The sequence below is a fragment of the Phocoena phocoena genome, chromosome 14, assembly GCF_963924675.1.
Source record: "Phocoena phocoena chromosome 14, mPhoPho1.1, whole genome shotgun sequence".
Taxonomy (NCBI): Eukaryota; Metazoa; Chordata; class Mammalia; order Artiodactyla; family Phocoenidae; genus Phocoena; species Phocoena phocoena.
The window spans coordinates 35,761,683-35,833,771 of NC_089232.1; the positions used below are offsets into that span (position 1 = coordinate 35,761,683).

The following is a 72,089-nucleotide window of genomic DNA, read 5'->3' on the forward strand; positions in this document are numbered from 1 at the left end:
AATTGGTCAGTGGGTAATGAGCACGTGAAGGATCTTTATGCTATTCTGTTACTTTTGTGTGTATTTAAAATTTTCCATAATAAAAAGGTTTTACAGGAAAGAACACAAGGTGACAACAAGTTATCAATTACCCTCTCTATTCCCAGACCTACACCTCTGGCTACCCTGTAGCCCATTAATGTGAAAAGATCCAAAGACTAGCCATCTATTGATATTTGGCCAGTCAAGATTTCAGTTTTCAAATTTTTCCTTAATGGAACTTTCCAGGCACATTTGTAATAACATCTTATTAATTCTTTTTTTTGTAATAAATAAATTTATTTACTTTTGGCTGTGTTGGGTCTTTGCTGCTGCGCTCGGGCTTTTCTCTAGTTGAGGTGAGGGGGGGCTACTCTTTGTTGTGCTGCATGGGCTTCTCATTGGGGTAGTTTCTCTCATTGCAGAGCACGGGCTCTAGGTGTGTGGGCTTCAGTAGTTGCAGCATGCGGGCTCAGCAGTTGTGGTGCACGGGCTTAGTTGCTCTGTGGCATGTGGGATCTTCCCGGACCAGGGCTCGAACCCTTGTCCCCTGCATTGGCAGGTGGATTCTTTTTTTTTTTTTTTTTTGCGGTACGGGGGCCTCTCACTGTTGTGGCCTCTCCCGTTGCGGAGCACAGGCTCTGGACGCGCAGGCCCAGCGGCCATGGCTCACGGGCCCAGCCGCCCCGCGGCAATGTGGGATCCTCCCAGACCGGGGCACGAGCCCGAGTCCCCTGCATCGGCAGGTGGACTCTCAACCACCAGGGAAGTCCCCCTATTGATTCTTATGAAAGCTAGATAGATTTAATTAATCATTCAGGCGACTAAAAAATAACCCCTTTATGTTAAATGCTAATTATTTTGATTAAACTTTTTTTAATGTCTTGTATCACTGCCTGTCATAGGAAATTGAGTCACTAACAACTTTTTAAAAAACATTTTATGACTCAGAATCATTGTTAGGAAACCTCAGGCACTGAGCTGGCTGTAATCTAGCCTAAGGGGCTATGTAATTACCTGCTGTTATTAGTGTTGATTCAAAAGCCCTGAGACCTTGCTTCTCTTCTAGATGGTGATCTTCCGTTTCCTCCTCCTTGCTGCAGTCAGCATATCTGCTCCCCACGTCCCCACCTTGTAACTGTAGTCTGTTCTCTATCCCTCTTACACTCCTCATAGCAGCCTAATAGGGGGCCCTGCTCACAGTAAGCACCCAATAACCATTTACTGCATTGGATTAAACCTGGGAAGAATGGAAGTCTGCCAAAGGAAATCAAATGATTAAGCTTACTAAATCATTAATTTTAGACACATCCCTTAAGCCGCTGAGTGAGGTTTGGGAATTCTTACCTGAGTTCCAAATGGCTGAGGTAGCCAGGAGTCTGGCTGTGGAATTAAATGGGGGATGCGGCTCTAGTGTGCATCAAAATGTATGTTTGCGGGCACACGTAACCGCTGCTGATTTGTACCGCAGGAAGAACAACAGTAGCAAATTGATAAAGAAGTTCTAGGTCCACTTCTAATATGAAGAACAGCCCTTGATTACCTTAAGTACAGCCCCTACCTTCATTGTAGATACCAGTGTACGAAAGTATTGTCTGAAATTCCAGGCTACTTGTTGAAATTAAAACACTTTTTTATAAAAGATGATGAAATATTTTGACTAACACAAAGAATTAGGTAAATTGTGTGGAAGGAAAAACCCATAATCTCCAGTTTGTCTTTCCTACTAAAACGTTTGATCTTTAACTATGAGATATATCTTAAGTGTATCTTTAGTAGGCACCTTATTTCTCACTAAATATAGTTTTGTTCAGGCACAAAACCTTGGAGTCATCCTAGATTTCCCTTGGTCTCATCTCACATCCAATCCATCTGTAAATCCTGCTGACCCTACCTTCAAAATCCATCCAGGATTGAGCTGACACCTCTGCCACTACACCCCAGTCCAGGTCACCTCCTCTCTCCCTCTCCTGAGTTTTGTTTTAGCTCCTTATCTGTCCCCTACTTCCACCACTGTCTGTTCTCTATCTATACCTGGTGTGATTGTTTATGAGAAGACAGTCTTATCCTGTCTCTTCTCGGCTCTGTACTCTCCAGTGGCTCCCATTACACACCACGTCTCATCATGGTCGACTATCTACACAGCCAGCCCCTGCCTGCCTCTCCAAACTCATTTCTTCCACTCTCCCTGTTGGCGGCTCTGCTCCCATCACATGAGCTTTCTTGCTGCTCTTTAAACATGCAATAAATCTGTGTTGAATGAATGAAATCTAATAGTTGCTGAATGCATGAATTAGTGAATTAAATTCTATAATAATTGTAATCAATATAACAATTAGTACAAGCTGTTACGCTAGCCCAGCCCAGGGAGATGCTTTTTTTTTACCCAACTGGTCTAAACTGGTGGTTCTCAGACTTTACCTGGCATCAGAATCACCTGAAGGGCTTGTTAAAACTCAGGTGACTGGCTCCACCCCTAGAGGAGTTTCAGATTCAGTAGATCTGGGGTGGGTCTAAAAATCTGCATTTCTAATAACTTCCCAGGTGATGCTGATGATTCTGACCAGGCACATACTTGGGCTTAAATATTCCAGCCTGGAGGTCAATTGAACATTCTGAGCAGAATTTTGGCAAATTTTGTCCTGGTGTTCGGGCATGGGGAAAAAAAAAAAACCCGGACCTCATTTTTTTTTTAATACTTAGCCACAAGGTGGCCCCCTAGCTCCGGTAATGACTCCACTGGCCCCCAATTAAACCAGCTTTTGTTATCTGGAGAAGTTCCCAACCATTTCTTTTCTTTCTTTTCCTTCCTTCCTCCCGCCCTCCCTCCCTCCCTTCCTCCCTTCCTTCCTTTTTTTTTTTGGTGAATTTAGCTGTAGGGCCAGTCGTTTGCTGTTCACAAAAGGCTGTCTCATGGGGGGCATGCTGGTGGCCTCCTCAGCAATGTAAGCTTCTGTGCTCTGTTAGAAATCACCACTGTCCTTCACATGGAAATGACACAGGGGAAAATAGGTGTGTAAGTGTGAGAAGACACTGTATCAGAAAATGAAAGGAGATTTCACTGGAGCCTACAAGGAAGGAAACACACACAGGACAGACGTCCAGCTCTGTGTAGCCCAAGGCGCCCTGCACACAGTAGACGCCGCATAGGCTGATCAGCCTCTCAACCCCTCACACCCCTCCACCTACCTCCTTACTGTGGGTGAGGAGGGCGCCTTTCCTTCAGCGGCCACCTGCCCTTGCCCGGCGTCTTCACTTCACTCCCAGCCAGCCAAGGGGGCCCTGGACCAGCAGGAGTCGGAGAAAAGGACGGAGGATTGAGAACAGGGCTTATCGCTTTCCTGGGCGAGGTGTTGGTACCAGCGGAGGGGCTGGGCTGGCAGCTGATGGGCCAAAGTGGAGAGTGCTGGGCGGGGCAGCATGCAAGGACTCAGTGTATGGCTCTCCCTCTTCTCCCGTGCACACCTGTTCTCTTGCTTCTCTTTCTTTGTAGACTGAAACATACATACATTTCATACATTCATGGAGCCTGGAAAATGCAGCCACGTGATAATGTGCAAAAGTTAAAAACAGCCTTCCTGACATGTATACACTAATATGTAGAAAATGGGTAACTAATACGAATCTGCTGTATAAAAAAATAAAATAAAATTCAAAAAATTAAATTACAAAAACTTATAATTAAATAACTTATATTTTTATAAATTAATTTTTATGTATAATATATAATTTAGAATTATACAGTAGTATCTAAATAAATACTCAGAACTCCAAAAAAAAAACCCCAAAACCAAAAAACAGCCTTCCACATTACAAGGGGGTTTCCATTCCCAGAAAGGATGTGTTCTTTATATGTTGATCTTTTTGTCACATAAAAGGGTCTCACTGAGGCTATAGGTGGTCCTCTTTGGGGACTACTGGTGATCTTTAGTCTTTGTTTCAGTTTTATTAAATTTATGAGAACTTTGTTTCTTACCACAAATATCATTACTCTCATATCTCTGTTTTCTACTCATTTGAGAGAAAAAAGAACAAGGGGAAGTAAAGCTTCAAATAGCTGTAAAACAGATATTGCTGAACGAAGATGGTGACACCACAGAGACAGACCCACTGGCTAGCGGGCAGCAGCATCACGAGAGGGTTTGCGGTATTTGTTCACTTATGGAGATCTGCAGGTGTCATAATGCAGGCATTTAGGGGAATCCAGACCTTGTCTGGAGTAGGGAGATATATCCTGTAAATGGGAGCTGTAGCAGACCCTGGCCACTGGCCCCTCAAGTCTCAGTGTAACTCCCTCAGGAGTAAAGCCTGAAAACCTAGAAACCCCTTTCCCAGACTCCTTCGAAGCTCTGCCGAACAGAGGCCCCTGTGTGACACTTAAAAGGTGCACCTGGGTTCATTGCAGCTCTATTTACAATAGCCAGGACATGGAAACAACCTAAGCGCCCATCATCGGATGAATGGATAAAGAAGATGTGGCACATATACACAATGGAATATTACTCAGCCTTAAAAAGAAATGAAATTGAGCTATTTGTAATGAGATGGATAGACCTAGAGTCTGTCATACAGAGTGAAGTAAGTCAGAAAGAAAAAGACAAATACCGTATGCTAACACATATATATGGAATTTAAGGGAAAAAAATGTCATGAAGAACCTAGGGGTAAGATAGGAATAAAGACGCAGACCTACTGGAGAACGGACTTGAGGATATGGGGAGGGGGAAGGGTGAGTTTTGACAGGGCGAGAGAGAGTCATGGACATATACACACTAACAAACGTAGTAAGGTAGATAGCTGGGGGGAAGCAGCCGCAAGGCACAGGGATATTAGCTCGGTGCTTTGTGACAGCCTGGAAGTGTGGGATGGGGAGAGTGGGAGGGAGGGAGACGCAAGAGGGAAGACATATGGGAACATATGTATATGTATAGCTGATTCACTTTGTTATAAAGCAGAAACTAACACACCATTGTAAAGCAATTATACCCCAATAAAGATGTTTAAAAAAAAAAAAAAAAGGTGCACCTGGGAAGGTGCAAGTGAGGAATACAGGGTAGAGCTATATTGGGACGTCGAGATGCAGTAGCTGGGGACGGGGTTCTACTGCCTGGTTCCTTGTATCCAAGGTGTGCGGCAGTGGGCAGTGCCAGCAATGGAACTTCTGTTAGAACAGTTCTTCTAGAACTCAGAACTCTTAGCTGCATTGTTCCTGGCTACTGGCTATTAGTAACCTGTTTCCCTATTATTCTCAGAAATTCTGCTTCTTACTAATACCCGGTAATCGATGCTTCTCGTAACTAGAGTGGATTCTGTTGTCTGTAACTCGGAGCTCTTACCAATAGGTTACTCTGTCTAAATCAAAGCTATTCAGACTGGCTCAAGGAAATGTGACATCATTCTCTTTAAATCCCCTGAAGTTGTGACACATCTCCTGTTACCTTCTTCTAGTTCCTGTTCACAGTTTGGAGCTCTTCCTCCCATGTGCTCTGATGCGTATCAGTCAGGAAGGTTCTAGCACTCCCTACCTGACTGCAGATTCTGCTGTTTCCTCATCCAGTTCCCTGAAGGTGTTCGTTTTGAAAACCAGCTGACACTCTTCCTTGGCACTTTTGTGGCACCTCCAGCACTGTCACTTGGATGTTTTTTGACAGCTATTACCATGAGAACATAAACACCACGGAGAAGTGAACACACTGACTTTCATGACTCAAAATGAAGAAACACAGCAAAGTGCTCATTGATCAGGGCTTACAGTACAGGATGCCATGACAGCTGTCAGCCAAGGGCGTATAATACTCCATCTACTTGCTAACGGGTATTGTTAAAAAATCTATATATGTTAACCCTATTCTTCAAAACTGTAATTCCTCATGTGAATGGCACTATCAGCTTTGCATAGAACAATGCTAAACGTAGTTTACTTTTATTGTACAAAAAGACACATGGCAGGAAAATCGAATATAGGGACTGAAGGCAGCCTAGAGATGTTTCATGTCAATAGCACTGACTAGACACTGAGAGAAGGCACCTGTGCTAAGAAAGGACTAAAGTGGCTAGCTCCAACTCTAACAACAAATCCCAGTGTGCAGGTGGGAGGGGGGTTGGGTTTCTCACACCACCAATCAATTCTCCAACACCATCTGGGTGTCCTAAAATTCAGCTCAATTCTGACACTAGCCACCAGGAGAGAACATCAGATCCCACAGGTTAAGGGCTCACTCCCACAAGACTGCCCCCACTTCAGATGCCAATTGCAAGTCCAGGTTGTCACCTGTGCTTCTGACTGATTGGTTATAAATCAGGGGTCCCCTTTGTCCCCTCCTTGGGTTTGATTAATTTGCTAGGGCTCACAGAAAATACTTACCAGATTACAGGTTTATTATAAAAGGATATAATTCAGGAACAGCCAGATGAAAGAGATGCATAGAGCAAGATATGTGGGAAGGGGCGTGGAGCTTCTGTGCTCTCTGAATGTGCCATTCTCCCCCAAAATCTCCATGTGTTCACCAATCCGGAGGCTCTCCGAACCCAGTCCTTTTGGGTTTTTATAGAGGCTTCATCACATACTACCTTGCCAGATACGATTTTTGTAGAGGAAGACGTTTAGATTTCATTAACACCTTTACTGTGATACTGACATACAACAAATGGCATTTATTTAAAGAAAAATGATTAAATCATTGGCCACTGGTGATCAATTCAACCTCCAGCCCGTCTCACCTCCTTGAAGTTAGGGGATGGGATTGAAATTTCCAACCTCTAATACCGGTTGATTCCCCTGGCAACCAGCTCCCATCCTTAGGTGCTTTCCAAAAGTCACCTCATTAACATAAACCAAGTTGTAGAAAAGGGCTGGTTATGAACAACAGGACGTTCGTTTCACCCTTATGGCTCTGAAGCAACTTCAGGAACTCAGCACAAGAGATCAAATACTATGACAAAAGATGCTGCCACGCTCCTAGCACTCAGGGAATTCCAAGCGTTTGGGGAGCTGTGAGCCAGGAACTGTGGATGAAGACCAACTCTACACGAGAAGTAGATTTTGGTCACCTGAATGACCAAATCTAGATTTATTATAAATCACTAGCTCAGCAGTTCACAGCCTTGGCTGCATATCAGAATCACCTGGGACTTAAAAAATGAAAATTATTCAGGTCCAAACCTAGACCAATCGAATCAGACTCTTCGAGGGTGGGGCTTAAGCATTTATTAAGCTCAGGTGATGCTAATGAGAACCACTGGGCAGGACTTTCTACTTTGCCTCATTTATTCTCATGAATGTGGCTTTTTTCTCCTCTCACTATAGGCATCTGAGGATTTAAGTTTTTCTAGTAAGTAGCATTTGTGGCTGGAGGCCAACTTACGGTTAGAAGACTCGTGCGCAGATGAGGCCTACTTGGTGTGGATGGGAGCTCCACCAGGGCACAAATACTTGCAGACAGGGATTGCTGGGGGCCATCTTGGAGTCTCCCGGAGATACGTGCCTTTGTTTGTCTTCCAGCTAGTAAAACCTCCAACCAGCCAACCAACAAGCCTCAGGCCATTGTCCTAGGGTTGGGATGGCTGGGCCCTCTTTCCTGGGCTGAACACTACAGCACAGTTTACATGACTTTCCAATTTCCACCAAACCATAGCAGTGGCAAATCGGTCAGGAGAGAGGGAACATATTTTCTTCAGAGCAGGGGTTGACAAACTTTTTCCATAAAGGACCAGATGGTAAGTTATTTAGGCTTTCTGGGAGAAAAGCCAAATAGAGGATATAGTGGAGGTTCTTATATAACAGAAGAGAAAATTCCTGCCCTGCTCCATCCTACCCCATTTGCCTGGGGTGGGCCATTCCCAGGAGTGGATACCTTGACGCCCAGGTGCCATCATCTCGGAGACATTTTCAGGACAGAGAGCCACTGGCCTGATGGGGAGAGGCTTGATAGACGGGGCGGGAGGCTGGGCTGCCACAGTCTGTTTCATTCTGCCAATGTCACCTGAGCCTTGGAGCATAAGTCCAGTCATCTCAACTTGGGCCACTGGCCAGAGGGAGGCAGTTTGCCAAGCTGCCAACACCTGGACTGGGCTTCTACTGCCTGGTCCCCAGCATTTGCCAACAGTGAAGTCCCCAACATGCAGGTGGTGACCAGTGTGGACCCTGGGCAGGGGTAAGATGCAGCCACCAACCAGGGAGGCTGGTGCTGGGAGTGGAGGGAGGAACGGGGACCAGGGCCACACACGCCTTTCTGTCACATGGACCCTTCCACCATAAGCACGTATTAAAGATTATATTTTGTAACTGTGATTATATTTTATAAACACAAATATAATCCAGGATGGGCTATATGCTTTCCTTCTGATTTTAAAATAAATTATCTTTGTGGGCTCCTACACATATTGTGGGCCCTAGGCCCTGTGTGTACCGTGCCTAATGGGTGAGTTGGCCCCGACCCAGTGGATGGGGCCACCCAAGCTTGGTCTCCATGGCTCACAATGCTTGTCTGTTGGAGCAGTGCCTGAGGGCCATGCAAAAGCAAGAAGCAGGCTGGATTTGACTTGGGGGCCGGTTGGCTGAACCCCTGCTCTAGATGACCAAGATGCAATTAGCTGAGAGCATTTCTCGTGGGCCACAGGACACCTAAGAAAAGACATGTTCACCCAAAGTAACTGGGAACCCCTACAGAGAGTTGGATCTCCTGCTGGGTCCTGCTACCCACCCCTATTACTTTTCCTAATGAAGTATTACTCACTTATGGAAAAGTATATGAAATATATGGCGTCAACTTAATTCATTATCACAAAGCAAACACCCGTCCAGATCAAGAACATAGCCAGCACTTCTGGAGGCCTCTCTAGTCCCCCTCTAATCACCACCTCCTCTCTCCACCTGAACAGGCTACTCAACTGACTTCTAACTCTGTAGGTCAGTTTTGTTGGTGTAAATGGAATAACACCACACAGAGCATTGCACGCTTTGGTGTCTGGCCTCTTTCAGTCCTGGCCATTGTTGCTCTTGTGTTTCCGGAAGGATGGAGTGGAGTGGGCCACCACTCACAAGATCCTTTTGTCCTGAGATTGCTTCTCTCAAATGGGCTTGGCTGGAGGTCAGGAGGGCCTGTGAGCAGCCCAGCCCACCAGCCCAGGGTGCTCTGTGGCCTAGAGATAAAATGTACATTCATGCTACAAAGTAGCTGGCAACAAACCCTTGTGACAGGCACGCTAACAAGAAAACCAACCTGACCAGGGAAGTTGATTAAGGATGTTCCTCTTAACTTCAGCCTCATTGCCTCTGAGACTCATTAACCACTACTTATTAAAAGGAAAAAAAATATTTTTACAGGGCAGACATATTCCACATGCTTTATGTTTGAGCGTGAGTCAAATCTTTTAACTGCAACTCACCTCCCGAGTTCAGGGCTGCCGTGTATAACCATGAGGTCTGCACACTGCATAACTCCAGGGGGCATCGTTGACAAAGAATATGATGTGCCTGGTGCTGGGCGTGGAACCACACAGTGCAGGGAGCAGCATGTCAGCAGACTCAGTTGCCTGGATCCAGACCACACTGTAACTTAACATGTGGTCTGGGTACCTAGACCTTCATCAGTTATACATTTGGGGAAAAGTTCTTCAAATTAGTTGTGTTCTGGTTCATCCATTATTATTAATTAATTAATTAATTATTTTTGGCTGTGTTGGGTCTTCGTTGCTGGGTTTTCTCTAGTTGTGGCGAGCAGGGGCTACTCTTTGTTGTGGTGCACGGGCTTCTCATTGCGGTGGCTTCTCTTGTTGCAGAGCACGGGCTCTAGGCGCACGGGCTCAGCAGTTGTGGCACGTGGGCTCAGTAGTTGCGGCGCATGGGCTTAGTGGCTCCGCGGCATGTGGGATCTTCCCAGACCAGGGCTTGAACCCATGTCGAGCATTGGCAGGCTGATTCTTAACCACTGTGCCACCAGGGAAGTCCGTTAATCCATTATTAATCCAGGAATCCACCGCCCCCTTTTTTTTGCCCCAATAGGCTAAAATGACTGAATCAGTATTTGATGATTAACAAGATCTTACAGGCTCTCCTGTGGGTGTGGGGGGGGAGAATGGAAGTAGTGGGAAGGTGGGCAGTGTTTACATTTTGAACACCAATTCTCTTTATCTGGGATGTATCTATAAAAGAAGCATTTTGTTACATATACAAAATGTCCAGAATAGGCAAATCCATAGAGACAGAAAGTAGATAAGTGGTTGTCAGAGGTCCTGGGTTTATTTTCTGGGCTGATGAAAATCTGGAATTAGATTGTTGATGGTTATACAGCTCTGTGAATATACTAAAAACCACTGAATTGTATACTTTGAAGGGGTGAATTTTATGCTTTGTGGATTATATCTCAATAAAGGTATTATTTTTTTCAAAAGTGAAGAGACACTGAATCTCTACTGACCTCAGGACACTAGCTGAAAAAATTTTTTCAAAGAAGGAACACTTCTGAGATTGATGTATGTTTTCTTTTCCCTCTAAAGGTGGAGCTATATTATATGAAGGGCTGGATATGTCCAGGTAAGACCGGAGATCTCTTCCTTCAGAGGCCCCAGGGTCTGGAAACTAAGGCTGCTAGTGGGAGCTTGTAGGATAATCGTATTATAAGAGGTTTCTAAGTTCCCTAATTGTGCTGGAATGCGGTGTCACTGAAAATGAGATGATATAAAAGAATGGGCTGGGTGTGGTGGCAAGGATGGTAGGCATGGGCAACTGTTTTAGGCAGGGACTTTCTCAGTAATTCTACAGACTGGGGCATTCTTTCAGCTTGGCTCTAGGCTTGCAGTAGATGGTCAATTAAGGCCTGTTGACCTACTTGTCCTAAAGAGACTTGACTATGGAGGTATGCCGCAAAACCACTCACTGTTTTAAGATCCCTGCTAGTGCTGAGTGGGAGGTGCCCAGGAGCCTGGACGCTCACCACCGCAAGTCACATCAGTGACTGTCCTGCAGCAGCTCTGACACCTGAGTGGCCTGCCAGGCCTCAGGGGGTCGTGCTGGCTAAACGCTACTAGAAAAAATAATCAATTCAGTCACCCCCAGGCCCTCCCCTAGAAGAGCTCCACCAGTAAATACCACTTCAAAACACAAGGAAGGAATAAAGGAACATGCAGATCCTAGTAGAAAGGCTGTATTCATTTCTGAGGACTGCTATGTTTTAAGGCAAGTGTCACACATACAAAACAGTCAGAGATGAACAGTATTTACCACAACATGTTAGAAGCGCAGGGGAGACATCTTCAGACAATGAGAAAGTGGCATTTTCCCCAGCCGGGTCACTCCTGGTCTGATTCTTGTTGCAAACAGAAAAACAGGGAGAGAGCCAAGGGAAGGGGAGCAATCACCATCTGGATTTTACAAGGAAGCACCCTTCCCCAGGCACGGCGCTCCCCTCACCGCAATCCCAGGTCCAGGATAGAGGATGCGCAGTCCCTGAGTCTGATTGTCCAGCTCTACTGTCCATGTTTTGTAAAATTCACCTTTAGAAACAGGAAAATCAGGATGCCAAAGACATGCAACTTGCAGTTAGTCCACCTCTGTCCAAATTCAAACTCGCCCGGACTGGAGCTAAAATATACACACACACATACATATAGATGTTACCCGCATGTATACCTCCCACATACATGCTGCATATATGTATGTGTACGTACATAGCCATGTATATATGTGGAAGAAGGAAAGATGAGATCTAATGACACCTGAAAAATAGTGAATGTTTGGGATTTGCAGTTTGGGATCCATCAATGTGATTGTTTCCCCTTTGAAAACAGAAGGCATCAGCAACAAGCCAGAGGGTTGAGGCTTCCAGGCTCCTCTCAGCCCAGCTCCTGGTCACTCCTGCTTCACAGGAGACAGGAGTGACTTAGCTGGTTTAAAGAGGGCTGAAGGGAAAAGGGCCAGGTCTGCTCCGTGCCCCTTGGTTCTTCCCCGCCCATTCCGCTCAGGCCCATGCCCCACAATCTTAATACAGGGGAGCTTCACTCTCTGTCCCCCCTTCCCCCTATTCCAGTTGTGACAAGGGAATGAGCGAGGCTGAAAGTTTGGGAGTTTTAATGGCCAATGTGCGGTGGCAGAAATGGTGCCTGGGTCTGGGAGTCAAGGGGAGGTCAGGTACCCAGAAGTGTGCTGGGAGGTGGGGTAGTTAATTCACAAAAAGATGAAGGACATCAGGAAGAGGCTGCATTTGATGCTAACAAGAAACTACTAAGAGAACAAGTGACATGATAACAGTTGCTCCTGCACACAGAACAAAGCCCTGCTCGTAAAAGCTGTCCTCCCCAGAAGACGGAGCCTCCTGGAGAACTTAGGTATCACTTAGGTAACAGCAAGGAGGGTACGGGGGTGTTAGCACTTGATATCCAAGAAGCAAAATGCGAAATGGTCGTTTTTCGCGGATTCACTCGGTTTGCCTCACCAAATCCCTCTGAGGTAGGTAAGAGGCAGGTGACATCAGCCCCATTGTACTAATGGGGTCAAGTGAGGCTCCAGGACTTGCTGCAGGTTACCCCACAGATACACACCAACAGCCACAGAGAAATAGCTGTCTAGTGCCTTTTAGGTTTTCCTTCCCTATCCCGGGCAATGCTTGTTCTCTCCGTAAAGCCCCCTCCCCTAGGTTCAGCTCAAGTCAGTAAGTATCAGGTGGACCATTTAGCTTATAATTTTAAACCTTGATGTCCTGGAGGGAAAGGAAACCAAGTCTATGGAAATCAGCCAAAGCTAGGGCATCTGGGAACAGTGGTACCTCACTCCAATGAAGGGGTGGGTTTGTGGGGTTTTTTAAATTTTCTTTTTGCTGCAATGCAGCATTTTAGGGAGGGTCTAGTTGGATTAAAATCTGTTGCTAGACCAGCCAGGGTCCTGAATGTGATGACCACATGACACCTCCCCAGCGGAGGGGGGCCCCTCTCTGGCCTGTTGCCAAATCAGAGTAGATGGGTGTAGAGCCAGAGTGTTGACATAGGCCCAGGTCATGAAAGCAGAAAACCTCCCCAGGGCTGGGGCCAGAATGGGGACATTAGCGCGCGCGTGTGTGTGTGTGTGTGTGTGTGTGTGTGTGTGTGTGTGTGTCCGGGCCTGATCAGGCTGCTTCCCTTCCCCCTGCAGCCTGTACTCCCCCTCCTTTCTTGGACTTCAGAATGTAATTGTTTACTTAGTGCCACTGACCAGAGACCCTAGCAGTGTTAACACCATGGAGTATGTCTAACTCGACGACGTGCAGCGCCTCCAGCCTAGTGACCCAGAAGCCAGTCAGGCCGATGTGTAGACTCTCAACACCTGAGGCCCAGCTCAGTGAATTCTAGCCACGGCTATGAATTTGGGAATTCTTCCAATTACTATGGCTCACGAGGCAATGTGACAGATGGCTGCCACCCGTCCAGGTCTGCCCGGAAAGCACCCAAGGCTGAGCTTTCCTGGGTGCAATGAAGTAACATGTGCATTTTCCAAGCTTTAACCACCAGGTCCTGTGAGCCTGTTACTCCCCCTGCCCGGCAGCTCGAGGGTGTGTTTCCAAACAGAGCTGGGGTGTACACAGTTGCACCTAGATATGGTAGGTCAAATGGCAGAGTGTCCTGGTCCTTGGGAACCAGGTCCCGCTGGGAAGCCCAATGCCTGTGCTGAGAAGTAATCCTCAAACCAGTGACTGGGCCAAAGCATTGCACGGGAGGCTAGAAGTCAGTGAAGGCGGTGCCCGGGTCTGCCGACCGGACCGATGGGGCGGGCACCCCCCACAGGCAAGCTGGAAGCCCAGCCCCATCACAGAACTGACTCCTTGGACTCGGGGGTGCTGGCCGCAAGGCCAGTGGGGTTTGGGTGTGTCACCAGGGGTGACGTCTCCTCCTCCGACTTGCAGTTGGGGACGGCCTCCACTTTGACCTCACTCAGCTCCTGCTCGCCTCTCTTCGTCGCCTTCTGATTCAGGTGGTGGAGGATGCCTGCACCCAGGGCATCGCCCTCCACGTTCACCACGGTGGTGGTGCGGTCCCTGGGGGGAAGAGAACAGGCAGGCATTACAGCCAATGATGCCTGGAGCCACCAGGGGGCGGATGTCACCTTGGGCAGAGCCACCAGGAAGCTGTGACACTGAAGGAGAGCAAGCTAGTAAGGGCACAGGGCCTCACTTGATGCTAAAGTGATTTTCTCCAAATACTTTTTATGAAACTAACAGATCCTCATGAAAACTTGGGAAAAAGAAAAGTACAAAGGAGAAAACAAAAGTCACCCCGCCCCCCCATACTCCGCAACCCTGAGTGAACCAGTATTGACCTCTGGATCTGTTTCCTTCCAGAAATCTTTCAATGTATGCATTTCACGTGTGAGACACCATCGTATAAAAGTTACAGACAGCTGGAATGATCGCATAGATTCCATCCTGGGTCCAGCTTCTCTCCCACTCACGGTTGCGCTGTGGGAACCTGCCTTCTTGCTCTCACTTTGACACTGCATCTCTACTGAATTGTAACCTCCACATGCTTTCCCTGGCTGGTGGCAAACACCATCTCACAGAGAACAGCGCTGTCCCTTCCAGAAGCTTGTCTTCCCAGACCCCCATAACCATCCCCCATCCCTGGGGCTCAGAGGAAGTATTGTGCCCATTCTGAAGAAAGGGGGAAAATGTGACCTTGCCCGCGGCACTGGAGAAGCTGAGGGCTGTGGAATCAGAGGTCGCGGTGGTAAAGGGCTCCTGTGACTGCAGGTCTCGCCTGGGCAGCCCGCTTGGCGCCCTGCGTCCCTCGTCCTGGCTAAGTGTCCCTTCGTGCCTGCACTCCCCACGTAGAGGAAACAGCGGGGTGAGGAAGGAGGCAGGGCCTCTGACACGCAGCTCTGGTCCCGTCCAGCTCACCGCAACGTACCATCGCAGGGACTGAGTTCCCTCCCAAGTGCTCTCTAGACAAGGCGGGTCTCCAAGGCACATGTCACATTTCACCCCCGAGGATCTGTAGGGATTCTGAGAAGCCCCTTCAAGTCTCCAGGGCTTGAAGATTTCCAAACACAAGATTTCCAACCACCATGGGTTGAGCCACGAGCCCAGGGCCAGGCTCCAGTGTTTAGGGTATCCCATGCCCAGCTCTGACTAGCCTGGCCAGGGGCGTCTTTCTTCCCCAGTGTTGACTGAATGCTCTTCCTGCATGTGCCTAGAACCCTTCTATGTGCTGTGCACGTGTTAACGCATTTAGTCTCCACCATAACTCTGGTGCAGGTTCTGTTCTTATCCCCATTTGACGGATGGGCAGACCAAAGCACGGATGGTTCATATCATACAACTAGTAAATGGCAAAGCTGGGATTTGAGCCCAGGTACCTGGGCTCCAGTGTTCATTTTCTTATTCACATGCTCTACTGTCCAACATCAGTACCTCAGCGGACCTTCCCTATAAAACAGGTATTGTTTGTATCTGAGAAAGGTATCATGGGACTCAAGGAAGCAACACTCAGAAACTGTTCTGTGTCTTTATGGGAGCCCAGGTAATGGCCATCTGGATCACAGCTCCTTCCTAACTCCGCTCCTGAGCCCAAGCCATGACATTCGCATTAGCTGGGCTCATCTTTTCTCCCCTTGCAGAAATCACTCCTTGGACATTCCAGGCCAAGGATGATCATTCCCGAAGGCTCGCTGCTCCAATGGCTATGACCCCTATGCAGCCAACAATCTCCATAGACCCTTGGGCCCCTGGCTTTCCTGAATGTTCTGAGCAAGTTCTCAGTAATGACATGTTTTAAGTTTCTCTGCATGCCCCAGGCCAGCGGAGTGCCAAGCTTCTAGGGAGCTCGTTACAGACCTTCTTTTATTCAGTGCCCTTAGGACTTGCTACTTACACAATCCAGTCCACAGCCAGGATCAGAGAGAGGTCATGAGTGGGCAGCCCAATGGCCTCCAGGATAATGGCGATGGTGAGGACCCCTCCAGCTGGCACGCCTGCTGCTCCAACACTGGACGCTGTGGCTGTCACTCTAGGGGATGGGACAGCAGGGTCAGCCATTAGCCCAGAGTATGAGGGGGCACAGAGACATGCAGAACATGGCAGCCATGGCTTGGAAACTGAAGACCACACAACCCTAGAGTCTGTCAGCTGTGCCCTTGAGAGAGGTTCCACTCTCTTCGAGTAATGAGTTCACGCTGTTCTCAGTTTACAAATGAGACACCCGAATCATGGTGAGATTGGTGTTCATGAAGTTTTTCAAAGGAAATCACAAGAAAAAGACCTCAAGTTTTGTACCAGGCCTAATGATGAAGGAAAGACTACAGAACTTACAGAATGGTGAAAATCTGGCCTGCTTTCAGCTCCACATTGTTGAGCTGGGCAATGAACACTGCGGCCACACACTGGAAGATGGCTGCGCCGTCCATGTTCACCGTGGCCCCGATGGGGAGGATGAACCTGCCGATCCTCTTGTCTACACCATTGTTTTCTTCAATGCACTTAATCATAGAGGGAAGGGTTGCAGAGCTGGAAACGCAAACAACCAACCATGAGAATAGTCCTTCCTGCCCAGGCTAACATAGTACTCAGCTCGGACCTGGGAACAGAGCAATTGGCACCATCCTAGTTTATGGCACTCTCCCCTTGAAATAAGAGAAATATCAGAATTGTTGCAAAGTTTCTGTCACACGTGGGGTTTTGTTAACTCCCAAAGTATTCAAAATTGGACTCCTTAGATTTACCTGTTTTTTTTTTTTTACCTGGATACCCCTGTTCCAAATTTCTCAAGAACCACACATTGTCTCATGGTACAAAATGTGCGTCTCCTCTCTTGAATATTTTTCCTCCCAAAAAGTAAAAGGCAAACTATGATTTTTTTTTTTTTCTTTTAGACCAAGAAGCCGAGATGGCTCTGAGAGTTTGGAAAGAGTAACTGTATTCCTAGATTACAAAGAATAAGACCCGCTCTCTCCAGTGGGCTCTGCAGATTCTGCAGGGTGTGGCTGGCACAGCCGAGAGTAGGCTTATTTCTGCCTAAGCTGGAGAAACTTACCTCCTTCATTCTTTCCCCCCACGACCTTGTCATATACATAGCCAGTCAGGATGGGAGGAAACACGCCGTAGGGAGGCAAAAACTAAACGTGTGAGTGAAACGATGCGCTGCCATCCTTTGAAAGTTTCCTTTAGTGTATTTGGAAAGCCCAATTTTTTTGTGAAGGATTTCTAATAATGACAAGGTCCATCTTTTGTGCTAAATGAGATAATCCCACAATACTGTGGACTCCTAGAGAGCTGAGCATGCCTCCCTCACCAGGATGCCTTGGTCTTATTTAGGAAATAATTCACCCATCCAAAGGGAGAAAGAATTGGGCAGGTATCATTCTAGAAACTTCCCTGCAATGAGTTTTTTTTTTTAAACATCTTTATTGTAGTATAATTGCTTTACAATGGTGTGTTAGTTTCTGCTTTATAACAAAGTGAATCAGTTATACATATGCATATGTCCCCGTATCTCTTCCCTCTTGCATCTCCCTCCCTCCCACCCTGCCTATCCCACCCCTCTAGGTGGTCACAAAGCACCGAGCTGATCTCCCTGTGCTATGAGGCTGCTTCCCACTAGCTATCTATTTTACGTTTGGTAGTGTATATATGTCCATGCCACTCTCTCTCACTTTGTCACAGCTTACCCTTCCCCCTCCCCGTGTCCTCAAGTCCATTCTCTAGTAGGTCTGCATCTTTATTCCCATGCAATGCGTTTTAAGTAGCTGCCTTCTTTCACTTAGGCAGAGGTCTAATTAGGGTGAAGACCCACAGTTGGACTAAGTAATGGTCCAGTTGACCTCTAAGCAGCAAGAAGAAGGGAACGAGGCAATCCCTCATTCTGGCAATCCTAAAAATCCACTTCCAAAGAGCTGTGGGGCTGGTAGTACAAAAAAATCAGATGACACCAATTTAGAGTCTTCAAGAAATTAAACTATGTCAAGATGACGGTTGTGTGCATCCACTACAGGCTCATCTGGTTCCATATTAATACAGCTCAGGGCAGCCAAGGGCACCTGAAACCCACTCACCTGGAGCAGGTAGCAAATGCTGTTGCAAATGGTGTGAGGAGGCCCAGGAGGAACCTGAACGGGTTTTTTCTCGTGAAGACAAAATAAATAAGTGGCAGAACAATTCCTCCGTGAATAAAATGGCCCAATATAGATGTGAAGATATATTTCCCCAGGCTGGTCACCAGCACGATGATGTCCTTCATTTCCACAATCTTGCTTCCAACCAGGAACATGATGCCCACAGGTACGTACCTAGGACATGAGCAAAGGGCACTGGTCAGGAAGGGTGGTGATGCTGGGGCTGAGAGATGTAGGCCTTTCCTGTCACAGAACGCAGGGACTCTCAACTAGGTGGTCTTCACCTCTCCCTAGGATGACCCTAAGGAACAGAAAAGGATGGGGGTATACCGTGCCCATTTTACAGGCCGTGAAACTGAGTAAAATTAACACGATTGCTCATTGTGGGTGATGGAGTCAGGACTAGGACACAGACTTCTTTCCCCTTGGATATTGTATGTTCTTAACAGCTGGATGCAACCAACCATATGGGCTCCCAAGTGGAAAGGCAAGGCACTCTTCAAGAGCAAAGCCTCTGGGGCTGTAAGCTTGACTTTCAGCTTTGCTCAGGATTGTTCTCAGAACTTAGAAACACAAAAGACACCTATTTTGCAGAACTGCTGTGATACAGAATTGAGCCAAAGCTGGGCCTTTTGTGAAGTTTTAAATTCTTTGTGGTTTGGAAAACATGATTCTGTGGGAAAAAGTCATTAACAATGACCCTCTGGGAACACTCTTGGAGCGTGAAGATTTTTTTAATGGCAGGATGGGAAGAAGGAAGGGAAGAAATGAACTATGGGTGCTACAAAGAACAAAAGTCTGCTGTTTTGAATTTAATATAAATTGAGGAAGAATTTTATAACTATCCACTTTGTTTGTAAATTTTAATTATATACATAATAATGTCACATGGTTCAAATTTTAAAGGGTACAAAAGGGTGAAGTCTGCCTCCCACCTCTGTACCCAAGCACCCATCTTCCTTCCAAGGAGACAGCCAATGTCACTTGTTTCTTGAGTTTTCTTCCCAGAGATATTCTAAGCAGTATTATTATTTTAAAATCCCATAGTAATACATGAAAACATTCTCCTTTCAAAAAAATTAAAACATTATAGATTAGGCCAAAATCTTTAGGGACCATCTTCAAGCCAGCCCCATCCTCTGATAACCACTCCTACTTCCTATGCATGCATAGGCACTTTTTAGGCAACAGATCTCTCACTGCGGTTAAGACACTCAGCTGGGTCTGCCCTTCCAAATATCTGCTTCTGTAACTAATACATCACATTGAAGGAATGACTGTAAATTGGTTTCCAGATTGAAAACAAATGTCTTAACATACGAACATCACTTTCTTCCACAGTTTCCTTTAATCCAACCTTTGGGAGGATTTTAGACTAAAAAAATAAGCCAGGAAAAGAACTCGATGTGATGAAAACATGTTTTCCTTTCTGAAAATATTTTTCTCCCCTGAACAACAGCAGTCATATGAAGTGTCATGTTTACAATATAGAGTCAGACTCTGGAATTTTGGGGTGAGCAAGAAAATTTGGTTAAGCAAGATAAACACCACCAGGGGAGGCTCCGAACTTGGCTTCCCACCGAATCTCAAACTTTCTTACCAAATTCCAGGCTTCTCTCCTAAAATCAGTGCAGCTGCCATCCCAATGCCATCTAAGAGAGAGACGTTCTGGGATATGTAAGGGTTGACAATAAGGAAGATGCTTTGTGCACAAAAGGATAAACTAGTTTCTCAGCAACGAATGGGTAGAAGCTAAAACCCACAAAGTTTGGCTTGAGTAAAACAGCAGGATAAAGCTTATGAGGCATTGGCACTGGAATCGGTATGATTTCTGAGAAGTTACTTTGAGAGATCTTGTCAACTTTTCCCTTGTTAGCCAGAAATCAATCTGATGGTTTTTATTAAACAATTGCCCTTGCATTGATATTACATAAAGAAACATTCACATAAAGGAGAGACCATTCCAAGTTTACATATATGTATGGAGTGAAGATGGATTTACCCTCCATGTTGTAAAATACTATAGGAAGGGGCCCTTCTGAAGCTTGAAGTCTATCCTTTAAAGTGAAATGAGCCTTATTTTATACAGCAGATAGCAAATTTATGGAATCCATTGCCCCACAAGATGATATGGGCATCTCATGGGATATGGGATGGTGGTGGGACTCATAGATAAATCCCCAATGATAAAACCCAGGGGTCATTGTGGGTGATGAGGAAGTGATTGGTAACCATGACACATGCCTGTTTCTCTGAGGTCCTTCACCCCTTGTACCAAGACTGTCCTGTGGTACACCAACCACATACAGAGCACTGGTCCAGGTGGTCCCATTGGGGTGACCTAGAACAGCTAAGTCAGGTTCTTTTCTGGATGGCAGGAGAAATGAGAGAGACAGCAAGTGGCAGGGTGACACTCACCACATAATCCATGACACCAGCACCATTGTCGCCTCATTGAGGGCATTGAAAAAACGAATGAGCTCTTCTCCTTCAGAGCCGAGTTTCTTCAGGGCCACTCCTAACACCAGGGCAAAAAGGACCAATCCTAAAATGTTCATACCTTCAATTTCGGTGCCAATGGGGATCTGTAGGATCAGAGCGGACAAAGGGTCTAAGTTTACAACAGATGAGTGAGAATTAAAGAATGCATTTGCTCCGTTGTCTCTGCCAGACTGAAACACTGTGCCCGGAAGGAGGAAAGGCTCCTATTTTCTTTAACCCTCAGTGATTTCACAAATCAAGGGGCAGGAAACTCAAGGGGAGATGGAGTCTGAGGATATGGAAGTCAACAAACAAAATCTTCACCTAGTTGTTAACTCTGAAAGCTGTTCAAAATGGGCATAGGTTGAAGCAGAAAGTAGCGAGCTCATCATCACTGGATATATTCAGCTAGAGGTTGGACAATCACTTCAAAGGGTTGCTTTTAAAAGAAGAGCTGATTGGTGAAAAGGTCCTTCAGATCAAGAGTCAGTGATTGGAACTTTGCCTCCTAAATGTCAACAAATTCTTTGTTGCTGGGCTCTTACCATAGTCTCCTCACTGACGAATTTCAAAAAAGATGTTCAGAGTCAACATGGATATTTTCAGGATAGTCTGTCCTAAATCACTGACTTAAAATGTACAGGTATAATGTATTCATTTTTTCCAGCAGCGCTGAATCTCACTACTCTAAGCGTATGTTAGAGGAACAATTTTATTCCATCACAACACATTATGAAACCCTGAACAGGAAACATGTCAGCACGGTAAAAACCGAAAGAGCATTTTTACCACCGTTCTAGTCTGAACCCTAGTCCCAGCTCTGATACTACATAACTTCTCTGAGCTTCAGGTGCTTTGTCTGCAAGATGAAGTGAAATGGACTAAACTAATAGCTTTCGACTTTTTTTAAAAAGTAGAACTTTTCCTTCAATCAAAGAAAGGCTGGTAGGGCCTCCCTGGTGGCGCAGTGGTTGAGAGCCCGCCTGCCGATGCAGGGGACATGGGTTCGTGCCCCGGTCCGGGAAGATTCCACTTGCCGCGGAGCGGCTGGGCCCGTGAGCCATGGCTGCTGAGCCTGCGCTCCGCAACGGGAGAGGCCACAGCAGTGAGAGGCCTGTGTACCGCAAAAAAAAAAAAAAAAAAAAAGAAAGGCTGGTAGAACTCAGAGCCACTCAAGCCCTAAGGAGGTGTACTAGGGGATGGGGAAGGGCAAAGTCCCTCCTTCTCCCCGTGGCAGCTCCATGGCTGGACTGAATAATTCTTGAGGTCCCTTGTCCCTTCCAGCTATATAGCATGAAGGCTGGGACCTAGCTCAGTGTCTGGTAAACAACAGGTACTCAAAAATACCTGTAAATGAATGATGGTTGTAGTGAGTTAAACCCCCAAGACCAATTCTATGTGCAGGGGTAGGTTAAATCACCTATTAATTATATTTCAGAATAGTAGAAGGGGTGTTATAAAATTATTTTTTCTAAGAAAGGGGGCAGTAGTTCCAATTCAATGAAATGGATCCACTAAACATGGTAAATGGCCAAAGGAGCAAACCTAACCCGTGTGTTTCAAACAGCCCATTCAAACCCCAAAGTTTTCAGTCCAGCTGAGAAAAACACGCATCGTGTATGCTCCTTCAGTTATGAAGCATTATTTGTGTTATAAGTATTTGCCACAAGTGATCTCACAAGAAGTTTTACCTTTTCACGGGTTATGTTTCCAGTGCTTGTGTTGTGGGTCACCTCTCTATAGTCGGTTGCATACTGTGAACAAGAGAAAGCAAAACTCCCGTCAGTTCACAGCTGAAGACCACCTGGAGGAACCGAGAGGACTGCTGGGCCTCTGGCTACTCTGTCCTTCTTCATTCCAGGTCTTCTGGGCACTCCTCACTTGGCTGGCCTGACAAGGGCCTCTGAGGACTGTACAAAAGTTACTTAAGACCAAGGCAGCATGCACTCCAGACTTCTGGTTTTTTAGGAAGCCAAGGAAATGGGGAGAATTTCCTATGTCCCCTGGTCGCTGGTTTGGAGAAGGTCTGCACACTTTCAAGCTGATGGTTTGATATCTCCAACAGCTCAGAGTTCACCTTATTTGGGGAAACTTGGAATTCGTTCCACCATGCCGAAGTACACTTTTCGATGTGTTATTTTATGTTCATTCATTTATTTATGCTCCACTATGTTCCAGAACTTATTTGAGCCTGACTGCTTTTCAGCATCTGTTTCTAATCTGCCTTCAGCCTCCACTCCCCAGAGCAAAGGCTGGAAGGCAAGACAGCATTTTCGGGCTGAGTCTTCTGGGAGACCACTCATCAGAGGTGAAACGTCCCTCCAACTTTGGTCCTGCCAGTTGACTTCACACACTTCTGCCCAACGCACACAGTTGTCTCCCTGGGGCAGGATGCATTATCGTTGAGGGGACTCTGTTATAAGACACCCTTCCTGACCCTTCTAAGGACACCTGGCTTCTGAACTGTTAAGAGGAGCCCCTTAGAGGGTTCAGACCCAGAGGCTTGCTTTGAACCGGCCTTTAAAGAGCTCTGGTCTCTCTCAGCTTTGATTATCAAGCTTTCAGATGGGCAGAGATGTTCAGCTGTCCCGTGATTAAGGATGGCAGGGCAAAAAAACCCACCCCACACCTTCTGTGCCAGGCACTGAAAGCCCCACAAACTTTGTATTTTTCTCCTACCTCACATTATACATACAAGCCACAGCTATGTTTACATGCAGGGGTTTTTTTTTGTTGTTGTTTGTTTGTTTGTATGTTTGCTTTAAAGAGAGGCTGTAAGTAGAAACAGAAAAGTCTTGGCTTGAAAAAGGCTATCAGTTTAGTCCATCTATCTAGACCTTTATATTCTTTCTCTATATAAAGCATGGCTGCAGGGGAGTTACTTGAAGAATTGCTAAAATTAGGGAAAAACTGGAAACCACCATCAACAAGGGACTGGTTGAGTAAAATTATGATACTCTCATACAGTGGAATACAGCCAATAACTTATGCAGAAGGATGTTTACCGACATGAGAAAATGTTAACAATAAGAGCAGGTTACAGAACAATATGTGTAGCACGTGTACGTACTAACAATGTTATATAGCATAATTATTTTAAAATCATGTGAATGTGCACATGGATAGAAAAAACATACTGGAAGGATGTATACCAAAATGTTAATGGGTAGCTCTAGGTAGTGATTATGGGTGATTTTTATTTTCTTCTACTTCTTTGCACTTTATTTTTTGCAAGGAGCATACGTTATCCCTATAATCAGAAAAAAAAAGATGAAAATGTATTTTTTGAAAATTCTAGGGAATTCCTTGGTAGTCCAGTGGTTAAGATTTGGTGCTTCCACTGCAGGGGGCACAAGTTCAATCCCTGGTCAAGGATCTAAGGTCCCACAAGCCACACAGTACAGCCAAAAAAAAAAAATCTAAAATATTTAAGAACTCCCAAAAATGTGATTTGAGGGTATTAGGTGATATGAAAAGATACTGGAACTAGTGGGATATTTCGGAAAAATTTTTGGTTTCTTGTTGTTTTGTTTGTTTTGACTCCAGGGGTATATCTATAAATTTTAGGCCAATGATACTAAGTGTTGTTAACAATACAACCCTCCCTGTTCCACCTTACCTAACTCTATAGCAGTAATTTATACGTAACCCACCCCTCCCCAAAGTTTCATATTTTTAGCAAAGCATCAAGCTTACCGTACGGAAAGCTGAAACCACAAGATTTGAGGGAAACAGGTTTCTGTTGGAAAAGAAAGCATTTTGTCAGTACTCTTAAAATTCAGCATTCAAAGTGTCCACTTTAAGATGCCCATTCCTGACAGCCTGACACACAGGGTTCCCTCTTTGCCCACGTCCAGCATTTACTGCCATCTTCTGCTTGATCCAAGCACCCAACTGTGCTTCGGCTGCGGGGCCCCAACAGATACTTTGAGTGCACTGATCTTTATCCTCATCTCCCTCGTGGTGCCCCTGGATATTGAGGTAAGCTGTGTCCAAGGAAACCGGAATAACTGCATCACTTTCCTTTCCCCTAGAGGCTAAGCCTTAGTGCAGTGGTTTTCAACGGGGAGTGGCACTGCCCACTAGTGAAATCCAAAGGAGTGTTTTGTTGTTGTAATAACTGGGGGACATCCCTGGAACTGGGGGAGTGTGTTCAGGGGGAAGTGCCAGGGCCCAGCCATTTGTTCTGCTAAATGTCTGAATGTAAAGCTGTCCCATTAATGGTGACTCTAAACTCAGAAGCAAGCAGCTAACCATTTTGGTTTACAGCATTCACATCCTGACATTATTTTTATTATAAATTACTGTCCTTTAGTATTTTTTCTTTTTTAAAATTTTATAGCATACTTACATTTTTATTTCTATTTTTAAAAGTATATAATATCCCCTTCTACCTATTTCTCCCACTCTCTACCCCCGCCTCTGGCAACCACCAAGCTGGTGGGTTTTTTATATCACAGTCAAGTCATATTGATGTTTGAAATTATGTGTGTAGGTAAATTCTATTTATGGATTTCATTTCAGGATGAAGGATAGTATAAAATATTTGTTATAAAAGGAGAGCAGTAGAACTGATCCAGTTAAGCTAGATTTTGAAACCAAAATCTATTCATGCACACAGTTTTTATTGAGGGCCTCCTCTGGGTCACATATTGTACAGATGCTGGTCATGATATACAAGAAAATCCCACTGATAATCCGTTTGTTCTACCCACTTCCTATAAGAATAAGTCTAGAAGAGTGAAAGACCATCCTTTACAATTTGTGCCAACCGTATCCACTCATTTTTACTTCTGTGGTTGAGTTGTTCATAGCACTAGAATCTCTAGGCAACTATTTGCATGCGTTTGGTTTCAGAGGTAGGCAGGTCTGACTGTAGCCCAGCTTGGCAAGGAGAGTCTAAGAGGCCTCCTGGTAGTCACACCTTTGTGTAATACCCTCCCCTTCGGTGTGTGTGTCATGGGGGGTGGGGGATGGGTATGACTTGCTTCTAGCCAACAGAATACACCAAAGGTGATGGGATGTCACTTTTGTGATTTGGTTACATAAACTTGCGGCTTCCATCTTGTGGCTTCCATAAAGAAGACACTCTTTATTGCTTTCTGGGCTTGCATATTTGATGAAACAAGCCGCCATATTGGAAAGACCCGTATGACAAGACATGGAGGGTGGCTTCTAGCCAACAGCCAACTAGGAACTGAGGCTCCCAGTCTGAACCTCAAGGAACTGAATTCTGCCAACAACCATGAGTCCTCAGAAGTGACTCCTTCCCCAGTCAAGCCTTCAGATGAGACCCTAGTTGCGGCCAAAACTTTGATTGCAGCCTGATAAGAGACTCTGAAGCAGAAGACCCAGCTAAGCCGTGCCAGGATTCCTGATACCACAGATACTATTGGATAATAAATATGTGTGATTTTGAGCTGCTAAATTGGTGGTAATTTGTTATACAACAATAGATAATGAATACACCCACCAAAAGGGTTAACGAGACACAAAAATGACTTCATTAGAACACTCAGGAAGCTTCCAAAGACAGCCAGCATCTAGAGACTGCAACTCAGCCTTTCCCATCTTGCTTGTCTATGAAACCTGAATTGCTTTTAACATACTTAGAGAATACCCAAAAGTACACGTCTGTATTTAAACAGACAAAATGTGATCTTCTGTTGAATTAACCATTGCAAAACGGTGATCTGAAGTTTGATTCCTATTACAAGCATATTTACTTTAAAAGAAAGGCAGAAACAGACGAGGCATTTTGTATTGACTATTCTTTAGTGTGTAGATGAATAGCAACTTACATTTGCCTCTTATTTCCATTACAAAGCACCCTTCTCAGTCTTGTAGGAGTACGTTTGGTATCTCATTTCCATTTGCTACACTAGTTAGAAGCAGAAACAGGCCCTGAGCCAAGGTTTTGCCCATTCTGCATCCACCACAGTAGTTCTCAGACTGAGCTGGCCACCCTGCTTCTCCCCCTAAGAAGACAGGGAAGTTAAGGAAAGAGCTGGGTTAGAAGCCCTCTGTCTTCTCCATGGGGGACGATTTCCCCTGCAAATACTTCGTATCCTTCAGGAATGAGCTGTTGACCTGCTTGGTGTCTTTAGCATAAGCAATAACCCAATACTGTCTCACCCAGAACGGACCCTAACCCAGAACTTCTAGACCAAACGGCCACCGTTTGGTCAACCTGTTTTCAGACAGTCTACAATATCTAGTCTACAAAATCCAATGGGAACAGAGGGGTATATTCAATACTAGAGTCAAAACAGTGACTCCTGCCAAAAAATCAAGTTCCTAAGATCATGAAGTGTTCTGACAGTTTCTTATAAAGTTAAACATACACTTACCATATGAACCAGCAATTCTACTCCTAGACATTTACCCAAGAGAAATGAAAATATATGTCTGCAAAAAGGACCTGTATGAATAACAGCATTATTCATAATAGCTCAAAACTGAATTGTCCATCAACTGATGAGTGGACAAATAACATTATGATAAATCCATACAATGGAATCCTACCTGGCAATAAAAAGGAATCAACCGCTAATATACACAACGTGGATTATCTCAACACCATGGTGCTGAGCAAAAGAAGCCAGACAAAGAAAAGTACATGCTGAGTGATTCCATCACCATGAAACTCTAGAAAAAGCAAAACTAATGCATAGTGATAGAAAGCAAAACTTTCTATCCAAAACCGCCTGAGGCCAGGGATGAAGAGTGGGAATTGCTGAGAAGGGTCATGGGAGACAAAAATGTTCAGTGTCTGGATTGTGGTAGTGATTAAATGGTTTATCTATTTGTCAGAACTCATTGAACTGTACCCCTGAAATGGATGCATCTTTTGTATGTAAATCATATCTCAAAATTGCTTAAAAAGTTAGGACAAAAGATACAGTGCTAACTGCAAAGGAGATCTGACAACCAAAAAAAATACATACATTCAATGGGATGACTGAACTCTTTTTAGATTACATAACTCAGCTCTCAAATATTGATCCTTTGGAAGGAATCGCCTGCAGGCAGTGAGTTGAACCCACAGAATCATACTCCTTTCCTTCAGTTCCCCTGGTTGCCACAGGCCAGGAGCAGGGGCAGGAGCATGCCCCTGCCCCCACCAAGGGGCAAGGATGTGAGGCTGCAGGAGTAAGGCAAAACATTTTTCTCTACTTTTCATGGTTTGTGCCTTTGGTGTTGTATTTAAAAAGTCATTGCCATACCAGAGGTCATTTTATGTTATCTTTCAGGAGTTTTACAGTTTCGTGTTTTACGTTTAGATCTGTGATCCACTTTTGTTTCTTTTTTAAGAAGTATTTTTTTTTAATTTATTATTTTTGGCTGCATTGGGTCTTCGTTGCTGCGCGGGGGCTTTCTCTAGTTGCGGCAAGCGGGCTTTCTGAGTTGCGGTGCGCAGGCTTCTCATTGCGGTGGCTTCTCTTGTTGCTGAGCATGGGCTCTAGGCGCGCAGGCTCAGTAGTTGTGGTGCACGGGCTTAGTTGCTCCGCGGCATGTGGGATCTTCCCGGACCAGGGATCGAACCCGTGTCCCCTGCATTGGCAGGTGGATTCTCAACCACTGCGCCCCCAGGGAAGCCCTGATCTGTGATCTATTTTGAGTTAATTTCTGTGAATGGTGCAAGGGCTGTGTCTAGATTCGTTTTTTTTTACGTGTGGATGTCCAGCTGTTCCAACACCATTTGTTGAAAAGATTATTCTTGTGTCACTGTATCACCTTTGTTCTTTTGTCAAAGATCACTTGACCATATTTACGTGGGTCTATTTCTGGGCTCTCTTCTGTTTCATTGACGTATTTGTCTATTCTTTTGACAACACCACACTGTCTTGATTACTGCAGCTTTGTAGCAAGTCTCACAGTCAGGTGTGTCAGTCCTCTGACTTTGTTCTCTCTGCATTCTTCTTATCCCTCTTTCCTTTGACTTTTAAACAAGATGCTGCTGTGAATCAGACTTTTTCTTACTCCTGAGCTCTCCTGTATTCAGGGATGAGCAGCTCGTCATGCAAGCAGTTTTGCTCCTCCAGAGCTCTGTCTCCAGACACTTTTCCCAGCTACTCACATTGACAGAGTAACCATCTGGGCTTTCAAAATGAGGGACATTTGAGCTGGAAGGGATCTTGGAAGTGATCAAATTCAACCCCTCATTTAGTGCCCAGAGACATCAATTTGCTATATCTCCCATTCACGTTCCATACAGACCAGCACTCTCCAACAGAACTTTCTAATTTATGCTGTCCAATATGGTAGTTGTGCGGCTATTGAGCACTTGAGATATGGCTAGTGCTCCTGAGGGTCTGAATTTTTTTGCAGGGGTTGGGGGGCGGCTGTGTTGGGTCCTTGTTGCGGTGCGCAGGCTTCTCATTGCAGCGGCTTCTCTTGCTGTGGAGCACGGGCTCTAGGTATGTGGGCTTCAGTAGTTGTGGCACACGGGCTCAGCAGTTGTGGCTCTTGGGCTCTAGAGCGCAGGCTCAGTAGTTGTGGCACATGGGCTTAGTTGCTCCGTGGCATGTGGAATTTTCCCAGACCAGGGATCCAACCCATGCCCCCTGCACTGGCAGGCGGATTCTCATCCACTGCGCCACCAGGGAAGTCCCTGAATTTTTAATTTTATCTACATTTAAACTAGTTAAATTTAAACAGCCACTTGTGGCTCGTGTCTATCATATTAGATAGGAGAGATCTGGATTTGTGAGATCCACGGTCTGGAAATCAGAAGGATCAAATGGTCTTCTCAAGCTTACCTCTGCACAGCACTCAATTTCACTGGGTATTAGGCTGCTTCTAACCATTGAGGCTCTTCATTTTATTTAAATTCTCAAATATGTCATTTTTCTGTTATTTGACCCTGAGAAATTTCCTTAAATTACATAATACCAGGTATACATTAGACCAAATTTATCAAACATTAGTTGGCCATGGAATCAATTTCCTGGCTCAAACCAGCATTTTATAAAAGATGTAATACATTAGACAGAGTAGAAAAGATCAGCATGTATCACGCTTAAAATGTTGTTTTGTAGGACTTGTGTTTCGGATTGTATATGTGGGAGTGAAGGTGTCTGTATGTGGATATGCCATTATTTAAAATGTATTTCTCATAGTGGGTCTAAGTCAAAAACATTTGCAAAAAATGCCAAGACTGTACTACTAAATCCAGAGACCCAAGTCCGACCAAATTGGGAGAGAATGAATGGACGAGCCTTTCCGGTGCTTTAGGAACCTTTGGACACGTTACTTAAAGCAAGCAGAAAAACTGGTATGAGCTCAGGCTGAAGTTTTGAAAGCAGAACTTCTGTTAGTAGTACTGTACAGACTCATGCAGCACACCATGAAAAACTTCAGAAATGTTCCTTCTTCATACATCTGGTGCTATTTGTTCTTCTGATCCTATTGTCAAGGGTGGTATGCATTTCCCTTTTCCATATGAGAAGACTGTAAAACAATTTACTTTGGCTTGGTATATTTTTTCTGTTCCCAAAGTATTTCCTTTCATTTAAGTTCAAAAATTCTTTACCGAATTTATGGAAATTTCAAAGACCCTCGGAACAGGATACGACACTCTATGTACACCTGATAAATATTTATTATCCCTAGTGCTTATTGTTACAGGTTCAGTTAACAGGGATGTGCCCCTTCAGATCTTGGTACCCCCTACAAGGCTGGGAGCGGAGGAAGGGCTGGGGGTGACGGGCTTACACTATGGAGACAGTGGGGGGTAGGGGAGTAACCTATCCTCTTTCTGAGGCCCACATCCAGTTTTAGATTCCAGCCTGAAAGGCTAAGGCTGGGACCCTGGGGTGGGGGATGTTTGAGGAAATAAGGCTAAGAGCTGTACTCATTCTCTGTGTCAAGTAGCCCTCAGCTGTCCCTGAGAGGCTGGGACACACTAGAATATTAGCAACACACTCAAATATTAACTCATTTAATCCTCGTAACAAGTCTAGGTAGTAGCTACACTATTATTAACCTCATTTTACAGATAAGGCAACTGAGGTACAGAGGGGCTAAATGACTTGTCCATACAACTAGTAAGTGGTAGAGCTGGATTCAAAACCGGCTAGCTGATTTCAGTGTCTGTTCTTCATCACTACCCACACTACCTCTCTGGGTTTATGTTCTTTTTTTTTTTTTTTTTTTTAATTTTTATTTATTTTTGGCTGCGTTTGGTCTTCGTTGCTGTGTGCGGGCTTTCTCTAGTTGTGGCGCGCGGGCTTCTTATTGCAGTGGCTTCTTTTGTTGCAGTGCACGGGCTTTAGGCACGCAGGCTTCAGTAGTTGCAGCACGTGGGCTCAGTAGTTGTGGCTCACGGGCTCTAGAGCGCAGGCTCAGTAGTTGTGGCGCATGGACTTAGTTGCTCCACGGCATGTGGGATCTTCCCGGACCAGGGCTTGAACCCGTGTCCCCTGCATTGGCAGGCGGATTCTTAACCACTGCACCACCAGGGAAGTCCTGGGTTTGTGTTCTTTTCTGAACTATTCAGGCATGGTGTCGAGCTAAAGAATTTTTTTTTAATATTCTAAGCTGCCATTTTTAGTGACTAGTTAGGCTGAGAAACCTCCATTAATTTGGATCCACGTTAGATTCGCTAAGAGTCTTCATCTTGCCTACAGGTTTCTTCGCACCTACTGAAGAAATGTGTTCTTTGCAGCCTGAGAGGCATCATATTCACCCAGTTCTCGGGAAGGAAGGTGAGTCCCTAGCACCACCCTGTGTGAAGGGAAAGGCTCCAAGCCCTGTCCACTGTTGAGAAAGTGAGCACAAGAAAAGCAATAAAGTCTAGAAAACTGGACGACAGGCAAAATCTCAATTGCCTTTACCAGGCACATGGTAGCCCCTTCTGCAAGACAGTGGCCCAGGATCATTCTTCTGGCTGCTAGTGCAGACAGTGTCCCAGGCCCAGGAGCTACCTGCCTCCTTGGCAGATAAGCCTCTGGTTTTCCATTTGAAAACCACAAATATTATCACTCAGAGGAATGTCTGAGGTCAGTTGCCTGAATCCTTTCCATTGACAGGTGAAGAAAACTGAGGTCAACTTTGGAGACCAGACACGTGTCATGCAGGGGAAAAAGAAACTGAGATGTTGGGGAGAATATGTGAGGATTTCTGCCCCATTTCAGAATGGAAGGCTCTTCTGTGTTTAGTTTTGATTTTCTCCGTTTTCCAAATCTCCTACAGTGTTGATTATATTAGTCCAAAACATAGTCACTGTTCACCTTTTCTCCAGGCTCCATGTGATTCCCAATATACCTAAAGGCTACATTAGCTTCAAGTCATCTTGAGGTCCCAAACATCCTTTTCTTCCCACTCACTCTCATTTATTTCAGACTGTGAAGAGAGAGCCATCCCCATTAACTCATGTGAACCAAAAAAACACAATTGTTCTGTAACCTTGCCCCATTTATAACACGAGCAAGCATCTATTGGGTCAGCCCTATTCTTAGATCTTTACAGACATAACTCATTTAACGCTCACCACGATCCTGGGAGGCAGGCACTCTCATGATCCCCATTATAAAGATGAGGAAGCCAAGGCACAGAAAGGTATGGACATGTCCTAGGACCCACAGTCAGTAAACGTTGTTAGGGACCAAGAAGTTCCACAATGACTGGGTTCCTGAAGACCTGCTTAGAAGTCACTTTGGGTCACACCCAGTACTGAGTCCCGTACTCTTCCAGGTTCCAATGCATGGCGCTTGGGCTGCTCAAGAGGAGACCATGACTTTCCCACCTGCCAGCTGCTGTCCACTGTCCTTTCTCAGCTCTCAAAGGGCCTGGTCTAGCCTCACCCCCATGCCCCAGTCTGCTATGCTATTTCTAATACATTGTGCTGGGAAATCAAACCACTTGGCAACGGCATTCTGAATTTCCTAAAAGGCATAATCAGTGTCTATTAGCTTCATTTCTCTCTGACTTGTAGTTCCATCTTGAAAAACTAAATTAGAAATCATGGCAGAGAGATGCAGTGGGAGTTTGGGGGCACTCCACGGTCTGGAAAGGTCGTGGACTTGAGCAAAGCCTTGGCGGCAGCTGCAATCAGTCACCTGAGATTTTCCCCACTCCTTCCAGGCGTTTAGGTTCTAGGCAGTTACCAGGGGCAGGCCTGCGGGATCATCGAGGTGTTTGCCCACAGAATCTCATATTCACTCACTTGCCCACAGGCAGAAAGGACTGCGCCCTGCCTTTGCCAGGGAACATGCCTGGAGTCACATAAAATTGGCATCCGTAAAATTGAAAATTGGCATCCATAAAATTTTATGAAACCATAAAATTGGTTTCTTTGACGGAAGCAATTTTAAAATGTTTACCCAGAGAGTCCCCAGACTCAGGAAGCATTTCCACGTGGCTCAGGACTCCATTTCCCCTCAAAAGCTGCTCAATGAGAGTCCAATCCAACCTGCACGTTCGCTTTCCTTCACTGAAGAGGCTCGACTCCTCTGCTTACAAGAAGCGAGCGTCTGCCCCGAGCCGACTATACCCTTACCTGGTACACTTACATGTGCATCAGAGCAAACACTTCTGAGATGGGACTAGGCCGCCAGCAGGGCCTCATTTCTATGGCATGTTGACTTGGGGAAGGGAAGAGTGGGAGAAATAGAGCCCTGAACCAGGGGGCATGAGACCCATAGTTCTTCTAATCTCTCTTTTGACAAACCACTCTGTGTCCTTGAGCAAATCACTTAATCTCTGTCTCAGTTTCCTCATACCACCTGCCCTACCTTTATCCGTGACCTGCTGGATTAAAGAAGTTTGGCCTTTGGAAGCATTATGAAACACTACCTACCCCCAACAAGCTACGACAAATGTTCTCTTGGTCCTTCCCTGTATTTGTGGCCCGAGTCATCGAGAGTCTGTACTTACACTGACCGCTAAGCCATAAGGATGGGTCATTCACTTCAGAAGCAGGAGCTGAAGGGGCTTGTATTTAAAACTAGAAAACCATGATCAGGAAATAAGTCCCTTCTGGGGCTGGTGGAATAAGGTAACCCCTCCTTCACCCCCACCCCCTGCCCCCTGTTTCTTGGCCATTGCCTCTCTCGGAGATAAAAGAATGCTACTAGCGTCTCTATGGGGTACCACCAGCAGGTCAGAGCATCCACACTCCGAGCCACTAATCCCTGCAAAAAAGACTCCCTTAACCCCACAACCTCCCTCCCTGACTGACACGCTGAAGGTAATAAGCCAAAGGTACTCTCACCCTCAGTAGACTTTTTCAGTACCCACTTAAAAGTTAGTCCTCCAACCTTAAGGATCTTTAAAGACTCCAAATATCAAGCTGCTAGACACTAGACAAACGCTGTAGCTCATCAAAGTTCTAATGGGCCATCTCCACCTGCCTTTTTGGTAAGAAGTTTTGGTAAGAACTTTTTGGTCCCCCTCATCAGAGATGTTTGGCTTTTTGATTTTTTCAGTGTAAATTCCTTTGGTTTTTTTTTTTTTTTTTTGTAATTTTATTTATTTATTTATTTGGCTGCACCACACAGCAGGTGGGATCTTAGTTCCGTGACCAGGAATTGAACCCGTGCCCCCTGCAGTGGAATTGCACAGACCTAACCACTGGACTGCCAGGGAATTCCTGTTGTAATTAAATGAACACTCTCAATCTTAAGTGGCAGACAGTCATCACATTTTCCAGAAGGAGAAATAGAAACAGCAGGGAGTCAAGTCACTTTGCCCAGAGTTTGCTGTTTTTCACAGCCTCAGCAATGAGGAGCTTTGCTTCGGTGACTCAAGACAAAACATATGTCCGAGGGTCTGAATCCAGAATTATTGGAAATCTGGAGGGGGAGCCAGCTGAGGTCCGCACTCAGCTGAACCTGGCCATGTCAGTAAATGCCTCTAGGCTGCAGTTTTCCCATCTGTGAACTCTGGGCTAATGGAGAAACCAAAAGAGGCTGAGGCTTTGGCCAATCCACAAAGACTACACTACACCTCAAGGGATGAAATGCAACTTCTAAGAGTCACAAAAAGCAGGCAAAGCTAAGTGAAGATGCTTCTTTCTCTCTCCTCTCTAGAATTCACATCTTCCCACAAATAAAGCCCCTTAAAACTCATAATACTCTACAATGTTCCTGACTATGGGGATTGACAGCAACCCGTCCCAAGTTCCCAGGAGAGGCATGTTTCTGGGCAATGAGCCCTGCACAACTACCTCCAGCCTTGTTATCCTTGGGTCCACTGACAACTCTTCAAAAAATTGCCAGCTTCCTACCAGCCAAAGGGCTGAAACAAAGGCCACAGATTACAGGTGAGAATGGTCCAACAGGCAAAATTTAACCAATGCTCCCAGAAGCTTTTGGGCACCGTTGGCCGAGAAAATTGGGTGAGGATATTGGGGCGTGGTTGGAACGTTTTCCCTAGTGTGGGCAGCCAGAGAGTGTAAGGAGTAAAGTACAGGTGAGACCGCTGCCTCTTCCCTAACACACTCCCACCTAATGGTAGGACCGGTTCTTCCTAAAAGATGCAGTACCGATCCTTGAGAATGTCAGGTGCGCCCCCGGCTGACGTCTGCAAAGGTGTGGTCAATATGCAAAGCCTCCAGACGTTATTTTGATATTTAAAAAATGTTAAGAGCCACCAGCAGCTAGTTAAGAATGAACTCTTAGGAGTATATGAGGGTGTATGAGTATGAACTAGAGTGCATTAGAGAGCTGGAGTCTCCCACTGAGCACTCGGCGAGGTGTTAGCTGGCGGGGAAGGGAGGACGTTACCTGGCCAGGTCGAGGAATGAGTCCACTGTCTCTTTGGGGACCGGTGGGGGCCCCGTCTCCTCCAGACCCAGGTCGCTGGACTGAAGAGTCTGCGCGCCAGATCCAGGCTTGATGATGAACGCCAAAGCGACTGCGAGAGCCGAGGCGCCTAGTGTGGTGAGGCCGAAGTAGGCTATGGCGATGCCGCCCAGGCGCCCGAGAGAGCTGGCATCAAGGGAGGCGGCGCCCGATACCAGGCTGCAGACCACCAGCGGCAGGATGATCATGCGCAGCATGCGGAGCAGCATCTCTCCAGGAAAGGCCAGGTAGGTGACCTGTGTGCGGTTCAGCTTGAGCCCACGCAGCGCCGCGCCCAGGCCGGCGCCCGCCACCACTCCGGACACTGTGAGCAGCACCAGCGCGTGGCGCCGTAGGAAGCCAGCGCAGCGCCGCGCGCGTCCGGCCGTGCTCCCCCGCGCGCCAGGCCCCGCTGCAGGCCGCGCCTGGGCGCTGTCTAGGTAGCCGTTGGTCTCGCTGCTCTTCTCCATGGCGCTACCCGCGGCTCCAAGCTGGAGGAGGCGGGGGACTGGGGCTCCGGGAAAATACGCGGCTCTCAATGAATGGATCAGGCGGAGCTGCCGAGGTCCGCTAGCTGTGCCTAGCGGGTTCTGGGAGCTAGCCCGCGGGGCTCTCCCGGTCTTGGCCCTGGAGCAGGTGCGGGGAGGGCCAGGAGAGACGCGGGAGAGCGGGCTGGAGCCCCGGGGTGAGTGGATCGCGCCGCGCCCAGTCCTGCACGGCGGCTACGGTCCGAAGATGATGTAATGAGGGAGCTCGCAGTTGCGGAGGAGAGGGGGAGCTCTGAGACCTGGGCCGGCCCCCTTCACACCCACCGCCCCGCCCCCTCGGCTCCGACCAATCAGCGCCCGAGAGTCTCCTCCGCGAGCCCCTCGCCCGGCTCCTGGCCACCGGCGCGGGGGGAGGGGCGGCCCGGCCCGGGACGCCTACTGAGGCCGCTGGGGTGCGGGTGTAGCCGGCCAGTTCCGGCGCCCGCAGCTTAGGAGGCCCCGCTAACCGAGGCCCGCTCCCGGCGACCGCGGGGGTGACGGGGCCTGAGGGACAGCCAGGGCTCGTTGGTACCTGCCGGGGCCGCTCGGGCCGGCCGGGGTCTGGGCCCTCGGGGCCAGAGGGTCGGGGAGAATGTGGAACGCGGTGACGTTCCTTGTTCTGGGGGTTGGGGGAGGGGAGGGGTTGCCAACAAGGTTGGTGCTGTCGCCCCCGCGCGGCCCGTTTTCCGCCGGAGAGCCCGCCCGCCTCTCCTAGGAAGGGTTCTCGCGTGAGGGGATCCTGGGCGCGCTCCTAGGCGTGTGGCTTGGGGCCGCCGGGATAGGCCCTGGGTCGCCAGGCAGCTGTCTGCGGTATGTGAGCTGAAGACCAAAACTCTTCGAGAAGAAACAGAGCTCTTACCACCACCACTTCCAGTCGCGTTTCTACCTTGTGACCTCAGCTAAAACACACAAGCCACTGGGTTTTAACCTTTTCCATCCCCTGGGCCCCAGCCATCGTATGAAAATAGTGCAGACAGCGGTTTAGCCAGGCTGAACAGATGGTTCCTTAGAAAATTCCCTGACGGTCCAGTGGTTAGGACTCCGAGCTTTCACTGCTGAGGGCTTGGGTTTGGTCGGGGAGCTAAGATCCCACAAGCCGCGTGTCTTGGCCAAAAAAAGAAAAAAAAATTTCCTTAATGTTCACATTAGATTCGTTTACTTTTTATTTCAAATTTTATTTATTTTAACATCTGCTCTGGTCACAGCAGATATGAGAGAAACCTCTGCAGAGTCGTTTTACTGTCACATTTATTAGATTTTCATATTTTTTTCATTCTGCTTTTGAAAGGAATTGTTCTTTTAAGACTTTTGTGAAAGGGAAGCCTTCTTATGTGTGGCCAACCTGAATTAAGGAGGAAGACAATTTACTATAGATCTCTTGCTGTAAAGGAGTCATCTTAAAACATGCCAGCACAGATATTTATGCAAATCAATACGCCTTAGTAAAGAACTTTAAGGAGATGTCCACATTTTAAGACAGTGAGGATTTCATGGCTTGAAGCCAGCCAGCCAGCTGCTGATTGGAGTTTGTAGGGTTTTTTTTGAGGGACGGGGGTACAAATCAGGTGAAGAGCTTACATATTTTTATCTGGTTTTGCAGAGCAAAAGTTTATTTCTGTGTGCACTGAAGAAAGAGGAATTTCTACAGACACACTCTCTGTTTTGCCAACCAGCCCCTCCCTTCATTTTGACTACCACTTTTATGCAAAGGATTTGCCATTTCCAACTGCCTGCTTTACATCTCCACCTGGGTATCCTGCAGGCGTCCCAACTCAAGAATGTGCAAGACTGAACTCCTGGGGGCCTTCCTCATGCCTGCTCAACCTGCTGATTCCCCTATTTTTGTTACCAGCATCATTTGACTTCCCAGTCAACTCTGCTTGAAACCTCAGAATGACCTTTGATTCTTCCTGGTGTCTCCTCTCACCTGACCAATTCCCAAGTCCCACAGACACTCCTTGCGCAATATTTATCCCATACTCCCCTCCCATCCGTTCCCAAAGCTTCCATAGTGGCTCAGTTCTTATTTCCACACTTCTTACCTCAACTATCAAGATCTTCCCACCTCCAGTGCTCATCCTATATTTTGCCTTGCCCCAGGCCTATCTTCCTAATGAATAATATGCTTGTTAGGATTAGGTTGGGCTTCCATCCAGCAGGAAAAAAAAAAAAAAGGCGCAATGCCTTCTCCCTTTGAGAACACTTCTTAAAAGTGGCACACACTATTTCCTTTCTATTTCATTCACCAGAATTCAGTCACAAGACCACACCTAGCTGCAAGAGAAGTTAGGAAAGCTAATCTTAATTTGCACAGGCATGAACCCGGTTAAAAACTGGGGCTTCTGTTACCACAGAAGTAGGAAAGAATGATATTGGAGGACAGCTCCTTCAGATCACTTCTTTTTTAAAAAATTAATTAATTAATTAATTTTTGGCTGTGTTGGGTCTTTGTTGATTGGCTCGGGCTTTCTTTAGTTGCCGTGAGCGGGGGCTACTGTTTGTTGTGGTACACGGGCTTCTCATTGCGGTGGCTTCTCTTGTTGTGGAGCTCAGGCTCTAGGTGCATGGGCTTCAGTAGTTGTGGCTCGCAGCCTTTAGTAGTTGTGCCTCGCAGGCTCTAGAGCGCAGGCTCAGTAGTTGTGGCGCACGGGCTTAGTTGCTCTGCGGCATGTGGGTACTTCCAGCACCAGGGCTCGAACCTGTGTCCCCTGCACTGGCAAGCGGATTCTCAACCACTGCGCCACCAGGGAAGCCCCAGATTACTCCTTGTTCAAAAGTTCTCAGGGTTCCCACTGAACTAAAAATATGCTCTTCAACCTGGCATTCAAGATTTACCATGATCAGCTCACTCTCCAGCCTTGTGCCCTCTATACATGCAACAAAAATGAGACTGTGCTGCTTCCACATTTTCTGGCCTCTGCATCCAGTTCCAGTTCAGATACTTCTTCTCTCCCAAAGCCTTTCTTAACGCCTCTTTGCTCTAACTCTGCCTGCTGCCCATAGCTTTTTGGGCTGGTCCCACACACTTCACAGCTGAGTTAATAGTTAACCCTCAACTGGGAGTAGGGAACTCCCTGCACTGTTGGCACTTTCATTGGCTATAAGTATGGTGCTGAGTGGGAGAGCAGTATTTGGAGGTGCCTTATGCCATGCCAGATGCATCTGTCATTGAATTAGCAAAACCTCTCCTTAAGGAGGAGCTGGTCTCTTGGGACTTCTTTCAGGGACTGGCTGCCCTGTAGCAGTTCCACCTACATATGAGGCAAACCAAAAAACAGGTGTCTGCTCCTGGCCTCCCCAACAGCTGGTAAAGGGTTTCATTTTCTGCCTTCTTTTTCTCTTTCTTTTTTTTAATCCCTCTCCTTTTGTTCTTCTATTACATTTTCTTTGTCTTTTCATAATTTTACATGCCTCCTGCTTGTAAGGATTTAGTATCAATAAATCATATAAACTGATAAATAATATTTATATTATTAATAGAAACATTATTTATAACATAATAAATAAAATAAATAATTATTGATTCCTATATTTAGACACCTTCCCCCACTACACTCACAAGTGTTCTCTCTGGGTTCTAGATGTATAAGTACCAAATTACAGAAATACCTTAAAACTGGGCCAGTCTGACACCACTCACTATCACCACCACCATCATCTGTGCTTGAATCTCTCAATAGGTTGGAGTACTGTTCAGCGAGTATCTCCTTTCTTCTTCCTCCCATTTGGATGGGAGTGTACTTACCCCTTTGACTTTGAGCTTGACCATGTGACCTACCTGGCCAATAAAATAAGCAGAGGAGTAAAATGTTTTTGCAGAGTTGCCCTTGGATTCCTGAATATCCATCACCCAGCGTGCCCCAGGTCGATGCTCCACCTTCATCCTGGCAGCAGAACAAAGAGGAGTGTGTCTCAAACCAGCCCACAGAGGTTTGCCTTGCCCAGCCCCCTCACAGCCAAAAGGAGAGCACCCCAGACAATGCACAGCCCCATGAGTCAGAAAAATAAATACTGTTGTTGAAACCCACTGAGTTTTGGAGTCATGCATTATTGTGGCAATAGCCAAGTAATACAAGTCCTCTCTTCAACATCTATTCCAGTTATCTATTACCATAACAAACCACTCCAAATGTTGTGGCATAAAATAACAACCAGTTTCTTATGATCATATATATATCTTAAATTTAATTAATTAATTAATTATTTTGGGGGTGTATTGGGTCTTCATTGCTACATGCGGGCTTTCTCTAGTTGCAGTGAGCGGGGCCTACTCTTTGTTGCGGTGCGCGGGCTTCTCGTTGCAGTGTCTTCTCTTGTTGCGGAGCACGGGCTCCAGGCGCGCGAGCTTCAGTAGTTGTGGCTCGCGGTCTCTAGAGCGCAGGCTCAGTAGTTGTGGCGCATGGGCTTAGTTGCTCTGCAGCATGTGGGATCTTCCTGGACCAGGGCTTGAACCCATGTCCCCTGCATTGGCAGGTGGATCCCTAACCACTGTGCTACCAGGGAAACCCTGTGATCATAATTTTGTAGGCCAGAAATTCAGAGAGAACACAGCAGAGGTTCTCATCTCTGCTGCATGCTGCCTGCAGCCTCAGCTGGGGTGGCTTAATGCCTGAAGATGCCTGGGATGGCTCAACTGGGGCCATATTCACTGTGATCCTTGGTTCTTTTACACATTGCAACTAATGAGGCTGGACTGTCCAAAATGACTCATTCACACTCCTGGCACCTAGGCTAGTGTGGTTAGAACAGCTGGGGCTGGCTGGATATCTCATTCATCGTGAAGAAGAATCAGTTTCCCTCATTAAAGCAATGATATGGATTTTTTACTTATGCGGTGATAAGAATGGTGTTTTTCCTACCTTGTCAAAGTGACTGTTTATCACTCCCAATATACTCGTGTATCGATGGATATTATACATGAAACCGAGCAGGACTCTGTGAGGCTCCTGGGCAAAAAAGCCTTTCTGTGTCCCCCATTTCTTGATAACAGGAAATAGGCTTCCTTCAGCCTCCATGACCTTCCCTGTGTTCCAACGGGCTGGTTTAAACAGTTGCTAATTAGGGAAGGGAGGGGATGTGGAGACAAGGGAGGAATAGTCAAGAAACTATAGAGTAGCCTTGGGGCAGGGTCCCGGTTCCCCCTCAACGGATACACATAACAATATCTTTGAGCTGCTTTACAGATACTGAAACCTCCACCAGGTGGGAAAAGTTAACAGTATGCTGCCCACAAGCAGGTAGACAGACTCCAGACCGGTTGGAACCAGAAGGTTGATGTTGGCTGACTCCCACTTACCTCACCACCAACCAATCAGAATGTCCACGAGCTGATCACGCCCTCTTTGAGCCATTACTATAAAACTCCTCACTACCCCTTCCAGCTCAGGACTCACAGTTTTGAGGGCATTCGCTTGCTGCGGTCCCCTTTGCCTGGCAAAGTAATAAACCTATTCTTTTCTACTTCACCAAAAACTCTATCTCCAAGATTTAACTCAGTGTCGGGGTACAGAGGCTGGATTCGGCATCATACACACATGCTGGCTTCTTCTGGTAAAGAGATTATCTCTGTTCTAACTTTATATCTGATGACAGTTTCGTATTTTCCACATTATTTCACTAGAATTGCTAGTGGCATCAAGCATCTGGCAGGAATTATTTTCCGCCAATGAATGGGCTGAAAAAGGAAAATTGTATCCTTCATCACAGGCAAATTTGGATTCTAGAGTGCTTCTTTACCTTGACTAAGAGACACCAGATATTTTAACTAACGACTATATTAAAAAGGTTAAACTTCAGCTTAACTCTTAAACACAGCTTTGCAGAAAATGCAATGTGATTTTCAAAAAAAGAATATTTGCTTTTCACATAGATTACCTAGCAGAGCAAGCAAGGTGAAATTCCAAAATAATAAACAGGTTCTTTTTCTCCCATGATGGACAACTTAGTTCAAAGTGGCATACTGGAATCAAAGTGTGGGTGACTTTACAATCTGTAATCCTCTGGGCTCCCCTCCATATCATCTCTATCCACCAAAAAGAAAAAATAAAAAAGGGGCCATAAAGATGTCACTAGAACCGAAAGGTCAGGCACAGACTCAGATAAACAATTTGAGTCAACACTAAAAGGGAATTTGGTCAGAGTGGGAGTAAAAGGCAGGGCGAGGCAGAAATAAGATGCCTGTTTCTATGGTTTTAGAGAAAAGCTAAGGCTCTGTGAAGGACATTTTCTACTGAGAGAATTGGTCAAATAGGAGCATTGAAAGAGATAAGTTAAAAGATGGGAAGAAAAGTTCTTTTGGTGTCTGTTTTGTGGGCAAGGGTTCTAAGTATAGAGGTTTATTTCAATGACACAACCAGAGGCTTATTGAGTTGCTTACTAAGAGTAAATCACCCTGAAACGCCCTTAGAATGAAATACAAAAAAAGGGAGTACGGACTACTTAGGGAGCTGACGAAAATGCATATTCCTGAGCCCAGAGGAGGGCTTAGAAATCTGCATTTCAACAAGCCAATCCTTCCCTCCCACATCCCCCTACCCCCACCCCAGATTATTCAATTCAAAAGTATTTATGAGGTCATTGAATTAACAGAATTTGGAATTAAAGAGAAGTCCAAGATAAAGTCTAGGACTGGGCCTTCAAAACCTGCCACTCAAGTTCTTCTGAGTATAATGTTAAGGGGTAAGAAGCAGGTGGGATTAGAGGGGAGGGGCAATGGTTAGGGTACAATTAGAATGAGTTATAGTTCTCCCAGCAATTTATTACTCCTGGCACAAGAATTCCCTGAAATCTGTTTGGGAAAACAGCCATAGACAGGTGAAAAGATAATTAACCTTCCAGGTAGAACTCAGTGATCCCCAAACGTGACTCTCATCAGAGTCATCAGAAAGAGTTTTAAAAGGATAGATTCCTGGGCTCCAACCCTGGAAATTCTGTTTTTGTAGCTCTAGGGTAAGACCCAGGCATCTATTTTTTATTCTTCCTGTTAATAGATTAATGAGATATAACAACTAAATGCAATGGGATCTGGATTAAAAGATAATTTTCAGACAGTTAGGCAAATTTCATGTAAACTGTATGTTGAACTTCATGTTGAGCTTGTCAGGTGTGACAACAGTGTTCTCAATACTAGGACAATGGCCTCCTTCTTGGGAAAGGATGGAGAATTATTTAGGGGTGAAGTGCCAGGGTGCCTGCCCACCACTCTTGGATGGCTTGGTAGAGGGGAAACGTGTATATAAAGAGAGAATGTATCGATAGTATGGGAGGCAAGAGGTTAACAGCTGGTAAAACTAGGTGAGGAGCATATGGGTGCTCACTGTTTTGTTCCTGAAACTTTTCTGTAGGCTCAATTTTTTTCCAAATTTACGAAACGTTTTTTTTTTTTTTTGCAAGAGAGAATAAACAACGGAAAGGAAAGCCTCCATCCTTCACTTTGTTGCACAACAGATTGAGCAACCTTAGAAGGAAGGCATGGGTTACAGGGGCTTGGAGCAGAGAGGTCACTGTGGACTAGCACTGTGGTTCTCCACTCATTCTCTGCTGCTACATACATGACAAGTGATGCTTATACACAATGCCCACAGCCACAGGTGCACCTCGACTTTGATGTAGTTCCTGGCTACCAACTTGTAACACAACAGATTTTCCTACTTAAGAAACAATGCAAGTAAGTGATATTATCCTAGGTATAATTTTGAATTACTCAAATTTATTTTAAAAATAATGTCTGAACTTCTCTACTTTTGTGTGGAAGGTGTTTGAAAATTCAATAAATCACTCTGAAGTACAAAGAAAATGTAGGTTATTTGCTATCTATAACTGATCTAATCTTTGTCATGGGCAGTCACAGCATTGGGTCATTGCAGGGAGGAGAAAATGGCTTTAACTTGACAATGAATGTAATGGAAATCTTAACCAGTTTAAATAGCCTTGTGTGGATGACTCAGTCTTTTGGTAAATACTCAGAAATTTCAGGCTTCCTTTCTACCAGTAAGTGACTCTACCATGATGTGATTATTTTAAGAGGGGTTACAATTTAAAAAAAAATACTGAAGAGTGGTACTTCATTAATAAGAAAAATGCATGGACGCTGTGGTAGATTACAAAAATAGTCCCATTCTTCACCTCTCCTTGTATCCCGACCCTTTGTCACGTTACTTTTCAGGGTCGTACGACTCCATCTGGGCTCAACTACATGATTTTCTTTAACCAGTGGGTATAGCTGACCCTAGGCAAGCACAAATTTGAAATAGGTTTATACATTGGGCTTTTCTCTTGTGCCTGTGCCCTTGCCATCAGAACACACCTGGGCTAGCCTGCTGGAGGATGAGAGATGTGTGGAGTCCAGCTGAGTCCCAAGTCATCATAGGGGAGGTCATCCTAGATCAACTACCAGCCCGTCAACCCCAGATATGGGAGCAAGCCCAGCCAAGGTCAGCAGAGCTGTCTGGTTAGCAGCCCCGAACCCTGCCCCCAGAAGCACAAACAATAAACTCCTACTGTTGTGTGCCATGGGGGTTTTGTGGTTCTTTGTTACTATGTTACTCCAAGTCCTCTAAGAAGCATATGCCAAGCTAGGATAAAATGTACAAGGATTTTATTGTGGAGACACTTCTGAGAGAAAAGAGAGAGGGAGCGGAACTAGCAGAGCTGTCAGAGGGCAATGCAAGTCTGACCCCAAGTGAAGGAAAGAGGGAAGGAAGGTTGGGTGGAAACATCCTAGCCTGTCGTGCAGCCAAGGTCAGCAAGGCTACCAGGGAACCTCAAGGCAAAGTCAGCTGTCAGAGGAGTCTCAAGCCTTCCAGGAACAGGTTGGCCTTAGTATCCCACTGTGCCCAGCCATTGGCTGGAGAAACCTGTGGGACACATGGCCTTGGCATAAACTTGGCAGTGGATTTCATAGCACACTAATTGGCCAAATAGCCCAATAAGTCTGCAAGGCTTTTTTCCTTATGCTTGCCACGGTTACACAGCTTTATTGGTTAAGACTTTAATAGAGACACAGAGACTCTAGTTACTTATAGAGCAGCAGTTCTTTTTTTTTTTTAACATCTTTATTGGAGTATAATTGCTTTACAATGGTGTGTTAGTTTCTGCTTTATAACAAAGTGAATCAACTATACATATACATATATCTCCATATCTCCTCCCTCTTGCGTCTCCCTCCCAGCCTCCCAATCCCACCCCTCTAGGTGGTCATAAAGCACCGAGCTGATCTCCCTGTGCTATGCGGCTGCTTCCCACTAGCTATCTATTTTACATTTGGTAGTGTATATATGTCCATGCCACTGTCTCACTTCGTCCCATTTTATCCTTCCCCCTCCCCGTGTCCTCAAGTCCATTCTCTATGTCTGCATCTTTATTCCTATCCTGCCCCTAGGTTCTTCAGAATCTTTTTTTTTTTTTTAGATTCCATATATATGTGTTAGCATACGGTATTTGTTTTACTCTTTCTGACTTCACTCTGTATGACAGTCTCTAGGTCCATCCACCTCATTACAAATAACTCAATTTCGTTTCTTTTTATGGCTGAGTAATATTCCATTGTATACATGTGCCACATCTTCATTATCCATTCATCTGTCGATGGACACCTAAGTTAGAGCAGCAGTTCTTAATGTGTGTGGTGCTGCCTCCTAGAGGACATTTAGGAAATGTCTAGGGGCATTCCTTGACTGTCCTCATGACTGAGCGGGTACTACTGGCATTTAGTGGCATGGGCTAAAGATGCTAGATGTCTTGCAAATTACTGGACCATCCTGCATGACAAATCATCCCGTGTGTTCTTCACCAATTTCAATGCCCTATATGGGGAATAATCTGTTTAAAAGCCCCACTGTGCCGGGGCTTCCCCGATGGCACAGTGGTTGAGAATCCGCCTGCCAATGCAGGGGACACAGGTTCGAGCCCTAGTCCGGGAAGACCCCACATGCCACGCAGCAACTGGGCTCGTGCGCCACAGCTGCTGAGCCTGTGCTCGAGAGCCCACGAGCCACAATTGCTGAGGCCCGCAGCATGCCTGGAGCCCATACTCTGAAACGGGAGAGGCCACTGCAGTGAGAAGCCCGCGCGCTGCAACGAGGAGAAACCCCCGCTCGCTGCCACTAGAGAAAGCCCATGTGCAGCAACAAAGACCCAATGCGGCCAAAAATAAATAAAATAAATTAACACCTCCCCAAAAAAATGAATAAAAGGAAAAAATATTTTTTAAAAAAAGATCTGAGCCAAGAACCTAATTCTGTTTTACACAGAAACATCAAGTATTCTTTGTTGAACATAAATATGCACTGCCTTTCTAAGATTACAATTGCCATGACATTGAAAAAAGTTGCTTTGTTTCAAACTTTACTGTGTTGGTTACCCATATTACGAAATCACGCCATCAAGCAACGCTACTTGTGGTATTCAAATCTCCAGTGCCATGCTCCTGAGACATTGAACATTCGTGGCTGTGTCCACCGCGAGCAACGTGCAAACATATGACTATTTTGTTATGTGCTCTGTGTGATTGTTCTCAGGTATTTACTCACAATGAAACAGATACTTTATTATATTGACTTTCCTGAAATTATCTGGTAGACAGGCTATATTACTTATGAACTTCATTTTAGAATGAGAGAAAGTGCTAGGTCTGACATGTTAAGAGCCACTCCTATAGAATGAGGGTCTATAAAAAGATTACAAAAGAGGAGGGAAATGTACACCCATGTTCATAGCAGCATTACTCACGATAGCCAAAAAGGAGGAAGCGACCAATGTCCATTGACAAATGAATGGATAAACAAAATGCTGTGGGTGTGTATACATATATATAGAACAGAATATTAGAAAGCCTTAAAAAGGAAGAAAATTCTGACCTGTGCTACGACATGGATGAACGCTGAAGACATTATGCTAAGTGAAATAAGCCATTCACAAAAGGACAAATATTGTATGATTCCACTTCTATGAGGCACCTACAGTAGGCAAATTTGGAGAGACAGAAAGTAGAAGGGTGGTTTCCAGGGGCTGGGAGGACGGGGGGATTGTGAATGATTGTTTAGAGAGTATAGAGTTTCAGTTTTGTAAGCTGAAAAGAGTTCTGGAGATTGGTTGCACAACAGTGCGAATATACCTAACACCATTGAAGTGTACACTTAAAAATGGTTAAGACGGTAACTTTTATTTATTTTTTAAATTAATTAATTAATTTATTTATTTTGGCTGCACCGGGTCTTAGTTGTGGCATGTGGACTCTTAGTTGCGTCATGCATGTGGGATCTAGTTCTCCCACCAGGGATAGAACCTGGGGCCCCTGCATTGGGAGCACGGAGTCTTACCCACTGGACCACCAGGGAAGTCCCAACATGGTAAATTTTATATTATGTACATTTTATCATAATAAAAGAGAGAGAGAGAGAGAGGAAGGGAATGTAATTCCAGCCTAGGTCAGACTCTGAGTAAAATATAAATGGATACTAGTAAGTAATAGTGTCCATTAATGTTATATTGATATTTTAAGTACATAGGTTTATATGACAGTGTGTATGTATATATTTGATATATTAAAATTGATAAGAAATGATATGAAATTTGAAGAAACTAGTAACTCAGGAAATATTTTATACCAAAACAAGACTCTTTTTTTAGAAAAGAGGACTTAAAGAAGTTGGAGTTTACACAGATACAGAAAACAAACTTATGGTTACCAAAGGGGAAAGGGGTGAGTGGGAGGGATAAATTAGGAGCTTGGGATTAACAGATACACATTACTATATATAAAATAGATAAAAGCACAAGGAACTATATTCAATATCTTGTAATAAAGCATAATGTAAAAGAATATGAAAAAGAATATATCTGAATCACTTTGCTACATGCCAGAAACTAACACAACACTGTAAATCAACTATAATTCAATTTAAAGAAAAGGAAGTTGGAGTTTAATTGGAAGGTCCGGGTGACCTCATGACCTTTGTGCTGGTTATCCACTATTGTGCCCCAGTCCAGGCCACCGTCCTCTCTGTGATGTTCGGGCTGAGCCACCCTTCCCAGTTTCCCTGGCCAGCCAGCTTCCTGTGGTTCTAGTGGGGACTGGGAGGGTGGAAGAAAGGAAAAGAAGGCTGTTTTCTTGTTCCTGCCTCCTGTCGGGAGATGGCTAGCGGTCCTGGACAGCTCCAGCTCCGCTTCTAGCTTCTTTCCGCCGTCCCAGCCCCAGTCTCGCGCAGTCCCTTGGAGGTGCCCCCGCCAGCGGGGCCACGTCTTCCTCATCACTCGGAGTCCCACCCACCTGCGTCTTCATCCAGGACCCAGCGCACACCTGTGGGCAGAGGCCTGGGTGTCAGGCCTGCCCAGCCCTCCTCTGCAATTCTGGTTTCTGGTAACACCACCCCTTACCTTCTGATCCCCAGCCCAGTGGCAGTTGTACCCTCAGTTATTAATCTCTGGTTTACCTCAGCATGCCTGGTTTGCTTTTTCCCCCCAGCTACCTAACACTTTTGTAATTAATCGTCTATCTTATATCTCTCCTACTGGAAATTCCTAGTGTGATTTCTGTTTTCCTGACTGGATGCTAATGAAATCTTTTAAAGATACACCAAATCTACCTGTCAATAAAGTGGTCTAGTAGTGATGCTGTCTCCACCTGTGTTCCTAGGGAGCAATCTGGTATCCATCCCTAAAGCACCCAGATTATGGTCTCTAGTATGACTTTCTGCTAAAAGGAACCAGGGCTCCTTGGAGAGCAGCTGAGTCTATTATTCTATGTTTGGGGCAGAGAAAGCAGAAGTGGGTGAGAAAATCCTACTGTTTTGAAAAAGCACAAATGCTTGCAAAGATCTCTGGGACTCCCATCGGTCAGATTGTGACAACCTGAACACTGAAAAGGAAAAACAAAATTCTGTGCAAAACATGAGTACGTAATGACACTTAAAAGGAGCAACTAAAGTATAGTACGTTCAAAGAAAGGCAATTCGGAGTTTCAGGTAGTGTTTGCAGAAAAAGCTTTTTATGCTAATGCAAACATACACACGCCACAGTCAGATTTAGTTAGCACCTAAGTAGTACCAGTAAAATCCAGGAAGTTAACAATTTAGCTCAGCCAAAAAATGCTTGGACAAGATTATCCTGGAAAAAGAATTCTGATCCTGTGTTCCAGTCCCAAACAGTAATTCATATATTTAGTATTTGACCGATTATTTTAATAAACATTTATTGGGTGCCTGTTATGTGCACCACGCCAGGAACCTGGGGTACAACAGTGAAAACAACACAAAAATATCTGTCCTCAGGAAGTTTTACATTTTAGGTGAGCGAGATCCATATGCAATAAGCCTAATAAAAAGTAGACTACATAATAGGTTAGAGGGTGGGAAATGCTACGGAGAAAAGAACAGGGTAAAAAGAATGAGGAGACCCTGAGGTGGGTAGTTCGCAGTATGAAACAGGTAGGCCTCACTGTGAAAGTGAGATATGATCAAAACTTGGAGGAGATGAGATGGAGAAAGAATATTCTAGGCCAGGAGAATAGCTAGAGCAGAAGCCCTAACTTGGAAATTTACCTAGTGTGTTCAAGGAACAGCAAGGAGGCCAGTGTGGCTGGAGTGAAATGAATAAAGGGGAGACTGATGGAAGCTGTGTTCAGAGAGGTGTGGAAAGAATCACACTGAGCAGGGCCTTGCAGGTCATTATAAAGACTTTGGCTTTTATCTTGAGTGAAATGGAGCGCTGCTGCAGGGTATGGGGCATGATTTGAATCGTTTAAAATGATCTGCTGCGTTAAGAATAAGACTGTAAGGTGGACTTCCCTGGTGGTCCAGTGGTAAAGAATCGCCTTCCAATGCAAGGGACGCGGGTGCGATCCCTGGTCGGGGAACTAAGATCCCACATCCCACGGGGCAACAAAGCCCACGCGTCATAACTACTGAGCTCACGCTCCTCAACTAGAGAGTTGTGTGCCGCAAACTACAGAGCCCATGCACCCCGGAACCCACGCCACAACTAGAGAAGAGAAAACCCGCACGCCACAACTAGAGAGAAGGCCGTGCACCGCAACGAAAAGCCTGCGTGCCGCAACGAATAATCCCACATGCCGCAACGAAGATCCTGCGTGCTGCAACAAAAGACCCAATGCAGCCAAATAAATAAATAAATATTAAAAAAAAAAAGAAAAGAAAAGACTGTAAGGACGCGCTAGAATAGAAGAGGCGAGACCTGTTGGGAGGCTGTTGTAATTATCCAAGTTGAGAGGTGATGGTGACTTAGGTCAGGGTGGTGGCACAGGAGGTGATGAGAAATGGTTCAGTTCTGAATATACTCTGAAGGTAGGGCCGAAGGTGTTTGCTAATGAATTGGACATAGGATGTGAGAGAAAGAGAAGAGACAAGGATAGCTCTGAGGTTTCTGGCCTAAGCAACTAGAAGGACAGAACTGACCTCCCCCTGAGGTGGGGAACGCTGAGTGCAGCACGGTTTTTAGGGGGGAAGTTAAGAAATTCAGTTGTGGGCTTATTAGGTTTGAAATATCTGTCTCAACATCCCAGTGGAGCTGCTGAGTCAGTATCTGGAATCTGTGTCTGGCATTCAGGAGAGAGGTGTGGGCTGATAAATATTAGGATGGGCAAGGCTAGGCTGCAGTAACAAAACTCCAAAATCTCACTGGATCAACTCAACAAAAGTTGATGTCTTATGTGTAGGGCTCTGCCCCATGTCATTTTCACTCTGAAAGTCAGACTGATAGAGGCTCTACTTCCTCTTGCTGTGGCAAGAGGAAGAAAAGAGCTGCAGAATCTCATAGCAGCAATGAAATGCTTCTGCCTTGAAGTGGCCCATAACTCCACTCACATTTCCTTGGCCAAGGCAAGTCCCATAGCCACAGTTAACCTCAAGGTGAGGGTAAGGAAGTACAATTTTCCTGTGTTTCTAGAAAGAGAAGAACCAGAAATAATGAGTGAGCAACATTAATGCCTACCAGAGCTCGAGAAGTACAATAGGGAGTCGTCAGCATGTAGATGGCAGTCAAAGCCACAGGACTGGATGAGATGACAAGTAAGTGAGTGCAGAGAGAGAAAATGAGAAGTCCCAGCGCTGAGCCCTGGGGACCTCCAACATCCAGAGTCCATGACCTCAGTTGCTATAACAAGCCTAAAATGGCAATTGTTTTCGCCTTCGTTATGTGAGTAATCTGTAACTCCAGGGTGAAGTAATGAATCAACAGCATTGATACCTTAGTGTCCAATTGTGCTTGTTCTTAATGTCAAATGTATAAGCTTACTGAGATTAAATCAAACAGAAAGAGAAAGTAAGTGTTCCTGGGCATATCCAGAGAAAACTCTAATTTGAAAAGATACATGCACCCCAATATTCATTGCAGCACTATTTACAATAAATAGCCAAAACATGGAAGCAACCTAAGTGTCCATCATCAGATGAATGGATAAAGAAGATGTGGGGTATATATATGTGATGATTAGCCATAAAAAAAGGATGAAATAATGCCATATTCGACAACATAGGTGGACCTAGAGATTATCATATTAAGTGAAGTATTAATGAGTCAGGGAAAGGCAAACAGCACGATACCACTTATATATGGAATCTAAAATACGATACAAATGAATTTATTTACAAAACAGAAGCAGACTCACAGACAGAAAGCCAATTTATGGTTACCAAAGGGGAAAGGAGGGGAGGGATAAATTAGGAGTTTGGGATTAGCAGATACAAAGTACTATATATAAAATAGATAAATAACGAAGATTGTATAGCACAGGGAACTATATTCAATATCTTGTAATAAACTATAATGGAAAAGAATATATATATATTATATATATATACATGTGTATGTATACATACATACATATATATAACTGAATCATTTTGCTGTACACTAATGCAACATTGTAAATAATAAAAAATTTTAAAGAGAGTATTTTTATTTCAACACAAAAATTGCTAGATTTGTAAATAAATAAAATCTGTATGTTGAGTTTAGAGGCTTTAGGAAAAATACAGGCTCACAGGTTTATAAGCTAAAACAATATTAATGAAAACATGAGTAACAGCTGGTGTTCTTTTCCATACACAATAATACTCTGGGGATGCTGAAAACCTAATCAATCCTCCTCCTTCTTCTAGCATTCCTCATGATGGCATTGAGGGGCTCCTAGGTGACTGAGAGCGCCCAAAGGGCCCCTGCTTCTCCGTCTCTGGGGGTTGTCTCAAGGCTAATGTCCAGCCCATCCCAGCCCCTCCACAACTGACAGTGTTCTGTCTGGCCTGTCCTCCATCATGATGGGTGTATGTATTTTCTGATGGGCTGGCACTGAACTAATTTTCAACATTTTGAATACTGTTAGTTATTTGCGATCATGGTCATGTTCCATGCCATTTCCTTTGGTCCCAAAATCATCACATGCTGAAATTCTGTATCCTGATTTGAGGTCTCCTCTAGATAGCCAACTCTCCTAGTACTACAGAGTTGGCTCGTGGGCATGTGGGAACTTCTGGATCCCCTGCACTTCTGGGGATAAGTGGACCAACAGAGGAAATATTTGCAAAAGATGCGACAGACAAGGGCTTAATTTCCAAAATATACAAACAGCTCATACAACTCAGTAACAAAAAACCCCCAAACAACCCACTCAAAAAATGGCCAGGACCCTGTTTTAGTCATCTTCCTACTCTTGGCACTTCACAAGTTGCTGGGAGCATTATAGACACTACTGTATAGTACAGGGGCTTGCTGAGCAGGGTAGCAGTATGGTGGGTGGTTAGTTGAACAGTGTAGCAGTGGTGTAGCTGTTTTTGAATAGCATAGTAATATCGTGTAGTGATTTGTTCAACTATGTAGCAGTATGGAGTGAGAAGTCAGGCTGTATTTATAACCTTCCTGGTCACTTATTAGCAGTGTGATCTTGGGCAAGTTACTTAACCTTTCTGTGTCTCATTTTATCCTCTAGAAAATAGGGCTAACAAACTCATCAGGTTGCTGAGAATTAAATGATGTATGTACATAAAATAATTAGCACAATTCCTGATGCATTGTAAAATGCTTAATAAACATTAACTAAAATAACAGTTATATAACATACTTTTATTATTATTTTGTAAAACAATAGTTATATAACATACTTTTATTATTATTTTGTGTGATCTAGTTCAGTTACTTGAACTAGTTAATGTGTCAGAATAAAGAGGGGGAAGACAAACGATGCTCCAAATCCTAACTGTACCAATGAAAAACAATTTGATGATACTATATATCGAAAACCCTAAAGACTCCACACAAAAACTACTAGAACTGATAAAGGTATTCAGCAAGGTAGTAGGATACAAGATTAACATACAGAAATCGGTTGCATTTCTTTACACTAACAATGGAATATCAGAAAGGGAATGTAAACAAACAATCCCTTTTAAAATAAAATAAAATAAAAAGTTAGAATAAACCTCACCAAGGAGGTGAAAGAATTATATCCTGAGAACTACAAAACTTTAATAAAGGAAATTGAAGAAATGGAAAGATATCCTGTGCTCTTGGATTGGAAGAATTAATATTGTTAAAATGGCCATGCTACCCAAAGCAAGAGACAGATTTATGGTGATCCCTATCAAATTACCCATGACATTTTTCACAGAACTAGAACAAATAATCCTAAAATATATATGGAACCGTAAAAGACCCAGAATTGCCAAAGCAATCCTGAGGAAAAAGAACAAAGCAAGAGGCATAACCATCCCAGACTTCATCCCAAAGCTTCAGTATTCAAAACAGCACAGTATTGGCACAAACACAGACATATGGATCAATGGAATAGAATAGAGAGCCCAGAAGTAAACCCACACAATTATGGTCAATTAATCTTCAACAAAGGAGGCAAGAATATATGACGGGGAAAAGACAGTCTCTTCAGCAAGTAGTGTTTGAAAAGTTGGACAGCCACATGCAAATCAATGAAGTTAGAACGCACCCTCTCACCACACACAAAAGTAAACTCAAAATGGCTTAAAGACTTAAATATAAGACATGACACCATAAAACTCCCAGAAGAGAACATAGGCAAAACATTCTCTGACATAAATAGTACCAATGTTTTCTTAGGTCAGTTTTCCAAGGCAATAGAAATAAAGCAAAAATAAATGAATGGGACCTAATCAAACTTACAAGCTTTTGCACAGCAAAGGAAACCATAAACAAAACAAAAAGACAACCTATGGACTGGGAGAAAATATTTCCAAAAGATGCGACAGACAAGGGCTTAATTTCCAAAATATACAAACAGCTCATACAACTCAGTAACAAAAAACCCCCAAACAACCCAATCAAAAAATGGGCAGGGCTTCCCTGGTGGCGCAGTGGTTGAGAGTCCTCCTGCCGATGCAGGAGACACGAGTTCGTGCCCCGGTCCGGGAAGATCCCACATGCCGCGGAGCGGCTGGGTCCGTGAGCCATGGCCCCTGAGCCTGCGCATCCGGAGCCTGTGCTCCACAACCGGAGAGGCCACAACAGTGAGAGGCCCGCGTACTGCAAAAAAAAAAAAAAAAAAAAAAAAAATGGGCAGACGACCTAAATAGACATTTCTCCAAAGAAGACATACAGATGGCCAATAGGCACATAAAAAGTTGCTCAACATCACTAATTATTAGAGACATGCAAATCAAAACTACAATAAGGTACCACCTCATACCAGTCAGAATAGCCATCATTAAAAAGTCTACAAATAACAAATGCTGGAGAGGGTGTAGAGAAGAGGCACCCTCCTACACTGTTGGTGGGAATGTAAATTGGTGCAGCCACTATGGAAAACAGTATGACAGTTCCTCAAAAAACTAAAAATAGAGTCGCCAAATGATCCAGCAATCCCACTCCTGGGCACATATCCAGACTCTAATTCAAAAAGATACATACACCCCTATGTTCATAGCAGCACTATTTACAATAGCCAAGACATGAAAACAACCTAAATGTTCATTGACCGATGAATGGATAAAGAAGATGTGGTATCTATATACAATGGAATATTACTCGGCCATAAAAAAGAATGAAACAATGCCATTTGCAGCAACGTGGATGGACCTAGAGATTATCCTACTAAGTGAAGTAAGACAGAGAAAGACAAAATACCATACGATATCACTTATGTGTGGAATCTAAAAGACAACACAAATGAACGTATCTTTGAGGCAGAAACCAACTCACAGACATAGAGAACAGACTTGTGGTTGCCAAGGCGGGTAGGGAGGGAAGAAATGGGAGTTTGGTATTAGCAGATGCAGGCTATTATATATAAGATAGATAAACAACAAGGTCCTACTGTATAGTACAGGGAACTATATACAATATTCCATGATAAACCATAATGGAAAAGAATATGAAAAAGAATTTACGTATAACTGAATCACTTTGCTGTAGAGAAGAAACTAACACATTGTAAATCAACTATACTTCAATAAATTTTTTTAAACAAGAATTTATAAAGTGGGAAAAGAAGAATTTGAATTCTTGTTCATGTTATGCTTGAATAATGTAAGGAAGAGTCCAGCAAAACTACCCAGTGTAACAGAGGGGCAGGTTAGACATTTTCTGGTGAACTTGTCAGATCTAATTCCTTTTGTTCTTTCCTCTTCCCTTTGTATTCTGGCCCAGCTTTTCTGGACCCTTACTGCCTCTGAGAGTGCTGGGGGGGTGAGTCACCACCCAAAGAAGGCACCTGCAGAAGCTGCACCATGAAAGGTCAACATTGGTGAATAGGAAAAGGACTGGGCACTTGGGGCTACTTGGCAGCTGACCTTGGCCCTTGGCAAGCCTCCCTGGTGGGTTTGGCATGTTGTCGAAGCGGGCAGGTCATCCTGAATCCTCTCCACCCTGCACCCTCCTCCTATGCTCAGGGCCAGTGTGAAGGTCACATGTTTCTCTTTTGAATCATTTCAGTGTTTAGGCTGCCCAAGTCCAAGCTAACTGGGGACACTGTTACGAACTGGAATCAGATCCCCATCTTGATGTGAAAGGCAGAGGGATTCCATTTGGCTGTATGTGGGGGATGGTTAAATCTGCAAAGGAGCCAAGGTTAATATCAACAGCAGTAAGTCATATGGATGATACATACCCTTAATGTGATGTGATGAGGATGACACTTTACTTCTATGGTTTTCCTCTCAAAAACTCACAAACCTGTCTAGTCATGAAAAGAACGTCAGACAAGTTCCAAAAGAGGGGTATTCTACAAAACACCTGATCAGCACTCCTCAACACTGCCAAGATCATCAAAAACTAGCAAAGCCTGAGAAATTGTCACTGCCGAGAGGGACCTAAAGAGACAGGATGACTAAATGTTGTGTGGTGTCCTGGATGGGATCCTGACCAGAAAAGGACGTTAGGTAAAAACTAAGGAAATCTGAATAAAGTGTCAATATTGGTTTATTAATTGTGACAAATGTACCATACTAGAGTAAGATGTTAAAAACAGGGGAAAGTGGGTGTGTGTATATAGAAACTCTCTGTATTATCTTCACGATTTTTCTGTAAATCTGAGACTATTCTAAAATTAAAGGTTTATTTTTAAAACTTCGTGTAGGAAAGGTCTGCAGGGCAACACCTTAGCCTGTTAACCATGGAAAGGAGTGCTGAAACCCTACTGTGTGCAGGGTTAGGGCCTGGAGAGACTGGGGTAGATGAAACGGGCATGATTCGCCCCACAGAGTCTACAGTCCACCAGGGAAGGACTTTGTGCACTTCCATACAATTGGAATTTCTCTCAACAGATGTGACCTACTTTCATAACCTGATTTGTTATGAATTAAAAAAATACAACAGGACGCTGAATAAAAGTAATAAGTAGTAGGCTCTCTTTACAAAGGTTAACCTGGATTTCCTAGGCCACATCAACTCCTCAACTTCTTGGACTATGATTTTTAAACCTTTTTTTGGTGAGATTAGAGATCGATCAGTTCAGGATAGTGTTTCCCAAACTTACTTAACTTTAACCATGGAATACATTAAAAATGACAGTGTATTGACAGAACACTAGCAGGCGTGTATTTGCTACAACGAAAGCTGGTTTGAAAGAAGACAGGGGTAAAGGGTCTCACAGATGAATTTCCTTCAGAAAAAAAATTAAAGCAAAACATCTTTTTACTTTACCTGTTCTTATAAAACTTTTAAAGTAGTTTGCACGTATTTCATGTCTTTTGTATATTTGTTTTAAAATTTTTGTATATTTTGTGTCTTTCAGATATTTGTGTTTTAAATATTTTTGTGTCTTTTAAAAATCCGGGCTTCCCTGGTGGCGCAGTGGTTGAGAGTCCGCCTGCCGATGCAGGGGACACGGGTTCGTGCCCCGGTCCGGGAAGATCCCACAGGCCGCGGAGCGGCTGGGCCCATGAGCCATGGCCGCTGAGGCTGCGCGTCCGGAGCCTGTGCTCCTCAACGGGAGAGGCCATAACAGTGAGAGGCCCGTGTACCGCAAAAAACAAACAAACAAACAAAAAACCAAGATGTCGCCATTTCATTGAAATATGGGAATAGGATAGAATGAATGCCAGGGTATTGGTTAAGTGAGAAAATGATAACTGGTGGGTGGCAACAAAGGAGGACACAGTAAAATGATCAGAAGCATAAACAAAGGAAAAGGATGTCTGAACCAACACTGCTCTGGGGCCATTTCATGTATGGGAGATAGTTTAATAATCTCACCTCCTGTATTGATGGCATGGATGTTCAAGGTGATGATGCATCCCCATCAACAAGGAACTGAGTAAGTTTCTTGTGGCGTGTTTAAGATGGCAAGGAAATAGGCAAGACATTTTAGGGGGAAAAATTCATCCAAAATGACTGGATCTTCTTTTTAAGCTTTAGGGCTTTGTGGGGAGTAAACTTGATCATCCAAATTGCATCTCACATCACATCCTCCTCCAGATGAGGGGCAAATGAGGTGGTGGTGCTGGGGAGGGGGTTTGGTTCAGCACATCAGTGAATTCAGACTCGTTTGGGGTTCGAGGCTTATCAAGTTCTTACTTCAGCCCCAGTGCTCTGTGCTCTGTGGGCCTTCCCTATGCGTGTGTGGCTTCCTGGTTCAGGCAAATGAAGCCTGCCCAGTAATGGGGGCTTTGTGCAGGAATGGAGAGAAACCTTCCTGTTTTGTGCCTTTTACATAGAGCGTTATCATAATATCAGACTCTCAGATGAGGGGATGTGATTCCAAGTGGAGTGTTATGCTGACCAGGACTTATTTATATTTCCTTACTCAGCAGCTGATGGCATTTTTAGCCGATACGTTTCTGAATTCCACTGTTGACATTTTGGTTCTTAGCCCCTCTGAGGAATCTCTACTGAACCATTTCTTAAATATTTTTCAACTATTATCCAATTAGTATCCCTCATAGTTTAAGAAGATTTGAATAAAGATCCATCTTAACCTATTTTTCTTTGTTACTTAGTTATCTTACCACATTTGTTATTTCATATTGACATGGTATCCCATAAAACAGCAAACCTTTAAACCCTTAACCATTTTTCCAACATGGCCCACATATCGAAGCTATGAATAATGATGACTAGCTTTCACCAAGTCCTTACAATGTACAAGGGATCAAGTTTGTTTTTTGTTTTTGTTTTTTTGCAGTACATGGGCCTCTCACTGTTGTGGCCTCTCCGGTTGCGGAGCACAGGCTCCGGACGCGCAGGCTCAGCGGCCATGGCTCACGGGCCCAGCCGCTCTGCGGCATGTGGGGTCCTCCCGGACCAGGGCGTGAACCCGTGTCCCCTGCATCGGCAGGCGGACTCTCAACCACTGCGCCACCAGGGAACCCCCAAGGGATCAAGTTTTATACGACTTAATTTTCTCAACAATCCTATGTGACAGACACCTTTATGATCATCCTGTTACAGGTGAGAAAACTGAGCCTTGAAGAGATTAATTAACTTGCTCAAATCACAGCAAACAAAGCCCATGGGCCAAATCTAGTCCTCACCAGTGGAGACTGCTAGAGCCAGCTAGCACTGCATCCCCATCTGTTCCTCTCCCCCATCTACTCCCAGAGCCTGCCTCCCTGGCTGGTGGTCATACCTTGCTGCTCTGGGGTCTGCTGATTACCACCTATATACTGGGGACTCTACTGCTGGTAACTGCTGGGCAACAAACAGTAGAATTTCAGTTCAGAAGGCAGTGGCTCAGCAGGTTGTCTCATATCCAGTGTGGCGCCCCCAGGGGACACAGCCAGGCTCTCTGGGAGGCAGGGATGGGGGCAGAGTGAAACTGACAGGGCAGCAGCCCTACACTCCTTGCCCAAGGCCAGCAGCTCTCCTTCCCTAGAATGTCTCTGTTGAATGGGCAAACGGGCATAAAGCTGCTCGCCACTGAGATGGCTCACCCCAGGCAAACCAGGAGGGGTGGGACAGGAATTTGCTCTCTTGTTATATAAGTACCTACATAATATACTCAATTTTGCTTCTTTGCCCCCAAAGCTTAAATATTTACTATCTGGCCCTTTACAAACAAGTGTGCCTATCCCTGCTTTAAATCATATCAAGGAAGTTCTGCCATTTCACCTTATTGATTGTGGGCAACATTTTGGTCCAGGTTTCAGTCAACTAACAAAGAAAACTGTTAAAGCTATTTCTAGCCCCTTGAGCTAACGTTGAATCTAGAATCTCTATATACTGAGCCCCTATCAATAAATTCAACCAGATCCAATTGGCAAAATCATGCAGTTCTGTTGGTGTTTATCACCCCTCCCCATGGATCATAATTTCACCTTCTGGGGCTTTGTTTTTTTTTTGGTACGTGGGCCTCTCACTGCTGTGGCCTCTCCCGTTGTGGAGCACAGGCTCCGGATGCGCAGGCTCAGTGGCCATGGCTCACGGGCCCAGCCGCTCCGCGGCACGTGGGATCTTCCCAGACCGGGGCACGAACTCGTGTCCCCTGCATCGGCAGGGGGATTCTCAACCACTGCGCCACCAGGGAAGCCCCCTTCTGGGGCTTTGGAGACCTGAGTTTAGTTATAGATCTAAGATGGAATGGTGATGGGGGTCGGTCTTTTGGAGGCTCACTACAAGATCTTCAGGCAAGAGGAGAGTAACCTCTCAGATGGTGAAAAGGCTTCTTCTATGGCAAAGAAGGCTCTGCAGAATGTGGGGTTCAAGGTCCCCAGCTTCACTGGAATCTGCTCATATACCCCCATCCCAGTTCTCAGGGCCCCATTCCATCCCAATCAATGTCTAACTTTAACAAAAGAGGTACCACACTATTGGGGATTCAATTTGTGCTGTAATTCAGCCATCCACAGGATTAGACCTTGGTTTTAGTTTCCTGGCTATAGGAGATTAGGACTTCTTTAAAGGCAGTCATTGGAGCTTCCAGGTTCTTTAATGTGGACCTTGGAGCTGGGAATTTGAAGTCCAAGCTCATTATTTTCTTTTCCTATGTTCTCCAACCCAATTAGAAGAATTATACTCCTTATTTCATTAAAAATACTCTATGGCATCAAATACTACATCACCCAGAGCCTTGCCTTCTATAGACACCTTTTTTTTAATTTAATTTTTTTAAATTGAAGTATAGCTGATTTATGCCTTCTATGGATACTTGATTGCAGGTATCTAAAGGTAATAATTTTACATGACTGTCCTGCCACTGCAGGCCATGGAATATCAGTGCCCAGGGTGACTGAGGTGCCCAGGGTGACCAGGCCTTCCCCCTGTTTACTCTCCTTCCCCAGAACACCCTGAGTTCCTGCTCTAGACTTTGACGAAGTAGTTGAGTCTAAATTCTACCAAATATTGGGTTCTGGGAATATCATTCTTCGTGGGAACATTTTTAAGCCCAAAGCGTTATAGGTGGCGCTGGAATAATCTCCTGTGTCTTATTAACTTCTAAGGTCCATCCTTGGGAGAGACATCTGAGTCTGGAGTGACTAAAGGCCCCAACTTTATCCAGGCATCAAAGACTTCTTTGAATGACCCTGAGCAGAATCTAAAAGTGAGGAAGGATCTATCTGAACTTTGGTTTCATTTCAGGATTTTGGACTTTAATTCACAAGGGCATAACGATTTGGTTTTAGACTCTAATTCCTTTAGAATTTAACTTAATTTTGGACTTAGGTTCACTGGACCGAATTAAGTGAATTAATTTTTAAGAGAATTATTTTTACCCAAGAAATTGATAATGCCAGGAATGTTTAGTTCAAATTTGGGCCCTCTCTATTTTTTGGCATGTAATTATTGCAGCATCCTTTCGTGATTATTTAATCTCATTGCAGAAACAAGGACAGACAGTATTAGACAGCATGGCTGGACATAATTTTAGAGGGGAAATGGAATAAAGAGTGAATTGGCAAGCCGTGGGTACAACTTGACTTTGGAGCATGTAGCAGATTATATTTTATAAAAATGACCCCACAGTGAAGTAAGCCAAATACAAAAGGACAAATATTGTATGATTCCACTTATACGAGGTACTGAGAATAGTTAAATTTACAGAATAGAGGTTACCAGGGGCTGAAGGAGGAGGGCATGCAGAGTTTTTGTTCAATGTGTGCAGAGTTTCAATTTGGAAAAGATGAAAAAGTTCTGAATATGGATGGTAGTTATGGTTCCACAACAACGTGAATGTACTTAACGCTGCTAACTTGAAAGTGGTCAAAAAGATAAATTTTATGTTATGTATATTTAACCACAATAAAAAAAAAAAAAAAAAAAAGGGAAAGAAAATGGTCCCGTAACACTATTTCCAGTCCCACGTGCTCTTTCAGAACCTCGCTATTCTCCCATTAAGAGGTGGAGTTTATACGTGCCATGCCCTTGAACTTTTTGGGTTCCGCCTCGTGACTGCTCTTTTGACTGCCCTGGCCAGAGGACAGCAGAAGTGATGCTCTGCAACTGCCAAGACTCAGTCATAAAAGAGGTGACAGCCTCCGCCCAGTTCTCTGTGTATGTCAACCTGCACCTTTGGGGCCCTAAGCGTTGCCGAAGCCACCCTGCAGGAGAGGCCACGAAGTGAGTCACACACAGAGAGAGAGAGAGATGCCCAAGAAGCCCCAGCTGTGTGAGTCTTCCCAGGGCAGATGCCAGACACGTGAGTGAGGAAGGCTTTGAGATGACTCTGGCCCCAACTATTGCCTGGGAGGGACCCCAAATGAGCACTGCCTGCCAAGCCTCATCAACTCAGAACTGTGGGAGAGAATAGTACTAGATTGTTGGGTTCCGACACTAAATTTGGAATGGTTTAACAGGCAGCAACAGATGACTGGAATATGGTTGACTTAACGTATTCATCTGACCCATCCCAGAGCATTTGGGGGTAAAATGTACACTGCCTGTCAGCAGTCCTGGGAGGATGCTCAGAGGACCGTGAAGTATCAGAGGTGGGGCATCTAGCTAGTTTGCTGTTTCTTCTTTCCTGCATAAGAAGGGGGTTGTCGGGCTTCCCTGGTGGTGCAGTGGTTGAGAGTCCGCCTGCCGATGCAGGGGACACGGGTTCGTGCCCCGGTCCGGGAGGATCCCACATGCCGCGGAGCGGCTGGGTCCGTGAGCCCGCTGAGCCTGCACGTCCAGAGCCTGTGCTCCACAATGGGAGAGGCCACAACAGTGAGAGGCCCGCGTACCGCAAAAAAAAAAAAAAAAAGAAGGGGGTTGTCACATCCCTAGTTGATGGCAGACTTGATACAGAAACCCAAAGCATTGGGAGAACAGAGAGCCAGATCTTATTATGGGGGCTTGCAAGTTTCCTGTGCAAGCATCTACCTAGAGCCACGCTCCTGGCCTTTCTTCCTCCCACAGTCTTCCTCTCACAAGTGACATCTGGTAGGTGGCTCTGAGAGGAAGCGCTGGGTGTGCTGGCCCCTTCCCTTCCTCTTGTCGGAGACGACTGTGTTCTGGCCGACATCTCTGCTGTACAGTGTAAAGCATTCACCCAGCGGGGCCCCAGACTGGGGAATACGTCTAATTCAGAGGTTAAGCCTTCGTAAACCCACTTGGCCAAAGACCTTAGCCATGTTATCTTAGTGGCTTTATGGATAATAAGAGTGATATTTTCATTTTCATCTGCCAGACTCCTGTGTGTGCATCTCAAATAGTTTAAAACTCAAGTCTAATAGGGAGAAAAGAGGGATATTATTTCTTTGACTTCCTGAAACCCTAATGATCCCTATCTACATGTCAAAGTTTTCTCCATCCTGTAAGGGCCAGACCAAATGCCATCCCTACAACCCCTCCCCCTGAAAGTAGACATGAGCTGACCTTGCTCCAGCCTCTTGCTGTCCTTCCTTGTCTCCCTTTCAGTTACTTGTCAGATTTGGCTTTAGAGTTAGCTGTGTACTTATTATACCTCACTACATAGCATAGGTTGTTCTCAACATTAATGGTTGGGTTTTAAAATACCGAAACTCTTTTTACATGCTAACTGACACTCCCAAACTGAGGGTTATATGCCAAATTCAGACCCTCCTGCATCAGCTGATAAAAGCAAACATTTCCAGCTATCACACGGCAGAGTTACTTCCCAGCCAATTGTTCTGTTCTGCAGTTTCATCATTTTTGTCAGCATGGCAGTTTGGGGACAATTACTTAAATATTTTATTATATTTGCAGTGTTTATTTTATAAAACTAATATAAAGAGTGGGAAAATGAAAATGTTCATCCTGCTGATGAAAAAATAAAGAGCTCAAATTTGATTCAGTTAAGGCAAAGATGGAGATTGTTAGGTATACTGAATGCTAGGAAGAGTTAACCTTGCTGTAGATATTTGTTTTATTTCTGGTAGTTGACTTTTGTGTTAAACTATGAAGGAAAAGAGAAAAAATGAAAAAAAAGAGTTTAACATGGTGTACTAGTCTACGTTCTCCAGAGAAACAGAACCGATGGGATGTATGCATATACATAAAGAGAGATTTATTTTAATGAATGGCTCATGAGATTATGGAGACTGGCAAATCCAAAATCTGCCATTCAGATGTGAAGGCCATCTGCTGACAGGATTTCTTCTTGCTCAAGGAAGTTCAATCATTTGTTCTATTCAGGTCTTCAACTGATTGGATGAGGCCCACCTATATTAGGAAGAGCAATCTGCTTTACTTAACATCCACAGATTTCAATATTAATCTCATCCAAAAATACCCTCACAGAAATATCCAGAATAATGTTGACCACATATCTGGGCACATGGCCCAGCCAAGTTGACACATAACATTAACCATCACACATGGTGGGTATATATCCTCAAAATTATGTTTGAAAGACAAGGGATATTATACTTCTCAAACCTCTGAGAGTATTTAAATATTATTTTTGTATATTATTTTGAAATTCCTGGAAATATACACATTTTGTATATTTTAGCATAGTTTTAAGGAGAAGAAAATTAAGGAACTGCCTATAAACTCTTCGTTATATAAAATGGGGATCATTTGGGTGTAGATCTAGGTGTAAAACTGTTTGTGATGTTTAGCAAAAGGCTATTAAATCAAAGTGATCGTTAATGAATTTTATCAACAACAAAATTTTTATAATGAGCACTGGGTTAACCGGAACCTTCAAGTAACCACAATTTTTTTTTTCTAAACTCTAAAATTACGGGAAAAAGCGAGTCACCTGACAATAAACTCAATTAGGAATATAACTAAAACAAATGAACCCCAAAGCCAACTCACAGTGCTGGTGTATGTCACCACCTCAGCCTGTGCTCCTCAACTGCGATGATCCACACTTACATCATAAGGACCCTGATTAAGAAAAGGCAAGAAGTTCTGGAGCCGTATGGCGGAGATGATTGTAGAACAGTGTGAATGCACTTAAGGCTATAGAACTGTACACTTAAAAATGGCTAAAATGATAAATTTTATGTTATGTATATTTGACCACAATTAAAAAAAAAAGAATATGGTGAGTCTCTGACTTTCTTGGCTTGGTATGTATTATTCCTGTTGGTTAGTTAAGACTCCTTGGTTGTAAGCTATAGAACCAGTAACAGCTAGCTTGAGGAAAAAAAGGAGAATGGCAAGGATGCAGGGGGTGTATCTCAGAACCCAAGGGCAGGAATACTAAGAGACCTCGGAGGACTAGAGTCAGGAACTGGAAGGCCATTAGGACTCTTCCTTGTCTCTGCTTTTCTCCATGATTCTACTTCATCCTCATTCTCTCAATAACCTGGTTTCTCTGTCTCTCTGGCTCACAGGATGGAATATGCTCACTGCCTTCCTCTCTCCATGACTCCCAAGTTTACTTGACCTGTTACACTCCTGTGTTGAGAATAACTTGCAGTCTCTCACTCCTAATTCCCTGTTCCCAAGAAAGGGAAGCTGACTGGCACATCCTAGGTCAGGTGACCTCCCCTGGTCCAACCAGCCCTGGTCAAGGGGTGATGTAAACATGGCCGGTTCGGGCTTCCCTGGTGGCGCAGTGGTTGAGAGTCCGCCTGCCGATGCAGGGGACATGGGTTCGTGCCCCGGTGCGGGAAGATCCCACATGCCGCGGAGCGGTTGGGCCCGTGAGCCATGGCCGTTGAGCCTGCGCGTCCGGAGCCTGTGCTCCGCAACGGGAAAGGCCACAACAGTGAGAGGCCCGCGTACCGCAAAAAAAAAAAAAAAAAAAAACATGGCCGGTTCTGAGAGAGTAGCTGCTGAGCATATACCTCAAACAGCGTCTTAACATTTGGGAATATCCATCCCACTAAACCAGATAATGCTCTTCCCTCAAGCTCTTGGCACACAGTTACATTCAGTTTAGTGAACATAGAAGAATCTACAGTGGTATGAATTACATGGTTGGGAGATGTGTCAGGGTCACTTCCTCCTCTACAGCCAAATCCTCCATCTTGGGAGAGCCTGTCACCTCACTCACCATGGCCAAAGACATGGATGGTCTTGGAATGTTTTGTTTCCATCCCAGTCTTCTGTCAAGCTCCAGCCCTGAGGGAGCACGGCAGATGCTCCGTGTTTGACCCTCGTGTTCTAAGTTATTGGTCCACAGCCCTGACCGCTTGCCCTACTTTCTCTGAATCTTACAGACCACACATGGCACTGACAGACTTTCCTGTGGTAAAGGGCATCCTTTCCATTTTGCCTGTTCCCAGGGTGTGTCCCTCTTTGTTCCCGGCCAAGGAGAGAGTCTCTTCGCCTCCTCTGAGGGGTTTGTTCTCTCAGTCTCTGCAGGCTCCTTCCCTGTGGCCCTTCCCGCAATGCCTCTGAGTTGCCAGGAAGTTACAGGGTCACATTTATCTATGGTCAAGTCTAATAGGTGTATGTATGGATACCAAGGGGAAAAGGGAAGGTGGGGTGGGAGGAATTGGGAGATTGGGATTGACACATATACATTCTTGATACTATGTATAAAATAGATAACTAATGAGAACATACTGTATAGCACAGGGAACTCTACTTAATGCACTGTGGTGACCTGAATGGGAAGGAAATCCAAAAAAAGGGGGATATATGTGTATGTATAGCTGATTCACTTTGCTGTACAGTAGAAACTAACACAACATTGTAAAGCAACTATACTTCAATAAAAATTAATTAAAAAAACAAACAATACTGTATTGCATATTTTAAAGTTGCTAAGAGAGCAGACCTTAAAAGTTCTCACCACAAACATATACAAATGTCACTATGTGAGGTGACAGATGTGCTAACTAACCTTACTGTGGTAATAATTTTGCCATACATATGTATATTAAATCATTACATTGTGTACCTTAAACTTACAAAATGTTATATCTCAATAAAGCTGGGAGAAAAAAAAGTCTCATAGGTATAAATTTTCTTCACAACACTCCAGTGTGAAAGCATCATACTTCTTCTTTTTTAAAAAATCCAATTAATCCATCCAGCTGTGAGACCTGCCTGCCAACTGATGAGAAGTCCAATGTAGCCATTACTGGAGCTGGCCCCCGTCTCCATGGGACCAGATGGAGATCCTGGAGCTTATGTGATGCCAAGAAGCTGTGAGGACCCTGATCCTTGGTCCAGGGGAAGGGTCGGCAGTACAGTTACCCACTTCACTGCAGGACGCAGCTGCCAAGCTGGTCCCACCCTTGCTAACCTGAGTGGGCTCAGAGAAACTCTTTAGGACTTAACGGGGCTCACAAGGAACCCCCTGCAGGTTCAAGGCCCTCAGGGCTTTGGAGAGGGTGTATGCAGGTCTCAGTGCTGTGGCACCCCTTCTTGCCCCCTGGTCCTCCATCTCCAGAGCACTTGTCTCTCCTCTGTTCAGGTCAAATCCACCCTGTAAGCTTTGTAGCCTCACCTCACCCCCCTGTGACCCGAACCTGAGTTTTAGAAAACAAAGGCCTATTAATTGTTTCACAAGGCAAGAGAAGCTTCTAGTTTCAGGATGTAGGCATAGGGGTGTGGGCAGGCAGAAACGTGGGTACGATTTATTCTTCGATGAGTCTTGGAAACTGGACACTATTGATTTCTTCATCAAGAGAAGCTGCCAAGAAACGTGCCACTCATTTGCACAGCCCCTCACAGTTTTCCCACCCTAGAAAGCAGAGAAAGACGTCCACCCAGATCACAGACCAGTGACTGGGAATGAGGAGACCCCCTCACAGAGTACCTCACCTGCAGCGATCACCTGACAGCAGCAGTGTCAGGGTGAGGACCCCCTCACCACACAGCTTCCTATACGAAGTGGTGAGCATGGGAGTTATTTTTGGACAAAGTGTCCTAAGTATGCAGTGCATTCTTTATGATCATTGTCTATGATCGTTAAGTATTAAATCATAGTTAGTACTTGTTTCAACTCATAATAAATGAGAGGTGTTACATGGTGCATACAACCTTCCCCAGGACGCAAAAGACTTGAGCTTTCAAAATTTCTATTCCAACTCCTCTAAACTGTAAGCCCACAAAAGTCAGCATCTCCAGTCTTAATCACCTCTGTCCTCCCACACTCAGACACCACTACAGGACTCTGTAATGACTCAGTGAATTGACTTCTTTCATTTAAGTACCCAAGTGAAGATAAAAGATAAAACCCTTGCCCACCATTTCCCTGTGGACCTGTGGGGAGGATGCACCTGTGATGTTTGTGTCTGAAATGAGGACGGGGGACACACTGCCAGGGGAATTCCATGAACAAGTGGTTGGGGAGTGTCTGTAATCCTTCCAGGGAGTAAAGAGTTAGCTCCTGAAATGAGCCCACTGGACACGGGCAGGTCCAGAATTGAGGCCAGTATCCATCTATCCAATGGAGATGATTTCCACAAAGAGGGAGACCCATCGTTTCTCTCCACCCTGAGATAGTCCATCACCATCTGAACTCTCACTCTCCTAGTGTTTGCTATAAAGACTTGGCAACATTTTTACTCAAAATTCACTATCTGAATCAAAAATCATCCCATTATAGAAAAGAATCTGAAAAAGAACATACATAACTGAATGATGAAAAACAGACACTCGCTACCCTAAAATCTCCAGCATATTTTTAGGAACAGAATACATTCAGATAATCCACGATGCCTGTGCTGCCAACTTGCAGCCTCCTGGGGAATTTGTTGGGAGCTACCTTCTTGCCCAGCAGGCCCACATTTGGGACTGGACACTTTCTGCTGGGTGATCTGGGCTGGGAGAGAACAGCAGCCTGAAAGGGACTCCACAGCCCTGCAAGGAAAAGATTGAAAAGCCACTGCACTCTGCTGCAAGGCTAAGAAGGCCTTTCATTGCTAATGAAAACAATTTGGAGAACTTGGCCAGGAGCCTGGAGCTGGAGGAACCAGAGCCATGGGTAAGTTATTAAGTGCCCTATAAAAGCCCCACTGGGCAATTCAGAGTCCCTGGCTCAGCTATTGGATGAATCCATGGGGCCTGAGGAGGCATCAGTGCCCCAGCCTGGATGCAGGTTGGTGTCATTGGGGTCAACACCAGGCCAGGGAAAAGGAGAGAAAGAAAAGAAAGTTGAGAGAAAGCCATTTTCAGCTTTAGGCTGTCAAATGGGGTTTCAAACATTTTGGAGAAATGGAGCAGGGTAGAGAGCATTTATTTTGCTCAAGGAGTCAGGAATCCTCACCTCTCTTACCCAAGTGTCATTTTCCAGAAGTCATCACCTACTTCTTGAGTCACGTCTGGAAACTAAGGTTTCTTCTTGGTATTAGTTAGAAGATGTGCACTTTCAAGCTTTCGCAACCCGTGAGAGGAGCTAGATAGAGGTTCTGGGAAATGACATGGGGGCCTTTCCACCTCTGTGTTTCCTTAAAGGCTGTAGTATTCATGCTGACGTTCCTTTCTCCTATTTATTAGGGCTTAGTCTTTCCACTTGAAAAATGGGACTAGGAAGACCTGTCCTATCCACTGGCAGGAGGGTGTTGTGGGAATCAATTCAGTCTGAAGGATGAATGAATGACTTGAATATTGATACAGAGTGGGAGTCTGTGTTGTGAGATTCTTTGCATGATTAGCTCCCTGAAGGTAGGGGTTTGTCTGATCCTTCACTGATATCCCCAGCTCTTAGAACAATGGCTGACACAGCAGGCACTCAAAAGAATGTATTGAACAAATGAATGGGAAAAAAGAAAAAACATGGAACTATAGAGTTTAACAACTGGAGGGATCCCTAGGGTCAACCTCAAATCTTGGTTTATAAGCCCCAGCAAGGTTTATGCTTCTCTTCAAACTACTGTAGCCTCAAGGGTGGAAAAGTCAAGCAGGCCTCCATGATGGAGATTGATCAAGTCTCACATTCAGGTTCTCTTTCTGTGACATGAAACTCATTTTGAAAAACAAAACAAAACAAAACAAAAATTAAGCCCTAATTATTAGCTCTTTTTTTGGCACAGGAAAAAAAAATTCCAATCCAGCTCTGAGCATAACATGTCTGGTCATATTCACTCTTAAGTTAAAAAACAACAACAACAATAAAACCCCCCAACTTTCTTGGCATTCCATGTCCTTATCCCAGGTTCATGGAGCAGTAAGAAGACACATAACATTTGTGAACATCTTCTTGGTCACAGCGAAAGCCAGCTTGGCCTCCCAAATGTTTCTCCAACATCTGGGACTCACAGGCAGGTCAGCTCTTGGCTAGAACAATCTGGGTGACAACTGTCCATCAGAAAAAGCTGCAGAAGTCTTAAGGTCCCTTTATCACACGGCTCGCCACAGTCCTCCCCCCTGATAATGAGAGACCCTCCCCATGTCCCAGCCCAAGGACACCTACTAGAAAGACCCTGCTCATTAACTGACCTTGGACACCCTGCAGACCACAGGGCCTGTTGGGAGATGGTGTGGGTGACGAAACTGGCAGGCTGTGGGCTAATGGCCAGGGAAGTTGCACATCTCCCTCTGCATCTCCCTCTGCAACCTCTGACTGCCCTTCCCCACGCTCAATAGCACGAGGGTCTGTTCGTGTGGCACCCCTGGCTGCTCCATCCTTCCGCTGGCTCTTCCCTCAGCACTGGAGCCCTTGTGTATGTTGTGTGAGCAGAAGCAAAGATGCAGAAAGATGGTTGTCACCTGTCAACAGTCGTTACCTTGGGCAGTGCTGTAGGCGGGGTGGGGCAGATGGAGATGATTAAACTTTTCTTTTAGCCATGTCTGTGTGGCTCGACTTGTTACAACCAGCATCTATTACACATACAATTTTTTAAATCCAGTAAAATTAGAAAGCAAGTTGCAAAAGGATACCTGTCGTATGATATCTATCTATATAAAATCCCAAACTACAAAAACTATGTACTGTTTATAGAGCTATACCTAGGTAGTAAAAACCCAAAACCTGCCCAAACACTTCAACTGGATCTGTGACATCTTGTTTCCTTAAAACAAAAACAAAAACAGAAACCTCAAAACAAATATAGAAGGTTAATGTTCATTGGAGTGGGGGATGGGTACTTGGGTGACTGTTACAGTATTCTTCATAATTTTCCATAAGTTTGAAATACTTCAAAGGCTAAAAATTTTTTTTTTTTTTGCGGTACACGGGCCTCTCACTGTTGTGGCCTCTCCCATTGCGGAGCACAGGCTCCAGACGCGCAGGCTCAGCGGCCATGGCTCATGGGCCCAGCTGCTCCGCGGCATGTGGGATCTTCCCGGACCGGGGCACGAACCCGTGTCCCCTGCATCGGCAGGCGGACTCTCAACCACTGCGCCACCAGGGAAGCCCCAAAGGCTAAAATTTTAACTACAATAAAGGGGAAAAAAAAGGACTGAGTTTACTTTATTTGTAACTTATCATCTTAGCAAGTCGCTATGCATCCTCCAGATATTAAGAAAGAGGGGAAGGAAAGAGGAAGAAAGGATCACAACAAGTCTGAGAGAGCTAGATTGCTCTTCTGATTTTCCTTATTCTTTGTCTTAGTCAGTTTGAGCTGCTGTAACAAAATACTATAGACTGGGGGGCATAAACAACAAATATTTATTTCTCACAATTCTGGAGGTTGGTAAGTCCAAAATCAAGGTGCCAGAATAATCTATGTCTGGTAAGGGTCCTCCTCCTCGTTTTCAGATGGCCACCAACCTACTCTAAGCTCTTCTTATAAGGGCACTAATCCCACCATGGGGGCTCCAACCTCACGATCCCATCTAAACCTAATTACTTCCCCAAAGGCCCACCTCTGATACCATCATATTGAGGATTAGGGCTTCAACATATGACTTTTGGGGGGACACAAACATTCAGTTTATATTATTCTTCTACAGTGTTTTATTTGGCAACAAACAAAGGAGAGAGCCAAAATTAATGTCCTCTGGCTAAATGGCTGGCTGGCTGGCTGGCTGGATGGATGGATGGATGGATGGTGGAATCTTGCCTTCATCATGAAGGCTCACAGAGGCCATCCCCCAAGGCTGTGGAACTGCTCACTGCTCACCTCTGGTTCTAATACAATGCATTCATGAAACTGAGCCCCTTATGCTTTTGCCTGTCAGACCACAAGAACCTACCTGTGCTAATAAGTAGTTGGAAGACAAAGAGCACTTGCTACCAATTACCCTCCTTGTGCGGTGGGGAGGGGGAGGGGTGAATATTCCTTGTCCTTCCCCCGTCCTGAGTGGAGACCTGTAGCTGTGGCTGTAGGGACCCAAGGGGATGGTGGCTCCCCTGCTCTCAGAGGATAGGAAATAATAATGAACTGTGTGGCCATTCCAAATGCACTACATCGATTTTTTTCCTGCGTAACAAACAAAAAAAGTCCCTGAGAAATAGCTGGTAGGGCAGGTGTTCTACATCCCCTTTTCTGGGGTGGGGGGGAGGCGTGTAACTTGGATACAGGGAGTTGAGGGCCTGGCTGGGGTCACAGT

General features: G+C 44.9%; 1 protein-coding gene across 2 annotated transcripts; it reads right to left on the minus strand.

Annotated features, from left to right (window-relative positions):
* Positions 1-13,792: 13,792 nt before the first annotated feature.
* Positions 13,793-35,825, minus strand: SLC1A4 (solute carrier family 1 member 4). Of its 2 annotated transcripts, XM_065890787.1 has the most exons (8): positions 35,299-35,825; positions 24,266-24,308; positions 22,261-22,323; positions 20,507-20,673; positions 18,029-18,262; positions 16,290-16,484; positions 15,853-15,987; positions 13,793-14,021 (listed from the first exon to the last, which is right to left on the minus strand). In XM_065890787.1, the coding sequence occupies exons 1-8, from the start codon at positions 35,823-35,825 to the stop codon at positions 13,793-13,795; spliced, it is 1,593 nt and encodes a 530-aa protein (XP_065746859.1). The 2 variants fall into 2 exon arrangements, with proteins under 2 accessions (XP_065746859.1, XP_065746860.1); XM_065890788.1 differs by lacking the exons at positions 18,029-18,262; positions 22,261-22,323; positions 24,266-24,308; positions 35,299-35,825 and having other exon boundaries at positions 20,507-20,646.
* Between the last annotated feature and the right edge of the window lie 36,264 nt (positions 35,826-72,089).

What these genes read in the sequence shown, in the direction of transcription:
- SLC1A4 (XM_065890787.1), bottom strand. Translation starts at nt 35,825, where the DNA reads ATGGAGAAGAGCAGCGAGACCAACGGCTACCTAGACAGCGCCCAGGCG. An exon ending in GCATTTGCTACCTGCTCCAG is followed by an intron (nt 16,485 to 18,028) that starts GTGAGTGGGTTT and finishes TTGCGTTTCCAG; the next exon opens with CTCTGCAACCCTTCCCTCTA. An exon ending in GGCCAGATTTTCACCATTCT is followed by an intron (nt 15,988 to 16,289) that starts GTAAGTTCTGTA and finishes CCCATCCCCTAG; the next exon opens with AGTGACAGCCACAGCGTCCA.